The sequence below is a fragment of the Glycine soja genome, chromosome 7 (genome assembly GCF_004193775.1).
Source record: "Glycine soja cultivar W05 chromosome 7, ASM419377v2, whole genome shotgun sequence".
Taxonomy (NCBI): domain Eukaryota; kingdom Viridiplantae; phylum Streptophyta; class Magnoliopsida; order Fabales; family Fabaceae; genus Glycine; species Glycine soja.
Window position 1 is genome coordinate 14,687,013 of NC_041008.1, and position 72,089 is coordinate 14,759,101.

Here is a 72,089-nt window from a genome sequence, read left to right on the forward strand (position 1 = left end):
TGGTGAGGAACCATGTTCCTTCATGGGAAGATGCCCAGGAAATGAGTTTTCAGACTTTACCTTACTTCAACATACTAAACACCACTAATACTTATGTTTTTGTTCTTTTTACAGGTGTTGAGGAAAAAAGCCCAGAGTTTCAAGAACCTCGGGATTTGAGGTCAAATCCTTTTCAAGGGGGGGGGGGAATGATGCAATCCTACCCCGCAAGGGCATTGGATAGAAAACTCCAAGTAGATTGGGCCAAAGATGCAAGAGAAGGCCCTAGGGTTCTTATGAGCCTTAGGGTAGATTTCGGGCCCATGGGCTAAGTACGAGCCCACTTATCTTTGTAAATATTAGATTAAGGTTTCATTATTTTTGGGCCTTGTATTTATGGTTCCATAATGTAGGTAGGGTACCCTAGAAATATAGGATTTTTCAGCCCTTGTATTTTAGGGCACCTAGACTAGTTTTTGTATTAGGGGTAGTTTTGTAATTTCACATGCACTAAGTGGATATTTGATGTGTGTGGTTGGAAATAAATTTAATTGAATTGGTAGAAGCCCAATCCAATTAAATTTTAGAGGGGGAGGTGAGCATTTGCTTACTACACCCCATTGCCACATCATATAGTCACACTTTGTGCATGTCCTTCATGCTTTTCATGCCTCATGACACCTAAGCACACTTAGTGGAGAATCTTGGAATTGATCTTGGATTAGTGGGCTGAACCATAACTAAAATTCACTAATCATAATTAGTGAAATTTTGGCTCCACAAATTCAATTTCAAATTCAAGTGAAATTTGAATTTCCCTCCAATTTTGTGTGACACTTAGGCTATAAATAGAGGTCATGTGTGTGCATTTTTTTCAACTTTGATCATTTGAATATTAAACTTCAGATTTCAAAGCTCATTTGGAGTACAAAATTTCGTGCTCTTCTCTCCCTCTCCCCTCATTCATCTCCATTTTCCTCCAAGCTCTTATCCATGGCCTCCTATGGTGGTGAGCTTCTTCTAAACTCATCTTCTCCTTGAAGTGGCGTCTCCTCTCTCTCTTCCTTTCTCCATTCCGCTGCCATTCATCTTCCAAGAAGCAAAGGAATCCATTGATGAAGAAGATCCTAGGCCTAGAAGCTCCAATGGAGCTTACATCAACACACACCTCACCTGTTGGAACGATATGATCCGAGTAGTGCATCCACCTGTCATGTATATCATCATACGACACCCATGAATCGACAGGAGGAGCAGGAATGGTCTGCGTGTATCCAAACTGTCGCACGACCCTCTCTGGTTGATAATAAACAGCAACAGGCCCCCAACGCAAGAGACCGGAATAGCATGATCTGACGTGGAAGTCCCGGACCGATCGGTGCTCCCCATACGGGATCCAACAAACATCCGGAATCCGGAGTCGGTTCAGGCACTCCCTGTACGTCGGCGTACGAATGCTCTTCACGGTCTTCTTGGTCGCAATCCATCTACACACACACGGAGAATCCTCGTTGTCGCAACCTATCCTTCGGCGGGAGGGCGACGCATGACTCGTGGGATGCGTGTTCCACGAAAGGAATACGCGCGGAGTCGCCACCAACGTTTATTTGAGGAAAACGTCGGAAAAACCGGAAAAGACGCGATCTACGAACTTTTAAGTGAAAGGTTCGGGAGTTGTATTTACGCGCGGGGAAGGTATTAGCACCCCACACGTCCGTCACAAGGGACGGCAGCCTTTAATCGAATGTGCAAACATGACTTTGATTTTTACGTTCCCTTTTATGTCCTTATATCCTTTATACCCTTTTTATATTTTTTCTCTTTTTGTGGTCGACAAGGGTGTTTCCCTTTGCTCCTACGTATTCCTCAATTGGGATGAGAAAATCAGACCTACGTAGTTCTTTCTTATGCGTGAATCAAGTGATTCTTTTTACTTGAAAGGTAATCATTTTAAGGCGTTGGACCTTAAAAATGACCCATTTTACTTAATAAGAAATTGAAGTGATAAACTTTCAAAAACCTATTTTTGTGGACGAGCTTGACTAGGCGAGTTGATTTTAGCCTTAGTTTCACCTTAGTTATTAGTCAATTCGATTAAGAATGAGAAATCCCAAAGAGAAAATGTTCGATTGATTTTTCGCTTTACTTTACTAAAAAATATTTTTTTGATTATTATATTATTATTTTACCTCTTTTTTTTATTTCCAACGTGGTTACGGCACGACCGAACGGTCGGAATTCATTTTAACCAAAATTAACGGATGATACAATTCAAACGATCGGTGGAAATTTATTTTATTTTTAGATTAAGCGAGAAATTACTTAAATAAATGGCTTAAGCACGTCAAAAGGGAAGAAAAGAAAACTGAAAGTAAACGAAATTAAAGTGAAAGTACACAAAACAAGAAATGAATTGAAAGTCTCGGATTCGAAAACTTACCCGTTGAAGAACGAAGAACGAACGAAGAACGGATGAAGAACGGTGAAGAACGACGAAGAACGATGAAGATTTTCCACAGAATCGCTTACGGAAGCGTTACAGAAGCACTTCGACTCGATTTTTCTTCACGAAAACGTGTTTTTTGCCCAAAATAGCCGAAATGCATAGCCAAAGGGGTCTTGAACATTTTGAAACAGCTCCCCCCTCCCCTATTTATAGAAAAAAAGGGAGGTGCTTGCCGCCCAAAGACTTAATGAAGAAGATTTCTAAGCGCACCCGAATTACTAAGTTCACCCCCCTTTTCGTATTTTACGGAAAAGTTACGGAAGCCTTACGGAACTGTTTTCGAATTTGATTTTCATCTTTTTTCTCTTCCCTTTCACCAATGTTAAGTGGAATATGCTTACCCAAGGTTTTCGGAAATTTTACGGAAGTATTACGGAAGCCGCAGAAGCCCCGAAAACCATTTTTCAAAAACGTGGAGGAGCTTGCCGCCCAGTTGCTTCCTCCTTAAGCAACCCAACTTCCAAAATATTCTGGAAGGGCCTAGATTTGAATTGCTATTTACACCCCTATCTTGATAAGTTCACCCCCTTACCTTTTTTGGTGATTCTTTTTTCGTAAAGTTACGGAAACTTACGAATCTCGTAACGATACTTATTTTCTTTCCGTAATGTTACGGAACCTTGCGGATTACATAATCATCCCCTTTTTGACTTACGGAATGTTACAGAATCTCACTTAATTATGCAACGATGCTTCCATTTAATTTCCGGTGTGTCACGGAAACTTACGGATTGTGCATCAATATTTTTTGGTTTTCCGGCATGTCCTGAAATTTCACAAATTGCCTAATGATGGGTGCCAAGCACCTCACAAGGACCAAAGAAAGGTCGCATGTCATCAAGCAAAGGTCCCCGGACGAAATTAGGGTATGACACTCGTCGTACTCCTGATCAGCAGTGGAGTCCGCGACTGACGGAAAGTGCTCGTAAATCCAGCACTACAGATGTAACATCAAAATTATAAACATTAATAATGAAAGTGTAAAAAAATTTAAAGTTAAACATTGTTGAGGCTGAACGAATGAAAAACATATTTGTTACCTACAGCAGTGTGATGTAACCGCCAAGTTGTCAGCTGTGACTCATAGATGCATCGTTCAGCTGGTCGTACATATGCACCAAAGCAGTCACTCCCCAGGCATACCTCTCTGTCATACTGAGGTCACGAAGGGCCTCCAAGTAGACAACATGGACATTGGTTGCACTCTTGTTAGCAAATAGAGTGCAACCCAAAAGATGAAGAAGATATGTGCGAGTCGCAGCTGTCCAATGACCTGCCTGGCTTCGGCGCTCATATATATCACGTACCCATTGCAGGCGTACGTACGGTCCACGACACTGGGCTGTCTCAGCCCTGACAGAATCTGCAGAGACCATCAATAAGTCCACCAGCATCTAAACCGCATCGTCCACGTGCAAGGGCTCAAAGGCGTGTAAGTTGCCAACCACGGGAAGATGGAGAAGCGAGGAGACGTCGTCCAGCATGATGGTGAGCTCTCCCACCGGGAGATGGAAACTAGACGTCTCCCGGTGCCACCGCTCCACAAACGCGGACAAAAGTCCCCGATCGCCAGTGTCTACCGAACACGTGATCAGAGGACTTAATCCTGTACCAGCAACAAGTCCCTTAATGGCAAGGACAGGCCTGCCTAAACTATGGACCTTCCTCCCATGAGAGGATAGCTTTAATTCAGGACGCTCATGAATTGAAGTATGAAGGAACGCAAAATTTGTTAAAATAATCATTTAAAGGAAAACTAATTTCAATCATAAAGTATAATTTACAAGTAACTAAAAATAAATATTATAAATACCTCTCCCGTCCATACGCTGCAAGCAACGTGATCCGCATACTGGGTCAACACGGATGGGTCGCTCGGACCACCCGAAAATCCCTCATGCTCATCCTCAGCAGCCTCCACGCCTGTGTCCACAGGAATGTCTGCCACAATGTCCTCAGAATCAGCTGGTGCCTCCATCGGGTCATCCGGCAATACATCAGGCTCAAAATCTGGCGCAGGGACCATTGGCTCATCGTGCGCCACAGTCACGACAATCGCTGCCTCCATGCGGATGCAGTAGGCTGTCGACGCTGCAGAACATCATCAGAATCATCACGATCTCCTCTGCCCACACCTTTGCCAGTAACCTGACCTAAGGCACGACCTAATCCTCTGGTCCTAACCATGATCTGCAAATGAGTACCGCAAATTCAATCACCGATTTCATTCACTCAAATTTCATTGGTCTAACGCAAATTTCATTGACTGAAAGTCGCGCAAGTTGTCAGGCTTTCATTAATTGTAGGACATGTATGTCAAGAGAGGCTACACATGTCAGGCTTTTATCGGGTTAGTTTTTATTCAGTATACTATATGATTGAATGGAAATTGATTATGAATCCTAATATTATTGATATTAGATTAACAAAGCAACCATTGTTGAGGATGCCATCACCTACATTGAACCCCGACAAAATATTGTGCAGAGTCTCAGCTATGAGCTTCATGAAATGGAAGCAACATCAAAGGAAATAAAGCCAAAGAAAGAAGAAATCAATCTTCTTGAAATGGAAGCAACTCCATATTGTTTCTTGATGATCCTTTATTCCCTCTTGATCCTTGGGTTTGTGGCTCATGCTTTGTTCATGATCTTATCCTTAGCCTTTATAAATTGTTTGTTCATGCTATTAAATGTGTTTTTTCTTGGTTACTTTAGTGTTCAAAACTGATTTCCTACACAAAATTTGTGGCAGTTTTGTGATTCTGCTCAAATTTATGACAGGTAGCAATTAAAAAGTTGTAGAACGACTAATTCAATTTTTCAGTTAACAATGTTTATTAATGCTATCATATTTATTAATAGAGAGCTTTTTTTTTCAGTTGTAATTATGTTTTAATAGGTTTTGTACACTTTATTATTGTAGTTGTAAATTCTTTTCATGAATTAAAATTATAATCAATGAAGACTTTTGGTTCATAGATTCAGTTTGCCAACATTTTATTTATACAAACTACAAAAAATAGCATTGAGTCATTAATGTTGGTAATAGGTTTGTGATCATCAGACTTGGTTTGAAAGCCTACTTAATAAATAATCTAGAAGAGGACATTGAAATGTAGATAACAAAATATCAACTCCCCACTCCTTGATATGTTCAATGAATTGTGCAATGGTTTTCAATTTTGATGTTGTGACAGTTAGACCAAGAATAGGTTTAAGGTTAAATATTGTGTATTTTTTTAGAAATTTCTAATCAGCCTTCTCCTTCACAGGTGGCAGAGTGGGGAATGATGAGTATGTGTGATACTGAAAGAAGACTTCTGGCTAATGCATTGCTTGATATCTCAAATGAATGGTTTATCCTCTTATCGGAGTCCTGCATTCCCCTCCAAAACTTCAGCATTGTGTACCTTTACATAGCACGCTCAAGATATAGCTTTATGGGTGCAATTGATGAACCTGGTCCTTATAGGAGAGGACGGTATGATGGAAACATGGCACCTGAGATCAACATGAGTGACTGGCGAAAAGGCTCTCAGTGGTTTGAAATTAACCGAGAACTAGCTCTTAGGATAGTTGAAGACAATACTTACTATCCTAAGCTCAAAGAATTCTGCAAACCACACAAATGTTATGTTGATGAGCACTATTTTCAGACAATGTTAACAATTAATACTCCTCATCTTTTGGCAAATAGAAGCCTCACTTATGTGGACTGGTCAAGGGGTGGTGCTCACCCAACTACCTTTGGGAAGGATGACATCAAAGAGGAATTCTTCAAGAAAATTTTGCAAGATCAGACATGTCTTTATAATAACCAGCCATCTTCCCTTTGCTTCTTATTTGCAAGAAAATTTGCACCTAATGCTTTGGGCCCTCTTTTAGACATAGCACCCAAAGCTCTAGGAATTGGAAAAAGGCATAGCTTCTAAGCTACATCATTAAAGGAGCACACGCTGACAGAAGCATGTTAGTTAGCCATTTGCTAACTCTGTTTTAGTCGCATGATTCATCATCTAATCTCCCTGCTTTGCAGATATTTTGAGTTGCTCCTCCAGCATTTAGATGTCTAGGATATTGAATCTAAACCATATTTTACAGAAATAATCCACATTGACCAATATGTTTTTGTTGACCAGTTCTATAAAAAGCTAATAATGCTAGTCCTAAATATTTTGTGAACGTTGAAATTGAAGTTAGTAGTGTGACCACCGAATAATGAATGTTTTCTTCTTTTAAGACATGAATAAAATTCAATGTCTTTGTTCAAAGCAGAGGAGGTTGGGCTGCTTTTTGAAGCAACCTACCATCAATTTTTGAAGAATGAAATGATTACAGGCCTTTGAGCTTTAGAGGGAGCAAAAGAAATTCATAGGCATTAGGCAGGTGAGTTAGGTGAAGCAATGATTTCTCATTTTCCTTTTTCTCTCAAGGATCAACCATTGATCAAGTTTTAAGGATTTGTCCTAATCATGTTACTTTTGAACTTAATCTGCGGAGGTTGTCTAGGCGTTTGAATCAGTTTTTCGATACCACATTCAGTTCTAAGTAGCAATTACATAAAAGACAATTACATATTCGCATTAACTCAAATTGAAACAGTAGATATTCTCCAAAATGACACTATTTATCAAATATTTAGCATACATTCAGAGGTGATCTTAATAACCAAAATTCCTAATTTCAAAAAAAGCTCACAATGTATCAAATATTTGATAATTTTTCAATTAAAATGAAGCTGAGTTTTACGGATCACCTGATCCGTAAAGCATGTTGAGTACTTTACGGATCAGGTGATCCGTAAAGCTCACAACGACTTTCCGATAGCGGTTTACGCCATCGCCGACAACACATGGGAAAAAAAGAAAAGGTTCACGGTGCTTACCTCGATGGTGGACGGTAACCTCCTCAACGACGGCATTGCTCTTCGCGAAAGCCTCCTCGATGCACCACCACAACAATGGCGGCAACCTCAACGAAGAAGAAGAAGAAGAAAAGCTCTGAGGTGAAAAGAATGAAGCGCAAAGAAGTGCTCTGACGTCAAGAAGAAGAGGCGCAAAGAATGAAGAAGAAGCAGGAAGAAGAATCAGGAAGAAGAAGCAGAAGCGGAAACGCGGGGGAGAGAGAGAGTCCAGGTTTTTTTCTTAAAAAATTACTGAGGGCATTATGGCCCTTTCACAACCATTGCTGGGTGCACCACCAAAACTGTTGGGTGCACCTAGCAGCACTCAAGGCAAGGCAAGGTAGGCACAGCACAATCATCAGTTGTTGCGGACTGAGTCGTGTGTCGCGTTGTTGGCATTAGAATTGATCGATTTGGGGTTGGGGCGGAAAGCGGAAACGACGTCATTCGTAGTTGGGAAGAAGATGAGTTCGCAGCAAATGCAGATGCAAATGCAAAACAGCGGTGGCAGCAGCAGTATCAGCAGCAACATCCCAGTGAGCGAGGTTTTCTGGACTCTCGTCGACAAAGCCGACAAGAAGTTCTCCAAAATCAGAGACCTTCCCTTCTACCAACGCAGCAGGTCCCATTTTTCCAATTTCTCATTCTCGTTTCTTAATTCTTAATTTTATTTAATTTGACCTTCATATAGCTTCATATATTTTCAATTTGTGTTTTCAGTTTCATTTTGAGTTTATTTATTTGTCTCACTGATTGAACAGAAAATAGATAAAAAAAACAATTGGTTTAATTTTGATGTGGTCCGTGAGGAGTTAGTTATTTTATTATTCATTTGTTAATGTAAATTGAAAGTGGCGTTTGTTTTTGTAGCACCATGGGATGAAAATCTGAACTGGGTTGTTGATGATGTTATGTCCTGAACTACGGAGTATTGCCCCCGTTTGGATAAACAACTTAATTAAGGTCCTACCAATAAGTGATTATTTATGTATAACTTGTTTTTATAATGGAGCAAAATTATAGGGTTAAACTGTTTTTGTATAAGTTATAAGCTGTTTTCATAAGTTATCCTGGAAAGCTTACTTAAAACAGCTTATGGACATTTCATAAGCTACTTTCATTAGTTCTTCCAAACTCGTACACAAATGTTTATGTCAGAAGATAAGTTCAAATAATTCGTACATAACCTCTTCCAAATGGGGCATTAGTATATTTCCTGTACTGAAAACGATATTGAAAGGGTACCTATTGGTTGACCTCCTAATGCTATACTATTGGTGTAGTACGTACTGTTTTCAAAGTTGTTCAGTTTATACAATTGTGGAAGATTTGGGTTGGTTTTGTAGATTTAATTAAAGCTTACATTGGTGGTCAGAATTTCATTATTTTGATTAATATATTGGTAGTTAACAATCGCATGGTTTATTATTAATTTTAGCTGGTTTTACAGCACAAAAATATGTTGAGAGGTTACATGTTGGTTTTGGTTGATCTCTGAAAGTAGAATTATTGTGTCTGGCTTTGTTGTAGGCATGATACTTACTTTTATAAGGTGTTCAAGGTCTACACACAATTATGGAAGTTTCAGCAGGAGAATCGGCAGAAGCTGATTGAGGCTGGGCTCAGGAGATGGGAGATTGGTGAGATTGCATCTCGCATTGGGCAACTGTATTTTGGGCAGTACATGCGCACAAGTGATGCAAATTATCTATCAGAGTCGTATATATTCTACGAGGCCATATTGACTCGGGAGTATTTTAAGGAGGGGTTGTTTCAAGATGTTAATATTGCAAACAAACAATTGAGGTTCCTAGCTAGATTCATAATGGTGTGTTTGGTGTTGAACCGAAGGGAAATGGTGCAGCAATTGGTTAATCAGCTTAAAGTATTAGTTGATGAATGCAAGAGAACATTCCAGGTTTCTCCATGTTAATTTTCTATTGTATAGTTCATTCTAAAAAATAATTTAATTGCCAATAATTGATTATGATATATGGGGTATTAAAAAAATTGTATTTGACCATTCAGCCATTCTGTTTTCTGTAAAAGCCTTTGTAAAGATGTTACATTTTCTGAGTAGTTGGCTTGGCTTGCTGCTTTGCTAATGGCTGTCTAATGTCTACTACTATGCAACCAGTATGTTCTTAGAAAGACAGGTCTTGTTGTCTATTTTCATTTATATCTTGGAGTTGGAGGTAGAACAATTAGGAAGATGAGTGCAATTGACAACTGCAGTAAGGAAAAGAACAAATAGATTTAGCTACTTCAGCTAACTAGTAGGGTTTCTCTAACTTAGGACCACTGAGTAATGTAAATATGCTTGCCCAAACTAGGATTTATTATGGTGGAGTTCCCAAATCTATCATAGAATTGATATATAAATTAGTTTTACTGTAATAGATTTTGCTAATTTGATTTTCAAGGACAAACTATCCTAAAAGCGTAAGCTATTAGGTTATGACTTGTATGAATGTTGTAGTGTCTAATATGCTCCTCACGCATTAAACTTTTGGTTTCGAAGTGTAGACAATGCATATGTCCATTTTACCTAATACTAAAATTCAACTATATTTAAAAGAGTAGATGTGATAGCGATCAAACTCCTGAGCTCTTGGTCAAATGCTCAAAGATCAAGTTTGGGTAAATAGCTTAGTTAAGTGCTTATTCAATAAGAGCTTACAGCTTATTTTGACTGAAGCTTATTAAATAAGCTTAAAAAAATTTATTGGAAGGTTATAAGCACTCTCATAAGCATAATCAAACACCTCTGTAGTACTTATATGACAAGCTCTGGAAATGCTCTTCCAAATGCCTTAAAAAAGGCTTTGATTTGATAACAGGTCAAGGGCTCCAACAGCTTAAGCTATTAGTTGAAGGCTTATATTAATGTTTTTATATCTATTGTTATTCCATCTTTTGCTTTTGATGAATTAATTCATCTGTTGATAAGTAAACATCTAAAATAACTGCACAGCTGCACAAAAATTTAAATGTACAACATCTTTAGAATAGAATAAGTTACATTGTGCTAGACTGCTAATTGGAGTGTTCCATAAAAAACATGATGCTGTCCAGTATCCAGAATATATTTTGATAGATTTATGTTTGCAGATGTATTGCAAGTGACCTTCAAACAATTTGGTTACAGGAAAGTGACTTTAAAGAATGGAAGCTGGTGGTTCAGGAAATTGTCAGATTTTTAAAAGCGGACACTGCTTTTATAAATATCAGGCCCTTGAGATACAGTCTAGTTTTGGACTCTCATCCTGATACTTTACCCCATGTAGCTGCAGCCATCACAAAGAGACATTTGAAACTACAAGATGCTGTATTAAGTAGCTTCCATCCAAATGAGGTAGGTGTCCAGGACTCTTTTGGTTCTCTTATATTGAAGAACAATTTGTTGAAAATGATAAAATCATAAGATAGTTTTTCTATTGCTATAAGATATTCTATAAAATATTATGATCTTTTGATATTGTTTCCAACTGTCGTTCCTGAACAGGTAAAGTATTCAGAGCTCACCATTGACACTTTTAGGATGCTTCAATGTCTGGAGTGGGAACCTAGTGGCTCATTTTTCCAGTCTAGTAGTTCAAAACTTAGTCAAAATGGGGCTACTGGAACTAGTCGTATCAGTTACATCCAAGACATTGCTGATCCTACCTTACCTGCAAACCCACGGAAAGCTGTGCTATATCGTCCTTCACTGACACATTTTATAGCTGTAAGTATGGAAAAATATAAGTTTTTTTTTTATCTTTTAATAGTTTTCCATGTTTTCTTTTTGGTGCACCAATAGTTTTCCATGTGCCCATAACCCACTGGTGCTTGGATTGAATTGTGCTTTGACTCCATGAAATAACTTCATGGATTTAGTGTAATGTAAGAGAGAAAGGAGAGATTATTTCATTAATGAGACTCTAAATTACTGTGACATGTAATGTATAACACTGATCTTTACCCCCCCCCCCCCCCTTCTCATTATACCTACTCTAGATTCTAGGTCAAGTACAATTGTTGTACAAGTAGTACAAGCCTCTAACTCAACAACACTAGTAAAAGTAATAAGAATCTGAATTCTAATTCTAACAATTCCAAATGGGTTGCCCTTCTCTTTTTCTATTACTTTTTTTCTGACCAATAAAGACTCCTATTTCACAACCTCATGTTTATCATCCTCTGTATATGTTCCCCTTTACTGGGCTCTTCCTCTAATGGAATTTTCAGGTTCCTTGTGCCTCATGATTCCAGAAGAATCACCTCCCTACCCCTAACTGTTTTCTCTCTTGCACTGTTGCACTATCCTTCCATTTATTCCTTCTTGAGTAAACCAGTCACTTATGTGTCCTTTCTTCAGTATAAAATGGTCTTCCATCATTTAAAATTGGGCCCAAGCCAATGTGTTTAACATCTTCCCAATGAAGCAAGGGGCTGTTTGGTTGCAAGACCATTGTCCCACATTGGTATAAGGCCATTGACAACTCTCCATCTTTTATGTTGTACTTATAAAAAACCTCCATCTCCTTTGAGAATTCCCAACTCTTTGCATTGTCCACACTTCAAGTTTAAAAGCTGCTACATGAGGGCGTATTTTAGGTGCATAAAACCATTTTGTGTGCATCTACCTTATGGTTTAAGCTTGTATAAGACTTGTGGTTGGTAATAGCAAATCTGCCCAATCTCTCTGCATATTAAAAGAGCAATTCCTTGAAACAGTTTTAGGGCTTGCTAACTTAGATCACAGTCAAATTATGATCCAACTTGACTTCATTCTGAATGTTTAAAGTCCAAAAGTGTCTCTAGATATTAGTAGTTTATTACTCAATAACTACTTAGCAATTGGACCAATAACTTATCAATTACACTTTCTTTCGGATTAGAAGTTCTTTTCTTTGATTTGAGCTTCCCAAGTGTGTCAAATTTAATAATTTATGAAGCCATCTCATGGGTACAATTTCATGATGGCTTCTCGAGGAGCTTTCCAAGATTAACTGGAATTATCATGGGGGGATCAGAGAATCAGAACATCTGGTTCTGGGTAAAATGTGATAGATTTGGACATTCATGCTTCTTTGCAGCTAAAAGAAAAAGGTTCACAGTTAGCATTAGAATGACTATTTCTTACATATTGTTTTTTGATTTCCAGATTATTTGAGCACAATTTGGTTTTTCCTTTTAATGGTTAGGTTCTTGCCACAATATGTGAGGAGCTTCCTTCTGATGGTATTCTCCTTGTGTATTTGTCGGCTTCAGGTTAGATATCCTCTGTTAACTAGGAACGTAAGCATGTAAATGTATAGGGTTATCATACTTCTTATGTCAACTAAATTCCTTTAGGTAAAGATGAACTCTGTATTTTCTACATCAAATGCAGGATATTGTGGTTCTGCCCAGAATGAATCTGGTTGCATACACTTTGGTCCTCGTGGAGATAGAGGTACATCTTGGAGAGAATTTTCGTGTACTTCCATTCTTGTACTGCATGATATGTATAATGCCAAGGAACAATAAAGATTCCTTGCATCTTTTTTTCCACAAATTTACTGTTATAGAATTTAGGTGGGAAAGAGAAAAACAGAAAGATAGAGAAAGAGGGAAAGAGAGAAGAAACGGAATTGACAGGATAGAAGGAAAGAGAAGAGAAACAGAGAGATCAAGGAAATGTGCACTGCACTCTGTGATTATCTTTCAGTCTATCTAAAATACAACAAACCTGCCTTATTTACAACTACCTAACAACCATAAAATAACAGTAGCTGACTAAAACTAACTAACTGACATCCTTTTCTTTTTATATTTACATATCAATACCCCTCCACCAAAAGAAGACCCTTGCCCTCAAGGGTTTTGCATTTCAAACATAGGGAATTGCTGTTAAAACTTGAATTAAGGAATCCATGTAGCCTCCTCATTAGGTAAACCTCGCCACTGCACCAAACTTCTAGTGATAATACGACTCTTCTTCCTTCCCATACGTTTGTTGAGAATCTTTTCAAGAAACACAGAACTAGGGATGGCTAGCCAATCAATGGGAGGATGCCTCTGCTTAACAGAGAGGTCCAGGAATAACTTGAGTAAAGAGACATGAATGTTGAGTGGATTGAGAGTTTTCTGGAAGCTGTAACTTGTAGGCAACTGGTCCTACCTTTTCCAGAATCCTATAGGGCCCATAGTACCTGGGAGCAAGTTTTTGAGAGCTTCTTGCTGCTGTAGAAATCTGTCTATATGGCTGAAGCTTCAGTAACACCCACTGGCCAATCTGAAATTCCCTATCGGACCTTCTTAAGAACTCCTTCCAAAAATTGCTTACGTAAACAGGATCCCTATCACTAATTATCTCAACTAGTGCTCCATGTAGTTTGTAAATCTGATCCATGAAATGCTGAGGTGTTGCCACTGTATATGGCTGTGAAAGGGCCACAAAATGGACATACTTGCTCATATGATCAATAACAACCCAAATAGTATCCTCACAATTGGATTTGTGAGGGCCCTCAATAAAATCCGTTGTTATACTTTCCCAAATCCGACTAGGAATAGGAAGAGGGTGCAAAAGTCTAGGGGTAGCAACTGTATCATACTTACACCGTGCACATGTATCACAATGTTCAATGAAATCCTGAACATCTTTAATCATCCTTTTCCACCAAAATAGGGATCTCAACCTCTGATATGTTGCTTGCACCCCTGAATGACCTCCTTGAGGGCTAGAATACATCCATTCCAGTAATTGTTGCCTCAACTCAGCATCATTGCCCACTATTAACTTTCCTTTCTTCCTCAAAAGTTGACCATCCCAAGTGTAGTGTCCCAAATTACCTCCCTTCCAAGCTAAATGAGACATTAAGGCATGCAAATTTGCATCTTGCTCTCAACTCTTCTCAATTTTCTGTAGAAATTCTGAGGATGAAGTATCAAGTGCCATGTGCATTAGTTGCTGACGTGGCAGCCTAGGAAGTGAATCAACCACATAATTATTGTTGCCCTTATGCTGAATCTCGTATTCATACCCGGCCAGCTTTGCCAACCAAAACATCTGAAATGAAGTCTTTAACTTCTGACCCAACAAATACCTTAAGCTTTGTTGACCTATTCGAATTATAAACTTCCTCCTCTCTAGATATTGATGCCAATGCTCCACTTCTAAGACTACAACCATCAATTCCTTCTCATAGATTGAAAGGGATTGATGCCTTGGTGCTAGTGCCTTGCTGAAAAATGCCAAAGGCTGCCTTTGCTGCATAGGTACAGCACCAATTCCATCTCCACCGCAAAATCCATTGAAAAATCTGTGAGTGCTAAAGCTGGTGTTGAAACAAGCACATTTTTCAGTATTTGAAATGCTTGACTTAGACCAATTAAAACCATTTTTCTTGAGTAATCTGGTCAGTGGTTTGGCCAAAGCTCCATAATTCTTGATGAAGCACCAAAAATAACCAGCCGGCCCTAGGAATTCTCTCAGTTGCTTCATACTTGTAGGTTTTGGCCAATCACTTATTGCTTGAATCTGCTTAGGGTTTGTAGAAACCCTTCCCTTGCTAATAATGTGCTCCAAATACTCCAACTTGTTGGCTGCAAATGTCCTCATACTTTTCTTCACAGAATACTGGTCTTCTCTCAAGATTAGCAACATCATCCTCAAATCAAAGGTAAAATCTTCATGCTGCATTTTCCACTTAAAATTCTTCCACATACCATACAACTTCAATCTTTTTACTCCAACTAACTCCACTGCAGATAATTCAGCCCCATTCTCCTTCCAACACAACCTCTTGGTCAAATCATAGTCCAAGAAATCATGGATGCTTCCTTTGTCAATGAGGATTTGAAGTGTTCTCTATCCTCATAAAGGTTGTTCCTTCCACACCTTCAATTGTATGCAAGGAAATGTTAGGATTATCTTCATTATCACATTCAGCTTCTTCTACTACAGTAACTTCTTCATCTGCAATTGCATCCTTCTGCAGTGAGGGAAATACCAGTCCTTGGTGAACTTATCAGGACAGTAAAAATAACGATTCCAAGCTCTATGATCAACTTCTTCTGCAGTTAAAGATTTCAATGTTCTTGATGAATTCTTGGGGGAAAAAGGGATGCTATTTACTGTCCTTGCTGCTGACTTCTCTTTTGGCTAGGACTCACTTTCTACTAATGCGTTCTTGCTGGACTTCCAGTTATTTGGATACTTTCTATTGTATTACTGCTTCCGGGAGCCATGTAACTCATGTTCTTGGTAGCCATTTTCCTCTCATCACGTCATCGAAGCTTTATTTCTTGTGGACATGCCAAGCTGCAAGCTTCTCTCATGGTTCTTGATTGAATAAACGGACTGGGTCAACATATTCATCTTGCAGGCCAGCCAAATAAGCATCAACAAGATAGTCTTTGGATAAGCAAGCTTACAAGAAATCACATCAAATGCATCATTAAATTCTGCCAAGGTGCCATGCTGTTGCAAACGCCTCAAATCTTGAAGGTGATCTTGATGGCATATATGGTGGTGCCCTTCTCTGCAGCTATGTCCAAGATTGATGGAAGCATAATACCTTTTGCGCATTAGCTGATGCAGCTGATTAGAAATACCCTCCACCATGTCTGAAAGTGCATCAACCTTTGCAAGCTTTTGCTCCATTTGAACAAATCTTTCTTCCATTTCACACATCATCATCATCTATGATCTTGTTTTTGTGTCCATGGGTGAAAAGATTCTGATCTATTGAACGTGAACAGCCAGCTCTGAATACCACTCTTATAGAATTTAGGTGGGAAAGAGAGAAGAAACAGAATTGAGAGGATAGAAGGAAAGAGAAGAAAAACAGAGAGGTCAAGGAAATGTGCACTGCACTCTGTGATTATCATTCAGTCTGTCTAAAATACAACAAACCTGCCTTATTTATAGACAACTACCTAACAGCCATAAAATAATAGTAGCTAACTGACATCCTTTTCTTTTTATATTTACATATCATTTACGACATGCAATTGAAAGTGGCTCAGATTGTGGAGTATGAATCTAACTTTTACTAGCCAATAATATGCTTTATCCTATGGTTCTATAAGGCGTAATGTGTGTAATATCATAAAAGTGAATAACAAAATTGAGTATGGGTAATTCTCCAGCAGATAACAAGTTGAAGGGAAGGGAGAATGAGGTAAACACAGGACAAAAGATAAAGTGAAGAATCAGTAGGTTGTGCATTTATCACTCCCAATGGCCAGATCAGTGGAGCGCTGGGCATGTTGGCAGGGGGGTGTTGGGATCCCACATCAACTAGAGATATGATCAATGTAGTCCTGATAAGGCTTAAGCATTCCTCACCTTATAAGCTAGTTTTATGGATGAGTTAGGTCCTAAGCCTAAATTCTAAGATAAATGATGAAATGCTCGTAACCAATACTATGGTTTGTTTTTGACATTATGGGGTTTAAGTATGGAAAGAGAAAGAGAGATAAAAGAAAATGAAACAATAATTAATATATTAACAAAGATAACATTTCAGTGTGTTGAATTTGTTATGTAAAACTAGCTCTAACCCCTATTTATATTGATCATAATCCTAACTACTAAAGGAAACAAATCATGAAAAGATAAGGAAACATGGGAACTAATAGTAAGAGATAATGAGGAAATAGGGAAACTAATCCTAGCGGATAATCTAAGATATGATAAGATACTTTTGATATTTTCTTATATTCTAGCACGTCCCTTCAAACCAAGGCTTACTAAGCTTTAAGCTGGTTACAAATAAATCCTTTAAATAAAAGAAATCAAACTATACAATTTCAGATTGTGGAGACAAGTCTTTGGGACTATCATGGGGCCAACTCACAATCCTGTTAAAGCCATGGACCAGGCTGGCTGAATTCTCTAGGAATGCCACAGGCCAAACTCATATCTTTGGCCAGAATAGTACGACTGAGGTCACAACACTAGAACAAACCAAAGAAGGAGATGGCATAAATAGAGAGCATGACTAAGGATTGTCAGAAAAAGGACATGAATGTTGTAAAATTGTCTAAAACACGCTGGTGAAATGAACAATGAAGGAGATCAAAATCTGAAGAAAAGCATGGATTTTAGAATGCCAGAGTTATAAAGGCAATTGAAGAAAGGAATGAAGGACATGGCTGGAATAAAGAACACAATTGAGGACTGCCGGAAAGAGGACACAGTTGAAAAATTGTTTGAAACACACCAGTAAAATGCACAGTGGAGGGGAAGACAGAGGAGACAACTGGAAGAAGGATTCATTGGAAGTAGGGTTGGAAATGAGTCGAGTTGAGCCGAGCTTGGTTTAGTTTGATTCGGCTCGTTAATCTTTAGCTCAGCTCGAAACTCGACATTAACCTTTTTTTTTCAGCTTGACTTCAACTTGGTTTAAGTATGCAAACAGCTTGGTCCAATTCGTTAGCTCAAATCACGTGAACCAAGAGTAAAATTTTTAAAATCCTCTACATTTCAAATTTTCAATTTATTAGTTGATTTTAGATAAAATGATTGTTTAGTTTTTAAAAAAGGTAAAACTGAACTTATTCTATCATCTTTGTAGGGCCATAAGGTATGACCCAAAAAAACATAATTACAACCAAAGTCTGCATAAATAAAATAATAGAAAACCCAATTAATCATATATATTATACGCAGTTCAAGTTCGACTCATTTATTTAACGAGTTCAATTTTTAGCTAACATTCATCTTATTTTTGTTCATGAACCAAGTTCAACGAGCTGATTATCGAATCAAGTTTCTAATTATTTTCAAGTTGGTTTGATTCATTGTTACCCCTAATTGGAAGGAACAAAACAGCAGAAGGGAGTGAAAATGCAACAGATGTGAAAAGCTTGATTTGGCAATGATGACCAACACCAAAGAAGAAACAAGGTGAGAGACCACTAATTCATAGCAAGAATCATGACAATAAAGTAGAACTCGAAACTTTAGGGAATTTGGCAGCGTAGTGTCAAGAGCTGGTCTCAAAGGATGGTATCACTCTAATACCATGTTGAAATTATGGGGTTTTAAGTATAGAAAGAGGAAGAGAGATAAAAGAGGATGAAACACTAATTGCTATATTACAATATGTCGCTGTGTTTTATAAAACCTATAGCACTAACCCTTCTTTATACTAATCATAATGCTGACTAATTAAATAAACAAATCATGATAAGTAAATATGGTAACTAATCCTAAGAGATAAGCAGGAAATCAGGAAACTAATCCTATAAGATAATCTAGGATATGATAAGATATTTTTGGATGTTTCCATATATTCTAACAGTCGTATGCTAGGTAAAATTGGTCTCTAAAATGACCTAGATCACTAGATGAGGGTTGAAGGGAAGTGGATATGGTCCGAGTGAAGGATTCAACTGATTCCATGGAGTAAACTGGTCAATTGTTGAAGGCATTAGCCCTCATGCACCATAAAGTATGGCATCTGTGAGTCAAGCATGGCATGTCAGAACATGGGTCAATGGCTAAAGATCCAGCTGGATGCTCTAGCCATTTGGAACTGTTTCATAATCTCTGATGGTTTGGATGCTGAGCCATGCGCTGTGATCCTACCAGAAGTGAAGCCTAAGGAATGTTTTCCAGAATGATCTACAAGGAGGAAAGTTGAGAGGCAAGAATGCTGCGGGGCAGTTGGCACAATGCATTTGGGACTAAAGTTTTCTTCTATTGATAGAGTGGTTGAATCCTTGTCACCCATATTCTTCATAGCTAAAATAAATTTTAAAACATAAAGTAAAGCAAGCTTGTGAGTTATCCATGTTTCAAGCCCAAATGACCCTTACATGAGGGGATGTGTTATTCAAAATCATCATTGGTCCTCTAGCTAACTTGTTAAGCTTTTAAGATTATTGGTTCTTGACATGTTTTATTCAGATGCTCTTTGTGGGTCTATTTATAAACCATATGCATACAATGTGAAATGTTTCATCTATTCTTGAAAATTGATTCCTTCCATAAATAGCCTTAAGTCACTGTTAATTTTTCTGAAATTGGTCCAAGCGGACTGGAGAGAGGACATTAATTATGGTCATGGTTATAGATTGGAAAAATCCTTTAATATCAGAATAGTTTCCCTGCTCAAATTTTCATTATGATGATAATTTAAGTGCTCATATTGTACATGGTTTTGTTGGAATTGCAGAATACTTTAACCCAATCCCTTTTCAGGATCAAACTGCATATATCCATCTGACTTTCTACCGTTTACTAGAAGACCACTTCTTTTAGTCATTGATAACGACAACAGCAAAGCTTTTAAGGCAAGCCTTACATACTTAATTTATTTATCGTTTGATTTTTCTTTTAAATATTGAATTTATTACCTGTGTCTATAGTATTCTATATATCTAACTTTACCAAATAATTAGGTGGGAAGTTGTTTATAGCTTGTGCATTTAAAGGTGGTGGAGGAGGAGGATTTGATTAGAATCCATTGGGTTAGAGTTAGTGATTGAACCCTGGTCTTGATACCAATATTAGAGTTTAGAGAAAATTTAGAAGAAAGTTTTTGTATTCTGGAAAAATGAATTCTTGGTTACAAACAATGAATGATCAACTATTTATAGATGTACGGATGAAGCACCTAAAGACGAACCACCAGTAACTGAGAGTTAGTTACAGATGTCGCTATCAAATAACTAACTGAAAACAACAGCTAACTACATTATTACAAAAGTTATACACAAACTGATTACAGAATACAGAGTAAAACTGTACTCTAATATGAAGCAACAAGGGAGTTTGGATTGGTATTCAAAATTCTCCTCAGGCTTGGTTTGGCCACTTTATTAGCACTTCTCAAACCTGAAGCCTGGTTCATAGGGAAGTCAATGGTTCTTTTTTTTTTTTTGTCATTGTGAAGTATCTACCTTATTTATTAGAATGACATTGCTTGCAAACTTAAAACTAAAAAATTCACTGAATTACTTGAGTGATTTACACTTACGGGTATTTGCGGGCCGGTTTTGACCAAATTCAGGACTCAACCCAATCAAATTTGATCGGTTTGGTTCGGTTCTGTTTTTACAAATTTATTTTTGAAACCCAACCTTACCCATTCATGAACGGTTTGATTTAGTTCAGGCTAACAGGTTATCAGTTTAAATTTGATCTTTTTTTTCTTCTTCTTAGAACTACTATTTTATAATAAGATTCATCCAAATATCCAATACAATTAACACAATTTATCAAATGTTTGTAGTAAAATTGATTCATTTAATACCATCAACATAATATTTTAAAATAGACTAATACAAATTAAAACAAAATATTCTTCAACGAGATTTACTATAATAGTTTGAATCACAAGTATTTCTTACAAACTAATTTCTTACAATAAGCTTTGCTGCAATCAGATTTGCTACAATTAGATTTGTTGCGACAAATTTGCTGAATCAAATGAACAAAACATGATCCATTAATATTATAAACATAACAGAAAAAATAAATATGAAAAAAAGGTGAAACAAATAACAATGTACCTGAAAGTATATCGTAAGAAGTTTTAACACTAGTAGTCCCAACACTTGAAATCTCAATATTAACCGTATTTAAAGCCAAACCAAACAACTCTAAAAATTTTGATTCGTTTTGATCGGTTCGATTTTGATCGGATCTATAAATCTAAACCCGTGACCCAATCCGTATATAAATGGTTTTGATCGGTTCGGTTCGGTTTTGACCCGTACTCGTAAACACCCTTATTTACACTTAACAATAGTATATCAATTACATGACGGGATAAAAACTTGTATTTACATGAAAAAATAATTATTTATCTTGCATCCATAATCTTTGGTATAGTGGTCATCCTGCTATCTACTATACCACTAAAGCATTTTTGGCATTGGCTATTTGTGCCACTATCCTATCCGGAACTGACTACTAAGCTTTCTTAAATGTCAAGCATATGTAGATCTACTTAATGTAGTAATTGTACCTAGATTCAGTAGAGGCAGGAAGTTTGATACAATTGGGTATTTCAAGTAAGTTTTACGAATTTTGTGTAATGGAAAAATGTTGGTTGGTCTGGAAGAGTCCATTGCTAAATGCTAATACTTGCCTTCTTCACATCCTGTGATTATAGCTTACTCTGGGATATTTAAAAAGCATTTGATCAAAATATGCAGGACATAGCAGAAGCGGAAAAGGGAGAATCAGTTGCTATGCTCCTTTCTCCAAGCTGTTCGCCTGCTTTGTCTGATTGCTCACATAATTCAAATGGGAGCCTATTCACCATGTTTCTTACAGCTCCGCTGCAAGCTTTCTGTATGCTGTTAGGACTTTCAGGCACTGATATTGATTTGGTCTGATATAAACGCCCATTCCTTCTTTTGAGCAAGTTCCTTTAAAAAAAAAAATTATTTTCATTTTCTGAAAGTTGAAGTTTCTATTGCTATGCCTGATCCTTCGGCAACTTAAATTTGATCTCAGGACCCATTCAACAAAGCGGAAATGCTGCTCTCATCTTCATTAAATAACTGGGGACTAGCATTGGCAACATCAGACACACTTAATCCTGTTTGGGGACAGATTTTCGGTGATCCCTTCATAAGAAGGCTTCTTTTGAGGTAAAACTTGTAATTTCCGTTTTGATATTGATTATTACTATCTGCCATAGTTCTCTCGCTTCTCGGTTTCAGACTGTACTACGATGTCATCTGTGGCTGTGACACATCTAAATCTTTCTGTTGTGCATCTGTTAGTGTTCACTAATTCTTTTTTGTTGATGATTCATCACAATTTTGAAGATTGTTGGGGCCATTGTTAAGAACATAAATTGAATGTTTATTATGCTTTATTTGAAGAAATTGAGTTTCTTCTGCTGTTGTGTGGGCTCGTTACATTCAATAATTTTTAATTTGGATGTTTATTATTATTATTATTATTATATTAGTTCTCTCACTTCTCTGTTCCAAACTGCACTCTTATCATGCATTTGTCACACATCTTGACTTCTATCCTTCTATTGTGCTTCTGTCAGTGTTCATTAACTCATTATTATTGATGATTTATCACAATTTTAAAGATTGTTAGGGCTGTTGTTAAAAACTTAACACTGATTTAATGTGCGATTATGCTTCATTTGAAGAAATTTTAGTTTCTTCTACTATTGTGAGGGCTCAATACACTCAAGACTTTTAAATCGCTTGAATTACCTGCTCAAATACCCTCAACACTTTTAAATCGCTTGAATTACCTGCTCAAATACACTCAACACTTTAACTCACTTGAATTACCTTTTGCAAATCATCTTATCCAAACTCAGCCGACTACAATATTTTTGTTGTAATAGCAGATAACTTGGAGTTAGTCTAACTATGCTAGTATACTCAAATTCTGTTGTTTGCACAGGAATTGAGACTTACAAATTGTCTCAACTAACTCAAGTCTTAAAATTTAACTGATACCTAAAGTTTCTGTTGAAAAATCTCTTAAGGGTTGAGTTACTTTTACATCATTGGATGCTAGGCTATTGAATAGTTTTATACTCGCAATTGAGCTCATAAATTTGTGACTCTATCTATTGTTCTTATGCCAAGTCTGTTCTCTTTTACTTTTTTAGTTTGATAGATTATTGAAACCAACCTTTTTGTTTCCCTCTTTGTGCAGATTCATATTTTGCCAGGCTGTGTTGACCCTATATGCACCAGTTTACAATGACAACAAATTCCTTCCAACATGTGTCCCTTCTCTTCCAACGCCTGTCCTGCCCCCAAGTTACTCGTATCAGAGTGTCATTCTGAATCTAGCCAGCATGTTTGGTGCAACTAAGCATTTTATCTTCTCAGAGGATGTTCTTCCTGAAAATATACAAACCAACATCATGAATCAGTTAACTCTATGAAGATAACCAAAAGCTTCACTTCAGTAGAATGATAATGTATACAGCTTGTTTGTATAGCAAGAAAACATGAATTCTATCAACATTTCTGTTTGTTCCTGGTGGATTTCCTAGAATTTAAGTTCAGCCTTTAGTGTGAACATGGTTTTTTGTTATCGAACTTTTTTTTTGGATCTTAGGTTTTGTGCCTTTGACAAGAGAACTTCTAACGTGGATTGAATTTCAATATGTTCGTTACATAACAAGTTTCATGGTCGAGAAGAATGGAATAGAGCAAGGGGAAGGAAGTTTTGCATAGAAACCTTATTTTTTTTCTTTCGCTACGACCATTGTCGTCATGCTTTAATGTTTCTTCACTTAAATGCTTCGTTAATGTTTTGTAATGAATGCAATCATGGCATTTTCTCTGCATCTTGATCAATCTTTTTGTTTATTTATTAATTACCTTGGAAACTAAAATCACATTTGTATTTTAAATATTTTTATTTGTGGTTCTGCTCAAGAACTTTGGACATTCTTTTGATTACTATAGATAGGTCTTTCACGTTTATAGACAGCCATAAGTAGTCAACAGAAGTATACATTGTTATGAAACAGCTAAAGTGCCTAGAGAATACACAAAATTTTGTAACTAAAATTAAATGCTGATCAGGTTTTAATTCCTATATGATTAGTCTCCGATTGTTGACTGGAAAATGCTTTTTATGGACAAAAAATTCTGTGTAATATTCATTTAACACTAATTTTGGCAATAACTGAAAATACATATGCATGACTACGATAAAATAAGTTGGATTAAGTTAGGTTTTATAAGGCATGTGTCGGGCATATTTCTTAAAGTGGATAAGTGATCATTTTGGTCCTTGAATATGGAAACCAATGATAATTTAATCTTTGAAAGAATAAAAATTTTGGTTGTCTCTAAATATGTAAAAAGTGTGATAATTACATCTTACTTATAATTTAATGATAAATTATTTTTAAATTTTACAAGTTAATGTCAAATTAATCCTTAACCGTATAATTTTAATGACAAAATAGTCCTATTAAATTAATGACAATAAAAAATTATTATAATTTTACACATCCAAAGACTAAATCAAATTTTTTATTCATTCAAAGATTAAATTATCACAAATTTATACATTTAAGAATCAAAATGCTCATTTATCCTTCATAAATTTCATCAAGTTAATAGGCCTAAACTAGTATAAGCTAATCGAAAAAAGTTCTTAAAATATTAATAAATATGCTTGTTAGACTTAAAATGGTATTTAAATGGCTTAAAACTTCAACAAAGTATGTAGTAAATGACTAATTTGACTTGAGCATGATCTCAATTTGTAAGTTCCGACAAGTTGTCTTATTTGCACCCCCAATTTGTAACTCCTTGCATAATATTGAGCAACAAAAAATATGAAAATTAACAATAATAGAAAAAGAATACTCGGTAAAGAATCCAGAATCCAAGCCTTTCCATCTAAATTGCTTTCTATCCATCCTTTAATTTCAATATTATATTTGGGGTGTTGCTAGGTGCACCCAACATTTTATTTGAATGGGCAAAAATGTCCCTAGGTTAAATTTAAAAAGAAAAAGTGCACCCATACGCTTCTTCTTCTTTTGCGCTGTTGCGAACACTTTTTCTTCTTCCGCGCTGGTGCTCTCCTCCACTCTTCTTCTTCTCCTGCTTTCGGTGCCATTGACGACCTGCATTGGTGCATTTTCATGTTGCTCTGCCGTCGAGGTAAGTTTTTTCTTTCTCCATGCATTTCCTTTGATAGTTTTGTTGATTTACGGATGAAGGGTAGAGGACTTAGGTATTAGTTCATACGGATGTAGTTCATCTGTATTTAGGATTGATTTTGTAGCGTTCATACGGATAAAGTTCATCCGTATGATTGATACGAATGAACTTCATCCGAATGACTCATACGGATGAAGTACATTTGTATGAATCATACAGATGAACTACATTCGTATGAGCCATACGGATGAACTACGAATGTACTTCATCCATATGAAGAATTTTATTTTATTTTTTGGCAAATTTTGTATTATTTTTTTTTTGAAAAATTTATGTATTTGTTTGTTTTGTATTAAAAATAGGTATGTTTTGTGTTTATTAAAAACATATCAATGATTGCATGGTGGTATGAAATAAATTATAAACTTTAATAGTAAATAATAGGTATGTTTTTTGTTTTTGATGTTTAATATATTTGAATGAAAATATTGATTAGGGTTAGTGGCTAGGGTTTAGTTTATTACAAAATGTAGATATGTATAGGTTAGTGTGTAGTGGCTTAGGGTTCAGCTTAGGGTTTACTTTAGGGCTTAGGGTTTAATATAGATGGTGGTATGTTATTGGTAGTTTTAGAAATTGTAGATATTTAGTGGCTAGGGTTTAGTTTAGGGCTTAGGGTTCAACTTAGGGTTTACTTTAGGGCTTAGGGTTTAATATAGATGGTGGTTTGTTATTGGTAGTTTTTGAAATTGTAGATATTTAGTGGTTAGGATTAGTGGCTAGGGTCTAGTTTAGGGCTTAGGGTTCAACTTAGGGTTTACTTTAGGGCTTAGGGTTTAATATATATGGTGGTATGTTATTGGTAGTTTTTGAAATTGTAGATATTTAGTGGCTAGGGTCTAGTTTGGGGCTTAGGGTTCAACTTAGGGTTGAGTGTAGGGCTTAGGGTTTAATATATATGGTGGTATGTTATTTGTAGTTTTAGAAATTGTAGATATGTAGTGGTTAGGGTTTAGTTTAGTGCTTAGGGTTTAGCTTAGGGTTGAGTGTAGGGATTAGGGTTTAATATATATGGTGGTATGTTATTGGTAGTTTTTGAAATTGTAGATATTTAGTGGCTAGGGTCTAGTTTGGGGCTTAGGGTTCAGCTTAGGGTTTACTTTAGGGCTTAGTGTTTAATATATATGGTGGTATGTTATTGGTAGTTTTAGAAATTGTAGATAAGTAATGTGTAGGGTTTAGTTTAGTGTTTAGGGTTTAGCATAGGGTTTAGTGCAGGGCTTAGGGCGTAGGCATTAGTGTTTAGGTTGGTTGGATTAGGGTTTATCAGCTAGGGGTGAGGATTGAGGGTTATGTAGGTTTATTGTTATATGAATAGTCAATAGTGAGTTTGACAAAAAAAATACATGTGCATCATGATTTACAGATCATGGTCAGAACCAGAGGTTTAGGTCGTGCCCTAGGTTGGGTTATAGGCAGAGCCGTGGGGAGACAGGATGATCATGATTCAGATGATGTTCCCCAGCGACGAAGGCCTATCGCATCTGCATGTAGGCAACGAGAAGCTGCCCATGTTGCTAAGGATGCTCCTGAGATGACTAAGGACGTAGCTGCACCTAGTGCAGAAGCTCCTGATGATGGTGAAGGATCTCCTATTGATGATGCTGAGGGATTCCCAGGTGGACCACGTGACCCATCAGTGCTGACTGAGTTTGCTGACCATGTTGCAGTTAGCATATGGAATGGAGAGGTATTTTAAATTTTTAAGTAATTTTTTTGTTAATTATTTGTTATTATAGAATTTTTTGTGATAATTTAATATTTTATTTTATGTTATTTGGAATCATTTATACTTCAATTCAGGAATGCCCTAAATTGAAGTTAGCCTCCCACAGAAGGAAAGTTGAGAAATTTGAGAGGTCAACTCCAAAAATTGAAGGGCTAGTCGCTGCCACTAGATTAACTCCTTTGATAGTGTGTTCAATAGACACTGGCGATCGGGGAGTTATATCCACTTTTGTCGAGAGGTGGCACAAGAAGACTAGCAGTTTCCATCTTCCAGTAGGAGAGCTGACCATCACGTTGGATGATGTGGCGTCACTACTTCATCTTCCGATCATAGGCGCCTTCCATAGCTTCGAGCTTCTGCATGTGGACGAAGCGATGATTATGTTGGTGGAGTTGCTAGAAGCTAAGACTGCACAATGTCATGGGGCATACGTACGCCTATCGTGGCCACGGGATATTTATCAGAGGAGATGTGAGGCCTGACATTGGACTATTGTAGCTCGTGCGTATCTCCTACACTTGCTTGGTTGCACTCTTTTCGCTAACAAGAGTGCAACACATGTTCATGTAGTATATTTAGACACTTTTCGAGACTTGGCTCAGAGTGGAAGCTATGCATGGGGAGCTGCCACCCTAGTGCATATGTATGATTAGTTAAATGATGCTTCTCAAAGCAGGGACCGACAGCTTGCTGGTTACATTACTTTATTACAGGTAAATTTTATGTTTTTAATATGTTAAATTGGATTATGATTTAAATATGTATTTAATATGTTTATTTTACATTTCTTTTATGTTGATGTCATGTGTGTAGTGTTGGATATATGAGCACTTTCCCAGTGTTCATGAGAGCGTGACTGATGAAAAGTATGATGAGACGTCACCACGTGCCTGCCAGTGGCTTACTATGAAAGCATATTCGAAGGGATTCCCTGCATCAACGTACCAGACACGTATAGATGCACTGACAATCCCTGACGTATGCTGGATGCCTTATGGTGAGCACCGAGGAGTTAGGGCGTTTGACCTCATTTCATGCTTTCAAGGTGAGCTTAGATAGGGTCCTGTTGTGGTCACACATTGACGAAAGAGGGTGGTGCGACAATTTGGCTACGTTCAGACCATTCCTCCACTGCCTATGGGTGCCACCTTGTCATTTGAGGATATCGACGACAGGTGAATGCATTACTTGGACCATCTAGCAGCAGGGGGACAGATTTTTCTTGTGCCTGGCCAGTGTGCACCAAATTACATGGACTGGTTCTTCGGGAACTCTCATCCGTTCATCACACCCACGCAGGCAACTGATCCACCCAGACATCCACCTGTCCCACAACATGAATCACACGTGGAGCCAGATATCCCTAAGGTCCCAGTGAAACCAGAAGCTGGACCTACACATGCACCTTTGATGTGGAGCAGCCTAGACATGCAATGGTAAGATGACTTGCTTTAATGTTTTATTAAATGTTATTTATTTCTAATATTGTAATTGCATATGTGTTTTTTTGAATGTCATAGGATGCGTGCCAAGCGATCGCAGAAAGGTTGGAGCGTGTGCTCAACCTAAGGATGGTCATAGATGGAAATGTTTATGTTAGGGCACGACGCATGGATCAGTCATAGATGATGTCTATATGTTGTATTTGACAACATTTTTGTTTTTCCTAACATTTTGTATTTGTTACATTATTTTGGTTATAACTTTTATTGTATGTTTATTCTAGTTGTGTGTGTCTTCTATTAGCCTAAATTTTTGCGTTCACATGTTTATGTTGATTCTCATTGTGCATCGCGAACAAAATTAGTCTGTGACTTATGACAAAAAAAAATTAAAATTGTGAAATGGATCACTTCGTTCAGCCAATCTAACCTGATTGGATCAAGTTGATCTACTTTTTATACAAGCTACGGATTTGTTAGTTCAACTTAACTTGATTAGTTAACCTAAATTTTTCTAGTTAAGCCAATTTTAACTTCTTTATCCCTTCATAATTGAATGGCTACAAAATTTTACCCCTTATATTTTTGACTCATTTATTTAAATTAAATTAAATAATTTTTATTAAGAATTTCAATTTAAGGAAATTTATTTTATTTAAAAATTACTGATGCACAAGTACATTCTAAATTTAAGTTATTTTATTTTATTTACAAGTACATTCTTTACGTAACCTTTCTTTAATTCACGAACGCGTTGATTTCTTAACTTAAACTAGTCATTACCCTTTAAATAATACAAGGTAAGGTTGCGTTAAGTTTTCACGTAAAAAAGTTACTATATAAACACCTCTCTAAGGACACACTATGTAGCATTTGTTTAAATTAGGAACCAAAGACATTGTTTTTCAACCTATCCTTGAGATCAAATATTAAAAATCGTGACGAGGTTCGATATCATTCGGAAAGAGACATACTAATCCGCATTGAATCATGGGTAAAGCAAATATTGGAAAGAAATAGTGAACTACTAGTGAACAAATAATAAACAACTTAGTTGAAAAACTAGTGAACAACTTCTCGAATTCAAACATTACATTAACTTCAACATAGTGGAAAGAAATAAAATTTGCATGAAAAACTACAATTAAGTAATACTAATTTTGCATTCAATCATGTCGCGATCGAGACACGTCATCTTCCATTTTCATTACCTGTTTACTAAAAATAGCTAAAATTTTTATTGGCCCAAATTGTTTCCAATAGTTAGACTGTACTAAAACCTTTAGCATTTTTCAGCTCAATAATTTCAAATTTGATAACTTTGTATGAATACTCATAATGACCTGGTTGTCGAAAAAACAATCGCCTTACCGTTTGTGATTCATGAATACCATGAGGGGGAATCCCTTGAGGTGAAACTTGCTTGATCAAATCCTTCAGTTCATCGATGGTACATCATGAAGGAATGTCAAATTTTTTTGGATTTTTTCCTGTGAACGAGTAACCTACAAAGTTGTGTTGGCGTGGCATGTTCCACCTCCCGTTGTAATATAGAAGGGCATCATGAGTAGGGGTCATAGTGGTTTCAAGTAAGTTTAATATTCCATTTGGTATTCCATCAATGGTGCATAATAACTCAATCGGACCAACACATGAAAATTCATGATTACACATTAACATTGTGTTAACATCATCATCATTTTTCAATTGCATACATTGAAAGAAAAATTGGTTACCTATATCTGTGAATGGCTGCCGGTCGTAAATTTCATCCAAAAATTGTTTGTCGGTTAGCTAAAGGGTATTGTGTATTCTGGTTTTTAGCGTTGCAAAATCACAAGCGTTAGGTACTCGATGTAGAAGCAAGCTTCATGATGATGAACCAAGCAATTTTGATGATGCCAAAAGCCCAAGTGATTGATTCAAGACTTCAAGATCAAGCATCAAGAATCCAATCCAAGATTCAAGAGTAGAAATCAAGAAGCAACAAGTCAAGACTTCATATAGGATAAGTATTAAAAGAATTTTTCAAAAACCAAATAGCACAATTTTGTTTTACAAAAGAATTTTCTCAAATTTTTTAAGTTACCAGAGTGATTACTCTCTGGTAATTGATTACCAGTTATCAGTAATCGATTGTCAGTGACCCGTTTGGATTTCAAAATGTTTTCAAATAATTTGTAATGTTCCAAAATGTTTTTCAAATAGTGTAATCGATTACACTATATTAGTAATCGATTACAAGTGAATCTGAACGTTGGAATTCAAATCCAATTGTGAAGAGTCACAACTTTTCATAATATGCATTGTGTAATCGATTACACCTTTGTGGTAATCGATTACCAGTGAATAGTTTTGAATAAAAAGTTAAGAGTTATAACTCTTAACATGGTTTTCTCAAAAAGTCATAACTCTTCCAATGGTTTCTTTGACCAAACATGAAGAGTCTATAAAAGCATGACTTTGACACACATTCAAGACGTGTGTGATATTCTTCCAAAACAATCTTTTTCACAATCTTTCTTTAGCCATTGCCCATTGCTTTTTCTTTGCCAAAAAGCTTTCTAAACTTTGTTTCAAAACTTTTTATGCAAGTGGAAATTCTGCAGAAAGCAAAAGTGTGCTATCTTTTTCTTCCTTTTCCCTCTTGCCAAAAGATTCAAAGGACTAACCGCCTGAGAATTCTTTTGATTCTTCCTCTTCCCTTTAAACAAAAGATTTCAAAGGACTAACCGCATGAGATATCTTTTGTTTCCCCTTACAAAGATTCAAGGGACTAACCGCCTAAGAATTCTTTGTCTTAACACATTGGAGGGTACATCCTTTGTGGTACAAGTAGAGGGTACATCTACTTGTGTTGTAATACTGAGAACAAGAGAGGGTACATCTATTGTGGATCAGTTCAAGTGGAGGGTACATCCATTTGGTTGTTCAAAGAGAACAAGGGAGGGTACATCTCTTGTGGATCTTTGCTTGTAAAGGATTTTACAAGGTTATTGAAAGTAAACACCACTATCATTATGAATAATCGATCCATTTGGAAAAATAAAACCCAACGTGGAGTTTACAATCGTATGACTGTTAGTTTCTCCCAAAAATTCCATACTTTGTTCTAAAAATTGGGTTGGGAGAGAGTGTGTGATTTTTTAGAGTGTTAGCGTGTCTCATATATATAGATGGTTTTCACTAACATTGCTTCAATTTTTTTAAAAAAATAGAGACACGTGCAGATGCTTTGTGTTTGTGTTTTCAACTACACCAATGTGGTGTCAAGCTTTATCTTGCATCAGAATGTGTTGTCAAGTCTAACAATGTTGTGTCACGCTTTATCTTAATACGCATGCATTTGACAATGTGTTATCAATTCTGACAATGATGTATCATACATGCGTAATTGATTTTAGTTGCACCAACTAATTTATTTCTTAACGCAACAATTAATTAATAATTAAGGATAAACGTCTCACAAAAAATTATATCACATAATGAATAAAATTAGATAAACAAGTGTCACAGTCCATAACAACGATGCATGTTCAGTCTTCATTTAGGCCGACATAGTCTCTTTTCAACATCATAAAGCTTTTGTACTGCTGCATTCTACTAATATATGGAGTTGGCCCTTGCTTTGCCTAAGGATGAGAATCCCTAGACCATAACAATGCTAGAGGCAGTAAAGGACAACAGTCTTTTAAATAAACCTGTTGTACATGCACAAACAATATTAAGTCAAATGAACACAAATGATTGTATAAATTTAAAAATAAGACTACCTATCTTCAATGTACCTAAACAAAATGATTTCCAAAGATGTGACCGATACATATAATGTGATGCACAGAAGAATCTATTGGTGGTTGACTTCTAAGAGGAAAAAATGTCATGTTTTGTTGTCAGGACAACGATACAAGGATTATATTATACCTTGATGCAATGACATATCCCATTTTCGTTATATCCATCCACTTATCCATAGTAACCTGAATCAAACAAATATACACATCAAAGTTATTTAAAGTTACTTCTTAAAAACCAAAACCTAAATAACATACCTTGGATAACCCATCAACAAGTAGGGACCACCTTAATTCCTCAAATCTTTTTGTGCCACCGAAGAGGTTGATATAGTCATCGGACCATTTGTCAAGTTCTTTAATCAATTGGTTGCGCACCAACGACCAAGAATCTTCGCCCATACCTAATAAAGCGGAAATCGATTGATATCCACAGTTATCATCCGCTTTCACATCCACAATGTTGTCAATGAAACCCTATATAAATGGCTCAAATTGATCCAACATCAGGATGATCCTTGTTGGATTTGGTGGGTTAGAAGATGATGCAGCACGCTTCATAGAAGAGTTGCTATTTTGAACAAAATGAAGAGCATCAACATACTCCTAGTAAGACGGACCACGCTTTGTTGATCTTTGGTTTCTGTTCATCGATTTCTTTGGTGCACCTTTAGTGTTGACCTTTGACGGAGAAGGACACATAGAGTTTTGATCAGGGTATGCAATTTCTCGAAGTTTACTCTTGAGAGTAACTTTGCCACAAACATCAAGTTCCTCAAATCTTTTAGATATGGTTTCGATCTCTTCCTTTATGGTCACTTGGGCCTCACATAACCCTTGGTCTGAAAAAATAAGTTTCCTCCAAAACATATGGATTGAATCTAGTGGGATGCTACCAAGAACATACTTAGATAGCTCACATGCACAAGGAAGACCGTGCGTGGTTCTCATGACACAACCACAAGAAGAAGGATTCTTGTCAGCATAATGTACACGCTCAAACTCAGCAGCAATCTGATTTAAAGCATACCTTGAAACCATTCCAAGAAGCCTCTTGTATAAGGATTTTTTAAAAACATGTTCAACCACATGTGTACTTGTTTCAAAGGATGCTTTAATTTCAGTGTGCTGCAATATGATCATGTTGTTCATGGCATCCCAAACACTACAAAGGTCTCCAAGGCTATTATGTAATACTATTTTTAAAGCCTAATGAGCAGATTCAATCCTACATTTCAAATACAAAATAAAAAACAATAAACATATACAATAATTAAATTCCATGAATTCATAAAACTTACTAGAAAAAGTTAAACATTTTAATACCTGTTTGTTGTTGTGTTGCCTAAGTGCATCACCTTATTCGTCCAGGTTGTAACAACTTTTTCCTTGTATGGGATTATCCATGTTTCGTTAACATAGTCAATGAACATTGGCCAAGGTGAACAAGCCATTTCAAACTTCTGAAGGCATTCATGGAACTGCTATTCGGAAGGACAATCAACCAAACTGCCCCAGGCATCCATGACATATTCCCAAGCATTTTTTTGACCAATTAGGGTTTTGCATTTGGCCTTGACATTCTTGTCGATGTGAAACCTACACAACAAGTTTGTACACTCGGGGAACACAGTTTTCACTATATTCATCAATGTTAGGTCTCTGTCATTCACAATAACTACAGGGAGGCTATCACGTCTTAAAAATAGACCTTGAAATCGTTCTAAAGCCCATACAACATTATTAACACATTCACCCTCCAGATATGCAAACCCAGCAGAGAATATCATCCCCGTTGGTGTCACCCCAACAAAGTCAAGTAGTGGGAGCTATACCTGTTTGTTTTGTAGGTATTGTCTATCAAAAACACCAAATGACATGCATTGCATAACTTCATTGCATCAGGGTGACACCAAAATAGATCACGTACCACCTCTTCATCCTTTAATCTATGCCAATGAATATATTGATCCCGTTCAAGAAGCTTCATTAGATGTTGCATTTCAGTATCACTTCCTCTAATGGAAGAACGGTATGCACTTCTTGCATTGTATATTTATTTGATTGTTGTACAACTATTAGCATTGTGCTCTTTCAACATTAGCAGGATGTTTCTTGATTTCACCATTGACTTTGTCATATCAACAATAATTGTCTTCTCATCCTTAATCAATCGCCCAACGTATGGATGTCCAACTAATAACTTGACTAATTCATGATTATGAATCGCACAAATCAACTTCACCATCCAACCTTGCCCTCCAATCACTGGTCACGAAGCTTGAAGGGACACCCACATTTCCTACTCCCACTAGCTCTTCTAACAAATTCTTTCTTCCTACACTTATACTGACCACTCCTTTCACAACCAATTAACACAAATGAACTTCTTCCTCTACTACCAGTTTGTGTGTTAGACCTCATAATGACTGCAATAAATCCGTTTTCATGAGTAACCGATCGAGCCCACTGCAAAACATCATCTCGGGTACCAAAGACCTACAACACAACCCAAACAATTTATGTTTTCTACAACACATACATTTCATCAAATCACTCAAAATAATGAACACTATTACTTGAGAAGTATTAAAAGTCTCCGAACAATCAACATGTGATTCATTCACACCACATTCTTGTTCATTTTCATAATCTATATCAACTTCTTCATACATTATATTGTTATACGTTCATTAATTTTCGTTCATCTTAACAACAAATAAAAAAATTATACATCATATACAAGTCTACATAATCTTATAGTGCACACCATATTATCAAAACTAAAATTCATAGTCATATATATCAATAAACAAAAACCCTATATTAGTCCCTCCATATACTTTATATTTAGTCCTTACCATCAAAATTTGATAAATATCATCAAAATAAATTAACTACATACATATTACCAAGTAATACAAATAAATTCAAAATTTATAACAAATTTGAACCTAAATAATTAAATTAATTACTTATACTATATATAATTTGTAATAACTAAATAATTCATAATTTCCCAAAAAAAATACACTATAGGGACTACAAAAAAAACTATCAAAAACTATAGGGAACATCTAATTTAACATATTAATAATTAAAATAAATACAAATTTTGCACCTAAATAATTAAATTAATTACTTATGCTATATATAATTTGTAATAACTAAATAATACATAATTTCCAAAAAAAATTACACTATAGGGACTGCAAAAAAAAATATCAAAAACTATAGGGAACAACTAATTTAACATATTAATAATTAAAATAAATACAAATTTTGCACCTAAATAATTAAATTAATTACTTATACTATATATAATCTGTAATAACTAAATAATACATAATTTCCAAAAAAAAATACACTATAGGGACTACATAAAAAATATAAAAAACTATAAGGAACAACTAATTTAACATATTAATAATTAAAATAAATATAAAATTTTCTAATTTATAAAAAAAAAAACTCTTACGGATGAAGTACATCCATATAAATCATACAGATGAACTACATTCATAAGTACAAATTGAATCTTACAGATGTAGTTCATCCGTATAAAACATACGGATGAACTACATTCGTAAGTACAAATTGAAGCTTACGGATGTAGTTCATCCATATAAATCATACGAATGAACTACAACCGTATGGATCATACGGATGAACTACATCCATATGTTGTACTTCGTACTTACGGATGTACTTCATCCGTATACAACTTACGGATTTACTTCATCCATATGTAAAAGATGTCAGATCTACTAGAACACCAATTACCCAGAAAAGCCAAAAAATGTGTACCTCCGCCGAAATAAAACCAACACTGGTAACACTTTCACCTCCACCGAATCGCTACCTCTCTCAACAATGTAAAACGACCACCAACGAAAGAAACCGCACCACAATAAAAAAGTCAAGCGTTAAACACAAAAAACCACAACAATATTGATGTCATTTTAAAGAAAAACAACGAGGGATATTTTTGCCATTTTTTAAATATGTTGGATGCATCAGCATTAGTGTTGGGTGTACCTAGCAACACCCTTATATTTGGATTTGAATTTTCTCATTTCACATATGTCTCGTGTTATAAAAAAATACAAAAAGACTAAAACTTTACACAAATTATAATGTCTTATGATTATAGATTTTTCTCGTGTAACATGAATTATCCATATAAGTTTAATTTCTATTTTAAGTCTCTGTAGTACATAAATGCCATGTAATTTATTTACAAAATTATTTGTCGGCATATTGTCAGGCTTAAATACAAAGAAGCTGTGAGACTCTGAGCATTGAGCTCCTCAATAATAAAGTAATAACCATTAATTAAAAATTAACAATTAATATTTAAACAACTATGCTCGTATGGTCTTTTTGATCTTAAGTTCATATATATTAAAACAAATACAGTTTATCTAGTCCATATTTTATTTAAATAATAAAAAAATACCTCTCCAAAATATCCATGTTTCCAAATCAGAAAAATAGAAAATATATCTAGTCACAATGAAACAAAAACTTGCCTAAACAAAATGGAACTCATTATTACGACTAACAAGATCCCCCGGTAAATATTACAAATCAGACTTCTCTAGTCAAATCTGCAAAAAAAGAAAAAGAAGGCACCAAGCAGATATGTAAAACCATGGTATTGTTTGATAGACCTTGACAGTGAATCATTTCTTAGTTAGACAGGATCAGCAGTCTCTTTGACAGTTTGGTCCTTGGACAATGTTTCCCAGTTAATTTGCCCGAGTATTTTAAACCTTTCATCCAGTGTCACAAAACCAGCATCAGGAGCTACTGCATTGCTAGTCCCAGCTTTATAGAGCAATACAACACTTGCCCCCATGTCAGGTCCATGGATTTTTCCGGTCAACAGAAGTCGGAGGGGCATGAAAAGCGATTTTCCCTGGAATATGAAGATGGACATATTAAAGTTACTGACATATGTGACAAGTGAAAATATATTGGATTAAATGTGTTTAGTCCCTGCAAATGCGTATTTGTTTTTAGTCGCTAAAAATTAAAACATCTTTTGATTTATGGAAATGTGTCATATATGCTCCTTATTTCCATTAACATAAACCAAAGACCAAAAATAGACAATTTTGGGTGGACAACAAGAACCTCACCCGACAGCCAACAAATTTCCATAAACGATGGATCAAAAAGAAAAAAAGATTTATTTTTAGGGACTAAAAGAACATTGCACTATTTATGGGGACTAAAAACAAGCACTGCCCTATTTACAGGGACTATATTTAACTCAAATATATTATTATATCAATAGAATGCAAGTGGTGTTTAAGGCTATCCAATTCAGCTCACCTTGCGCTTTAGCAATTTTCCAAAGCCTTTCACCCACTTTTGCCAGCCGGCATGGCCTTCTTCAAGTGCTGCTACCAGATCACCACTATCATAGGCAGCCAAGAGGCTAGCAGCAAATTCAGAAAGATTATCTTGCAAGACAGATTCTGCTTCATCACTGCCATCAACATGCAGAAAGTTGTAATTATTATAATGCATAAACCACCATACGAATCAACACATCATGTTCCACAAATATAATATACAATTATATAGCTAACAAGAAGTTGTGGGTTGTGACCCTTAAAGAGTGGCAAACGTAAATTCACAAAACCTTGTATATATCAATCCTGTTCATTTTATAAGGCCAATGACACAATGAAGAATATCCTATTAGAAGAACAGGAATATGAGCATCACCTCTGTAAAGTAGAATACACAGGATAAGAAAGTAAGTTAGCTAGGGCCTTGTCTGCATCATTTATCAAGTCAATCCCATCCTTAAGTAGTTGAACTGCTTCCTGTTAGTCAACCATGTATCATCACTTGCTTTTGACATCATTATGCTTCAGAAAATGAAACTAAGCGAATTTTATTTGTAAAGAGACAGAATCAAGAAAGCATGAAATTAGATCTCACATCAATAAAGGACCCATCTGATACTGTGAGTAAGCCAGATGTCTTCCAGTACTCTCCAATAAGTTTGGTCAACTCCTCTGACGGACGTGCTCTTAAATGCTGACCATTCATCCACCTAAATTGAAGACACAAAGGAAATTACAAGGCCATTAATTATTGTTTACTTTTTAGCAACAATGCTTGAGAACAGCCAATCATAGAACTTCAATTTTACAATATGACTAAATAAACTGACTATACATACAACCATCATATGCATATAAAATGCAACATGTATTCTATTAGTGACAAAAAAGAACAAGAATTTCACATTCGGAATAAAAAGCCATCTGAAATTTCACCCATTTCACCTCAAAATTCAGGATATAGGATTACTATGGGAAATAACACATTGTGATGATTCATACAAGGTAAGCAAAAAGCAACAAAATTACCTTAATTTCGTTGAGTCAAAAATAGCACCACTTTTGTTAACACGTTCGATAGTGAATTTTTCAACTGACACAAGAAAAGCATTCTAAAGTAAGACAATTGCCAAGCAAATTTCCTGTTTAGAAAACAAATACATACTATAAGAATAGCATGCCAGAAAAGTAGAGTTGAAACAAAAATCACTAACCAAGTTGATCAAGTGTAAAAAACTCATTTTCAGTCCCATCGCCCCAACCTAATAATGCTAGGTAATTCACCATTGCTTCCGGTAGGTATCCCATCTCCCGGAACTGTGAGTGAGCAGTTATTAGAGTTTGAAACTAATTATCATTACAAGAGAATAAGTTTATTGAGAACTTATATGGTAAAATTATAAAGCAAAGAGTCAAGTGAAGCCTCACCTGACCAACTGATGTTGCCCCATGTCGTTTTGATAATTTACTCCTATCAGGAGCTAAAATCAAAGAAACATGTGCAAAATAAGGCATGGGAAATCCTAGTGCCTGTAAACACATTCATGTGCAGATGCAGAACAAAGCATAATTAGTAACGTAGATTACTGCATAACTTACGAAAGAAATTAAAGACAAGAATTACAAATGAATGAGGAAAATTTAAAAAATAAAAATTTGATCAATGGTTTAAGCCTACAATGACATCCCAATCCTTTGGTTTTGGGAAGCTATTTATTGTTGAAAATCAATACAACTTGGTCACCACTTGTCCCACTCAATCTCATAAATCAACATAGTACAACTTTTTCCAATCTTCTTTTGCTACTATATTTTCTGATTTGAAATTTGCTTATCATGTTGTCCATCATTTTGGGGTTATAAATTTATTTGCTTCTTCTACACACAATATCATGTTTCACCCTCTTTGGCATCATTAAATGATAGATGCCTTCCATATAAAACCTCTCTTGTATATCATAACCTAAACCACTGTTTGTTTTCCAAACATTCCAGTTTTCTGAATTCTGACGTATAATTTATCATCTCTATCTTTGTCACTCCCATTCTTTCAGAACATCAGATTTCACTCTTCCAATAGAACATTTAATTTTCTTCATTGCCTTTATTCAACTCCCTGTTCCCAAAAGAACAAAAATCAAAGGAATCACTTTTAAAAAATACAAGTGAAATTTTACCAATGATACCATACATGCTGATCTAGACATGTTCTGGCAATAGGCCAGAATGAATACCAAGTTCAATCAATATTTTAATTGAGTTCATACTTAATTTTGGTATTGGCTTGAATTGAGAAACAAACTACGCTATACTCACTTTGAATTTTAAGGAAAAACTGATGCTGTACAAGGAGATACGATATGCTACATCTATATGGTTTGTACTTTACCTTATATATCAATGCCTGCCTTAGAGTGTTTGGTAAATGCTCTTCTGCCCTGAATTAAAAATATTTTACAGAATACATTAGTGAAAAATATTTACTGAAAATTTTGATTAACTAAGAAACTATAATTACTACCTGATAACATGGGAAATTGCCATGGTAGCATCATCCACCGTTACACAGAAGTTATAAACAGGCTGACCATTACTCCTCATTATCACAAAATCTCCAAGCGTATCCAAGTTCCAACTAACCTTCAAGACACTACCAAGGTAAGTCAATAGCCAGTCAATATTATTTTGAAAGAAATGTTATGCATCATTTGCCATATTTTGTTAATGACTGACACATCTCAAATGAGGGAATTAACAAAAACAAATGCTTAAATATGTCCTGTCTGAAAATTAGCCAATTTTGATTTATCCCCAATATAAAATATTTTTTCCATTTGATCCCTAATTTTATTGAAATACATGTTTTTAGTCTTTGCCATTAGATTTTCCCCATAAAGTGATGACACGACATTATCAGGTTATGCACATGTAAGTGATCTATTTATCATGTCATCACTTAACTAAGAAAATATAATGAAACAGACTAAAAGTATGTCAATAAAATTGAGAATCAAATGGAAAATTTTTATAGGAACAAAGATCAAAATTGGTCAATTTTTCAGGAACAAAAAACATTCAAACCAGGAAAAAAAAAAAAAAGAGGCTAAATTCATAGCATTATATTGACCTTCTGTTTCTAAAGGGATCAACAACAACAACAACAACAACGCCTTATCCCACTAGGTGGGGTCAGCTACATGGATCAACTTCCGCCATAATGTTCTGTCAAGTACCATACTTCTATCCAAATCATTAAGTTCGAGATCTTTTTTGATAACCTCTCTTATAGTCTTTTTGGGTCTTCCTCTGCCTCGAATTGTTTGCCTTCTCTCCATCTGGTCTACTCTCCTCACTACAGAGTCTACCGGTCTTCTCTCTACATGCCCAAACCACCTAAGTCTATTTTCCACCTAAGCCCTGGTGCAGCGGTAAAGTTGTGCCTTGGTGACTTATTGGTCATGGGTTCGAATCCGGAAACAGCCTCTTTGCATATGCAAGGGTAAGGCTGCGTACAACATCCCTCCCTCATACCTTCGCATAGCGAAGAGCCTCTGGGCAATGGGGTACGAAGTTTTTTTTTTTTTTTTCTCTACAATAGGCGCTACTCCAACCCTCTCTCTAATAGCTTCGTTCATGGATAGAAAATTATATGATGAAATAAAATACTTCCATGATATCAGTTGATTTCTGGATATGAAGTGAAGGTGGCATATATTTAAAGAATTGAAGTAATTTATTTGTACCATTAATGAAAAAAGAATGGAAAAACTGGAAAAGGATGGAAAGAACTCACTTCGCCTCGTATTTGATCATTAATTTTTAAACTTCCTTTAGGGACTCGGAACCGGTAAGTGTAAGGAGTTCCTTTTGCTAGCTCTTCTTCTACTTCCTCATTTGTTGCACTGGCCCATTTACCTGTGTACACTGGAGGCAGTTGCTTTAGTTTAGCATCCTCCTTCATTTTCTCTAGTTCCTGTTAAGATGAATAAAAATGAAGATTAACAGGTAACCTTGAAACAATTATGATCAAAGATATAAAAGCTCCAAAACAAGTTCAGTAAAAAAATGACCAATTTCCAATGGCCCAGCCACATAATCGCATACATCTTTTTAAGTGGTACACATTCCAAAAATAAGAAACCTTAGAGAAGAGCAATTTTCAAGAAACTGAACCAAAAATTGAAGCTAAGGAAGCTTTGAAAAAAGATTAAATCTTTCAAAAATGGACTGAGTAACACAATACAGCCAAAGTGGTTTCCTGTTTCAAATTTCAAAGTTATTGATGATGTGCAATGAAGGGAAAATTATTACATGACAGACATTTTGAAACACAACGGAAAAATTCCCACTTCATATCTAAATTAAGTGTGTGCTTTGTATTAACTTATTTCAGTAAAATATGTTTTGTTTCCTACAGCTTCTCGACTAAGTTTCCTTTTTTAGAGAATTATTTCTCATAATTTGGGATCATTTCTTCAAGCTTAAAAAAATGCAATTGTATGACAAAAGGTACTAACAAAGCATTTTAGAGAGTTGTTATACTTCTTTTTTTTTTTTGGAAAAACTTACATGATTAGCATAAATATTTTGAAACAGTTTTTAATGAAAAAAAAACCTCTTTCATAAAGACACAAACAAAAGGCACTAAAACCTTCCCAAACACATGTAGACAAGGTCCAGTCCAGAGCAACACATTCACTTGAAGCAAGTTCCAAAAGTACCTCATTAGAACAGAAGCAGCGATAAACATGACCGGATTGGTGTAGGTTATCCGCAAATTGCTTGTATAAAGAATTCCTATCAGACTGCCTATAAGGACCATAATCCCCTCCAACACCAGGCCCTAACAAATTCACCACAACCCACAAAAACACACACTTAACCATGAACAAAAATTGCAGCAAAGCAAAACCATGAAAAATGCGCATGGAAAAACATTAGTGAACACCCCAATGTAATTTGCCACTTAGAAAGGGAAAGAGAGGAGAGAAATGTAGATAGAGTAATGATACATGAACACATGGTATCTAGAGCCAAGTTGAGGGAATAACGAAAACCGTCCCCCTTCTGCTTTTTGATGATCCTTTCTCCTTTTCCGGCAACATTTCCAGCCACCATTGGCCGCCGTCACTTTTCTAGTGATCCACTGTCCCTGGTGAGCCCTTTTGCTCGCCACCCTTCTTCAGGTGGACATTTATTCTCGTTGTATCTTATCCAACGCTTTTTTCTTCTTTTTCGGCCACCACCCTCGTCCGGCCGGTTGCCAATCTGCATGTTTCTGGCAACCGCTTCCCCATCAGGAGTTTCATGCGCTCTTTCCTTGACAAACCAAACAGCACCCATCACTGGCACGAGGTGTTCTTTCCGACCGTGCTTCTGGCTATGAGGTTGCCTACCTAGGATGACCCTAACCCTGTAGTTTCGCCTCCATTGGAGTTGTTTTTTTTTTTTTATCAGCAAAGATAATAATATATATACTAATGAGAAAGAAGTACCAGAGGTACTATGTACATAGGTAGGTTACCATACACATGGTTCCATAGAGAAACTAATATAGTTTGTTTAGGAACCATATTATGGCTACATAAGTAATACAGCTGCTAGAAATGCAAGCGAAACTACCCACTACTGATACAAAAAACCTTGCCGGATTTGACTCAACTATTGATAAAAATGAATATTAAAATCTTTCTCCAAGTTTCTTAGCCACGACCAGATTTTTTTTTTTTTTGGAAGGCAAAGAGTATATATATTATTAGTATAATCAAAACAGTACAAGGGGTACTGGATAAAAGAAAATACAAAGCACCTCTGGTGCTGCCCTCCAAAAAACCCAAGCTAACCCAACTAGAAAGGATACGATGAATGCAGAGTTCTGAGGTGGAACATCGAGTGTAGACATATAAGATGTTGGGGTATAAAACATGAGAGACAGAGCGAGAGGGAGAGGGAGAGGGAGTGAGAGAGAGAGAGAACGAAACATTGGGTGGGAGAGAGTGAGGTACAGACACCAACCAGCAGAGAACAACAGAGAGAGATCTAAGGGGAATTTCCGACGGGTAGACCCAGGCAACTCAGGGAGAAACCAGCAAAACAGCATTTCAAATTGGAGGGATAAAAAGGACATAACATCCTTTTACTTCACTCGATTTTCCGACGATATCACGAAGAAGGAACTATGGCATCACTTTAGAAAGTGGGGGGATGTGCGGGAAGTTTTCATACCTAATAGAAGGAATAATAATGGAAGGAGGTATGGCTTCGTTAGATTCAAAGGGGTCAAAGATGCTTATCACTTGGCCAAACAACTTGACAGCCTCATCATTGGGGGGTTGAAGCTATATGTCAACATCCCTAGATATAACAGGGAAAGGCCAGGACAGAGGGCTTCAGGAAACAAGTTACAGGATCAAGACGAAAACATCCAAGCTGCAGCTGTTCGACTCGAGAAACCGCAACACACAAATCAGGGATCATATGCTGAGGTATTGAGAAGGAATATTGGTCCTAAGGGGCCACGATTGCCTTACAACAGTCAATCCCAAGCGCACCCAACTCCCATATCTTCGATTTACCTTAGCATAGAACCTGATGACACCAACTGGTTGAAGGACGCGTGGGTAGGGCGCCTAACAAACCCCGCAATGTTCAATAGAGTGGAGGAAGAGCTGCTATGGGAAACGGGATTGGATGTCTCACCCAAGTACATTGGTGATGATCTAATTCTATTGCTTGGACTCACGGACAGTGGAGCTGAGCAACTCATGAACAGCGGACAACACGGAGGGGAATCAATGTTTTACTCCATGGAGAAATGGAACCCAAGCATACGTACCGGATTCAGGCTGACATGGGTCCAAGTTTGGGGCATTCCGCTTCAGGCTTGGCACACGAAGCATCTTAGGCAAATATTGGCAGCATTGGGGGATATGGTGGATGTGGATGATGATACAGAGGAGAAGAGGAGGCTAGATAGGGCTAGGGTGCTCCTAAAGACACCATCGAGACCGACAATCAACTGCACAGTTGATGTCTATATAAGCGGCGAGTGTTTCAAGGTGGTTGTTGTCGAGGAAACTGGTGGAGGTAGCCACGACTGCCGACGTCGATGCTGTAGCTTTAATGGGTCGTCGGACGAGGTCGCGTCCGATGCTAGCTCTCTTGGAAATGTCACGCCGAGAACCACCGTCTCCGGCGACCACGAAGACAATGCGTGGCTATTACCGGCGCAGGCATGCGGCACCGATGGCCATGACAGGGCCGGCACAACGGAGCCGGAAACGAGGGGTACATGCGCTGATGACCGTCAGACACTCCTTTTACCCAGTGGGCATCGAGAATGCAGTTACCCACTGGATAAAGCCGCTATCCTGCGTGTGACAGGTCTGGACACAGCAGCGAGTGCAGAGCCATACCCAACGGCTATTGACGACCACGACACGCAAACTAGAAATGGAGTGGTGCAGTGTCTCGGGGACGGTACTGCTGCAGGAGAAGGCAAGGATTATCCTAGCAAAGGAAAGTGTGGGGAGGGAGAAAACATAGGGACAGCAAACGTAATGAAGGAGAAAGCAAAAGTTTTTGCTGAGGTGGCAGTAATAAGCAACGTGGCATCAGCTCAACAGCTTGACATAACAAATATTAAAGAGGCCCATATGGCAGTGACTGAAATAGAGGGTCATCAGGAGATGGACATGTATAATATAAAGGAAGGAGGGCCCAATAATAAAGAGAGATTTACTAACTGCACCCCCCTAAAGCAGAACCAAATTACGGGCCCTTTGCTGCACAATAACAAGGGTGAATATGATACTAGCTGCAAGGTATATTCAAGAAAAAAGTGGCACCAAAAGAAAGGCGTAGTGGGCCAGCCCGTACCTATCACGGCATCACCCATAAGGCTGGATACCTCTCAAACCCAGCACTCACAAGGAACGTTACAAGAGGAGCATGCTACTAGTAACCAAAAGGAATCCACAGCAGAGAAAGCATTACTCAATGAAGGCACAGACAAAATTCTGGAACTCCTCAATGCCCAAGAGGCAGTTGACATCTGGAATCGGGCAACAAAATTAGGGACTACAGGAGGAGATGTATCGTATCCAGTTATAGCAAAACTAAAGGAAATGGAGGTTAGGGACAAGAAGGAAGCAGAGAGGTTGGGAGACAGTAGAGGGTATCCATGAATATTATATCCTACAATGTCAGGGGTTTAGGGAGGGGCGTCAAATGGGCATCTATTCGCAGACTGATCAAGAAGGAGAACGTGGATATGATTTGTATACAAGAGACAAAGCGGGAGTTAATTGATAAAACAATGTGTCAGTCACTGTGGGGGGATACGGATGTTGGCTGGGAGGCTCAACCTGCTGTCAACACGGCAGGCGGTATTTTATGCTTATGGAGTGAACAAAATTTCAGACTACAAATGAGGATTGTTGGTAGTGGATTTATTTTCCTGAGAGGAGAATGGCTAAGGGAGGCACAACAGGTCAGCATACTTACAATATACTCCCCCTGCGAAATACAACATAAGAGGATACTGTGGGAACAAGTTAGGCAGCTGAAGCAGTCTCTCTCAGGGGATCTGTGGTGCATCTTGGGTGATTTTAATAGCATCAGGGAACCTGCTGAGAGATTCGGAATATGCCAAAGGGGTGTAGGATTAAATGACATCAAGGAGTTTAATGATTGGATTGACGATTTGGAGCTGGTAGAGGCGTCATGGCTGGGGAGAAATTTTACTTGGTTCAGACCAAACGGAACAGCCAGGAGTAAGCTTGATAGATTCTTGCTCTCTCCTGAGTGGCTCCATAGATGGCCTGCAAGCATTCGATTTACTTTACCCCGAAATTTCTCAGACCATTGCCCCGTTATGCTTAGGTCTTCATCAATCGATTGGGGTCCTAAACCTTTTAGGATCTTAGATTGCTGGCTGTCAGAAAAGTCTTTTAAAGAAACAGTCATCAGCTGCTGGACTTCTAATCAGCAACCAGGATGGGGAAGCTATGTCCTCAAAGAAAAGATAAAGAGGCTGAAGCAAAAGCTGAAAACGTGGAATATGGAGCAGTTCGGAGACACCCTAAGGAAGGTCAAGACAATTGAAGAACAACTAAACAAATTAGAGGAGGATACAAGCCAAAGACAGCCATCTATTCAGGAAAAGCAGAAACTGAAACAATTGCAAGAAGCTTTGTGGACAGCAGCCCAAGCTCATGAATCATTACTACGGCAAAAGGCCAGAATCAAGTGGATCAAGCAAGGGGACTGCAACTCTCGATACTTCCACCTAATGCTGAATGCTAATCGCCGAAATAATTATTTAAAGGGTGTCATGGTTGGTGGAACTTGGTGTCACGACCCACCTAAGGTGAAGGAGGAAGTCAGGGAATTTTTCTCACAAAGGTTCCAGGAATCAGATTATCACAGGCCTAGATTGGATGGGATCTGTTTTCAGAAAATAGGTCAGCACCACAATAATAGGCTGAATAGTCGCTTCCAAGAGGGGGAAATTAAACAGGCCGTATGGGATTGTGGGAGTGACAAAAGTCCGGGGCCCGATGGTTTGAATTTCAATTTCATCAAACAGTTTTGGCAGCTTCTCAAACCTGATATCTTGCGCTTCCTAGATGAATTTTATGTTCATGGTGTTTTTCCGAGGGGTTGCAACGCTTCCTTCATAGCTCTGATACCTAAGGTGGCTGATCCTCAATTCTTGAATGATTATAGACCTATTTCCTTAATCGGATGCATGTATAAAATCGTAGCTAAGTTGCTAGCCAACAGAATGAAAAAGGTGATGGCTGCTATTGTTGACGAAACCCAATCTGCTTTTATTGAGGGGAGACACTTATTACATAGTGTCCTCATCGCAAACGAGGTGATTGAGGAGGCTAAAAGGACCAGCAAATCATGCCTCATATTCAAAGTTGATTTTGAGAAGGCATATGACTCGGTATCTTGGGATTTCTTGCTGTACATGTTGGACAGAACAGGATTCAGCCCCATTTGGATTAAATGGATTGAGGGATGCTTGAAATCGGCGTCCATCTCGGTTCTAGTCAATGGTAGCCCACGGCAGAGTTCTTCCCTAAAAGAGGGCTAAGGCAAGGAGATCCGCTTGCTCCTTTTTTGTTTAATGTGGTAGCTGAAGGGATGAATGGGCTGATGAGAAAAGCCATGGAGAAAAATATGTATAAGGCCTTTCAAGTAGGCACAAAAAAGGTGCAGATCAGCATTTTACAGTTCGCGGATGACACAATCTTTTTTGGGGAGGCGAATATGGAGAATGTTAAAACAATCAAAGCCATTTTAAGATCATTTGAACTTGTTTCAGGCCTTAAAATAAATTTTGCAAAGAGTTGTTTTGGAGCTTTTGGCCAATCTGATTTATGGAAGCAACAGGCAGCTAATTATCTGAATTGCCGTTTGCTGACTCTCCCTTTTACTTACCTGGGAATACCCATAGGAGCAAACCCGAGGAGATGTCATCTGTGGGATCCTATAATCCACAAATGTGAGAGAAAGTTAGCGAGGTGGAAACAGAGACACATATCCTTTGGGAGGAGAGTGACACTCATACAATCAGTGCTAACATCAATTCCTATCTACTTTTTGTCTTTTTTCAGGGTGCCTAAATCAGTGGTGGACAAGCTGGTGAGAATACAACGTAGATTCCTATGGGGAGGAGGGCCTGACCAAACCAAAATTGCATGGATAAGTTGGGAGACAGTGTGCTTGCCAAAAGAGAAGGGAGGATTGGGCATAAAGGACATTAATGACTTCAACATGACTTTGCTTGGCAAATGGGAATGGAATCTTAGGCAACAAAGAGGGGAGTTATGGGCTAAGGTGCTAGAATCAAAATATGGAGGATGGAGAGGCTTGGCTGAAGCGGGTAGGGCAGGTCACAAATCTTTGTGGTGGAGAGATTTACAAAAGGCTTTCAGCAGCTCACATCAAGGACAGCTTATTCAAAGGGGAATGAAGTGGAAGGTGGGTAGTGGAGATCAAATCAAATTTTGGGAGGACAAGTGGACCGGGGAGGAGGAAGCATTGGCTGAGAAGTATCCTAGACTATACTTAATATCATCACAGCAGAATCAAACCATAAGATCGATGGGAATGCATAAAGACATAGGGTGGGAGTGGATTCTTACGTGGAGAAGGCCATTGTTTGAAAATGAAATCGATTCAGCGGTTAATTTTCTAACAGATATTGCAGCTAAGTCAATTCAGCAACAAGGCACAGATGATTGGGTATGGATGGGTGATCCAGAGGGCCAATATTCAACACAAAGCGCATACAATATGCTAAGGGAAGAGGCAGCAGCTGGTATACACGAAGACTGTTTTGTGAAACTGTGGAGAATAAGGATTCCAGCTAGGTTCGCGGTATTTGCGTGGAGATAGTTGAGAGACAGATTGCCGACAAAACAAAATTTGAGGAGGCGTCAAGTACAGATCACAGATATCCTGTGTCCGTTCTGCAGTTCTCAAGAGGAAGATGCATCCCACTTATTCCTACATTGCAGCAAGATACAGCCCATTTGGTGGGACACTATGACATGGCTGCACATTAAAGGTGCTTTCCCATTAAGCCTAAAGCAGCATTTCCTACAACATTTGGGTGTACAACTTGCTGGAGTAAGGATGAACAGATGGCAATACTGGTGGTTAGCCTTAACGTGGTCTATTTGGAAGCTTAGAAACAACATAGTGTTCTCTAATGCCACTTTCAATGCTAATGCACTGTTTGAAGATGCGACTTTTCTACTGTGGTCTTGGCTAAGGGGTTTTGAGAAAGGTTTCACAGTCCATTTCAATTAATGGGCAAGCAGCTTTACGCAAAGCTTTTTGTATCAGTAGTAGCCTACATTGTTACGAGCCTATTTCATGTAAATCTCATAGCATATATATATCCATACTCTGGTTCCCTTTCAGAATATCAATGTCTGATTGTGGAACCATTTGTATGGTCCTTTATGTACTATTAAGTACCTCTGGTACTCCAATTAATATATAGATTACCTTTTCCGATCAAAAAAAAAAAAAAAAACCCAACTAGAAAGGCTACCCCACACAGATTAACCAAAGGATTCCGAGATATTGGAAGACCAGTGGTTAAAACTAGTGTTAAAGCCTTTTTCTCTAGCTTTTAGCCAAGACCAGGCTAAGAACAAAGCATCTTCCATGACTTAAGAGGAATCAAAAGGTTTGTCCTGGAAAATCAGGAGGTTCCTATGCTGCCATATGGTACTAGTTAGAGCAACCCACCATCCACACCATGAACTATGGTTTATCTCTGCTCCAAACCCATCACAGAATTGAAGAAAATGATTTACTGGAGAAGCTGGGAGAGGTCCCACAGCCTGGATCCATCTCATGGACTCCCACCATAGACCTACTATCCTCTTACAATTGAAAAAGAGATGCCCCACCTCCTCCTGCTCTTGGCCACAGAGAAGACAAGCAGTGTCCTGGATGATCACACTTCTTCTTATGAGATTAGCCCTAGTGGAGAGCCTATCTTTAAGAAGCCTTCAAGTGAAGACTGCAGATCTTGGGGGAATTTTCATCTTCCAAATTAATGTTGAGGTTCTCACATCAGAGGCTGGAGTAGAGGGGTTCATCAATAGTCTGTAAGCTGACTTAGTGGAATATGCACCACTAGGATCAGCTTTCCAGATCATGATGTCCTTAACATGCCTCTGAATAGGTATAGAAGTGATTTCTTCCATAAAATTCACAGCTAGATCACTTTCATAATCAAACAAATTCCTCCGCCATTTCAAGTCCCACCTCCAGTTATCCTGAGAGAAATTTCCCATCATTGAAATGAGGTCAGATTGTTGTCTATTAATGAGAAACAGCTGATTGTATTTCTGTTGAAGATTAGAATTTTCTCCTAACCACTTATCTTTCCAGAAGTTGACTTTATCCCCACACCCAACCTCCCCATATCCATTTGTCCAACAAAGCTGTATTGAATTTAGAGATATCTTTGATCCCTTGACCCCCCCTCAGTCTTGGGCAGGCAGACAATCTCCCATTTTACCCAAGGGATTTTCTTATGGTCATGGTCTCCCCCACACAGAAAATTCCTTTGCAAGGCTACCAGTCTATGGACTACCCTTTGAGGAATCTTGAAGAAGGATAACAGATATATTGGTACAGCATTGAGAACAGAGTTGATTAGAGTGATCTTCCCTCCCATTGATATGTTTTTCTGAGCCCACTTAGATAGTTTAGATTCACATTTTTTGATTAAAGGCTTCCACACCAGACTTCTTGAAGGCTTAGCCCCAATAGGAATACCCAAGTAACAGAAAGGAGTTTCCAATTGCCTACAATTCAGGGTTTGGGCTGCTTCATTGAACCAGTTAACAACACCCCCTATAACCCCAAATTGACTCTTGGCATAGTTAATCTTCAAGCCTGAGACCATTTCATAGCCTCTAAGCAAGGCCTTCAGTACCAAAACATTGTCCCAAGTATCCTCACCCACAAAAACAGTATCATCTGCATACTGCAGGATATTAGTGGGTTCTTTTTTCTTTCCAACCATGTAACTGCTGTATAAATTTTTCCGAACTGCTTCCCTCATTAAGCCTATGATGCCTTCTCCAACTATGTTAAAAAGCAAAGGGGCTAGAGGGTCCCCTTGTCTCAAACCTCTAGTTGGAGTAAACTCCTTTGTAGGGCTGCCATTAACAAGAATAGATATGGTTGCTAAATGGAGACAAGCTGAGATCCATTTTCTCCATTTGAGACAAAAGCCCAATCTATGCAGCATATAATCCAAGAAAGACCATGAAACTGTGTCATAAGCCTTTTCAAAATCCACCTTGAAGATCATCACTGGTTTCTTACTCCTACAAGCTTCCTCAACCACCTCATTAAGTATCAAAATACCATGAAGTATATGTCTGTCTTTAATGAAAGTTGTTTGTCTTTCATCAATTAAGACAGGTATAACATGCCTCAATCTGTTTGCTAGTAGCTTAGCTATCACCTTGTACATGCAGCCTATCAAAGAGATTGGTCTATATTCATTGAGGGACTGAGGGTGGTTTACTTTAGGGATTAAAGCCAGGAAAGAAGCATTGCTGCCTCTAGGGAAGCTGCCATTGATATGAAACTCATCCACAAATCTTCTAAACTCAGGTTTCAACACTCCCCAAAATTCCTTAATAAAATTGAAGTTAAAACCATCAGGCCCGGGGCATTTGTCTCCACCACAGCTCCACATAGCATCCATCGGAGTTGTTTTACGTGCCCAGCTCTTTAGCCTAGGTTTTGCATACATGTTTCTCTTGCAACTGCTGTTTGCTTGTGTACAGTTTCTTTCCCTTGATGGCTTCAAAACCCTGGAACCTTTGTTGCAGCACATGTTTTGCTTGTCTTGTTTAAGCCCATTATGACACTCAGGCAAATCTTGCTATTGATGAAGATTTTTCTTTCTCAAGTTTTAAATAATTTTGGGTATTCACTAATATTTGATTGAAGTTTCCAAATCTTGGTTTCAAGATCGGAACTTGCTTTGGATTTACTTAAGCTAATGGGTATTCTAGCTCTCTTCCTCACATTATTCCCCGATTTCCCCAAGATTCCTTAGTTATCTTCAAAATATTGGTTTGAAGCTTCCAAATGATGGTTTCAAGAAAGTCAGAACTAGTGTCGTAAATAGTGGATTGAGGAAAATCACGATGAGCTGAAAATCCGCTATAGTGTATAGCAGATAGTGTTGCGGACATATAGTGGAAGCTGCATAGCAGTTGAAATATAATATATATAACAATTAAATATGTATAAAAAATTAAGCTATATGCAAATAAAAATAAGCAGGATAAACATTGCATAATATTACCTAAAAAGAACAGAAAACTTAAAGAAAGAACAAATTTTTATAGAATAAGAGAGAAAGAGAAGGGAGAAAAAAAATATAAAGGCTTGATGGTTCTTAGTTTTGGGAGGAAGGATTAAAGAAATGAAAGAAAGAAAAAGTTATGTTACCTGTAAAAAAATACAGGCGCTGGAGACTGGAGTGGAGAAGAAGGCTTGACAGTTCTTAGTTTTGGGAGGAAGGGTTTACATAGAGAAGTTTTGGGAGAAAGGGCTGAATACAATAGAAATAAAAACTCACAATGCACGTGAGTCCAATTTTAAAAGGCACATGAGTTTTAGTAGTAGTACTGAAGAAAACAAAAGCAAATCTTAACCCTTATTTTATGTTTTATAAAGGCACAGGAGTCCAATCTACTCAGTTTAACAAAGCATGTGAGCCCAATTTGCCTTTGACCCGTAAGCCCAAATCAGTCATCTCCTTCCCAACCTTAAATCTGAAACTGCCTCCAAGACTGCAGACTGAGAAACTTTGCCCCTCCACAAGATCCACAACGCACGTGACGGCCGTGAGGAGCAAAGCGGCTACAATGGCGTTTTTTGCGGCTTCCACAACGCGACATCGTCACAATTGCATTTTCACTGAAACCCGCTACGCTATAGCACAATAGCGCCTCAATAGCTTCTATTTGACAACACTGGTTGGAAATTTCTTTTCTTAGGCTAGTGGATATTCCAGCTCTCTCTTTCTAGCATTATTCCCCGACTTCACCAACATCCCTGAGTTGTCATTCAAACTATTGTCTTTTTTAGTGGAGCTCAAGTTTTATGTTTTTGTTGGAAATAAATTCTCTGGTAACAAGCTAAACCTTAGTAAGCTTCAACTTGAGGGGGAGTGTTGAGAATCAGGAATTTAATGTATAATAATGTGATAGGATATGATATTTGATTTCTAGGAAACTAAATATCCTCTAATTATGTGTAATCAATACTACCTGTCTATATAAACTAGCTCTGGAAGGTCTCTTCAACACATGGTTTACACACAACATTACAGTAAAACACTATTACATATCCATATATCATTGTTCCACAAGGAAAAAGATTAGTGGACATCCAATGCTATGTTCTAAGACACCTAGAGAGAAAAAAAGGGATAGAAAAGAGAGAAATAAAGATATAATGGGTTTCTCAAATCATACACTCCAACAATACCTATTGTTTTTCTCTCTCTCTTTCTTCCTATGATATCATATCCCTATCATACCTACTCTTCGTTCCCTTTATCATTCGAGGTGTTAAATAGAGTTTTGGTGTCCATTGATAATTTTCCAGATATAATTGGTGATACGATAAAGAGATAGAGAAATAAGGGAGTGTCAAACGGGTCCATATATCACTCTTCAATGCACAATCACTAACTCACCATCATCCCAATCAAATCCAAGCCATCCTGTTTATCATTTCAATAGACATCATGTTTATTTAGTAATGTACTTGTTAATTAAGCAGACAGGTTGTTGCACATTTGGCTGCAAGATAAGACTTTTTATATTTCAACTATATATCTATGATGCCATTCAGTAATTCAATTATCTCATCTCTTCTAAATGTTCATTCTCATGTGTAGGTTTTAGTTTACTTAAAAAGTGTCTATAGCATAGACGTATCCATATATCATTGTTCAAAGCACAATCACTCACACACTCACCTTCATCCCAATCAAGTCCAAGCCAAGAAAGATCTTTGAGCATGGCCTCCTCAGACTCCCTTGTGGACCTCTCCAAGTCAGTGTCCTCAATTCTCAGCACAAATTTCCCACCTTTGGACCTGAAACCGTACCCCGCCAATACACCACAGAGCATAAAACTCAAAACCAACGAATACCAAAAATTAAAAATCGAATTTTTAGGGGAAAAAAAGGGACCTTGCGAACAAGTAGTTGAAGAGGGCCGTTCGGGCACCGCCGACGTGGAGGTTTCCGGTGGGAGAAGGAGCGAAACGAACGCGAACGGGTGGCGGTGGTTGTTGTTCGGAGAAAGCAGCAGAGACTGAGAAACGGCGTCGTTGGAAGAAGAAGGTGCGAGGGGTGTGGGAGTGGTGGAAAATGGGTGAAATAGTAACCTTCGACCATGGCGTGCCGCCACACAACAATGCCATTTTCTCTGTTTTGCTTCACACAGGATTATGGGTTTCAAAACTTTTGTTTTATTTTGTTGTCTTGACGGGAAATAAAAATAAGGTTTAATTAGTATTTAGTTCCTAAAATTTTTAAATTATTATTTTTTAATTCTTATAATTAATATGTTAATTTTTTAATTTATAAAATTTATATTTTAATTTTCAAGTCATTAATTATATAAATTTAAAAATTATAAGATTTAAATGAGTAATTAAATCTAAAAATAATAACTTTTCTTATAAGTTAAAATAAGAGTGGTTATGAAAATAAAAATAAAAAAATATTATTAAAGGAGCATCTTGTCGGGTGTGTCACCATTAATAACTGTTTGATATTTTAACGAGTTAAAAAAATATGATTATTATATAATATAACAATTAAATATGTAATAATTAAAAAAAATAGTTCTCACTGATTTAATATAATTATTATTAAGAATACATAATTAGATGTTCTGTTGTAACCGTGTATCTTTTTCCTTTACTTTTTCGAGGGAAACAATTTTGATGAATTTTATGTATCAATAGGTGATATTTAAGGTAAGAGTCTTACTCTTTATTTTAATAGAAATGAATTAGGTAAGAAATTGATATAAGAGGATGAAAATAAAGAGCATACTAAAAATTGGAATTCGTTTGATTGAAATGAAATGGTGAGAAGAGAAAAAAGAAAAAAAAATGGTGGATTATATTATATTATATTATATTATATTATATTATATAAGTGTGATAATTGACGAGAAATGATGTAGAAGTTGTTTTCTCATTGTCATAACCCATTGTTTTTTTTGTTTTGTTTTAAGTCATGTTATATTTCAATAAACATGTTATAGACATAATTGATTGATTAGGAAAATAATTGATTGTCATTTTTTTATTTCTTTTCTTATTTTATTCTTATGTCTCTTAAATCAAATGTTCCTATTTTATTTTTATTTTTATTTTTTCATTCACTCTAATTTCATTATTGTGTTGATTGTCTCTTACCCTACTTCCTATTTAATAGGAAAAACAAGGGACCTTTTTAATAGGAAAAACAAGGGAGGAGGGGAGGAGGGGAGGAAGAGTTAAAAGTTGAAATAAAAATAAAAAGAAAGAGAGAGATGAGTTAGAGAGAACTAGAAAGGAATATTGGCTAGAGAGGATCTAGATCCAATTTTGTTTATTTTATTTTTACCTTTTTATTTCTTTTATGCTAAATACATTCTCATATTTTTGGATTTTTATCTTATAAGTGCAAATTGTCCACAAGACTTGGTTGAATATTCTCTAGATTGCATTCTTTTCTTTTCATCCACGAGACTCAAACTCAAACCTTACTTAAAAGGATTCAATCTCAATTCTACTTATATAAAATATTTGTTAGCATAACTTAGTTATCATGAAAATTAGAATATTTAATTATAATTATTAGAATAAAATTAATGATAATCATGTATTTAATTTAAAAATTACATGTGATCCTTAGTCAAAGATAAAGGAAATAAAAGAAGATTTAGAATTAAATACATAATTTAAACTATTAATTTTCGTCTAATGATTATAGTTAAGTGTTATCATTTCTTTGAAATAATCAATAATTCTCACAAAATACCATATATATATACTATTTTATATTTTTTTTTGTTAATTTTATAGGTGTGAAGTATTTATTAGTTATGTCAGTGGTTAATCTCCACCTAGAAACATGATTGATTGCTTTTAATGAGATTTGAACATAATACATTACTTAAAAGATCTAAATTCAATTCAATTCATAGTAACATAATGTTGGTATTATTCATTTTGTAGAATCTTGACTTATTCAAACCTCTAAAGTGAACAACTCACATTAGTTGTTGATGAAAAAAATAAACAAATGATATTACATATACTGGATTTTTAATCCGTGCATCGCACGGATAAAAAGAGAATTTGAGTGTTTTCATTAGATTTTAATTTTTTATTTAATTATAAAAATAAGCACATATGTTTGTTAAAGAATATGACAACTTTTTCTTAAATTTTTTTAAACATAATTAAATGTCCAAATTTATATTCCTAAAAGCAAAATCTCTTGAAATAAATCTCATATATGTTATAAAGTTGCCACATTTTTTATGAACACGTGAAATTTTGGATTTCATTTTTATAGATACTCTTATAATTACTATTTTTATTAAAAAAAATGAAATAAACCATGTTTTTATCCTGAATTGTTTAACATTTATAATTTTGATCCTTAAACTTTTACCTATTAGTCTTTGTTTTTGAACTTTTTTTCGGTCTTTCCATCATTTTGGTTCATTTTAATCATCACGATGTGATATTATTTTATTATTATATGATTTTATTACTTTTTTTGGTGATTTTTAATCTTAAAATTTGTAACCAAAACCAGAACAATGTCTGGAAATATAATAACAAATGATACAGAAACTAGAAATTTTACTATTCAATTATCTACAAATTGCGATATTTTTTGCAACAAAATCTTTATAAACAAAGCAGATGTTGTAGATTTGCAATCGGCCAAAGAAAAAATGAATTTAGGACTTGATTTTATCGTACACGATAACAGATCAGTCACTATTACAAAAGACTACTTATTAATTTCTACAAATTCACAAATATCACCCATAATAGACAAACTCACATCAAAGTTACGAACAAAGCATGGTGATGCCCCCGCTACTAATGTTAGTAATCAATGTCCTTGTGACACACCTGGTAGCTGTAAAATAAAAGAATAAAAAAATTATGGTAGGATAGGAACTTTAGAAACATCCCTTGATCCTTACCATGAAAATATTTTAGAAAGTATAAAAATAGAAATCGAGTTACAATATGAGTTATCCATGGCAGAATCGGATTATAATCCCGTCAAGATCAACAAAATCATAACTTTCGATAATATACAACAGATTATAGATGGATTAAACAAAATAAATATAATAGGAGAGGACCCTACAAAATATTGGGAAAAAGATCCTGTTATATGCAAATTAGAAATTATAAACTCAAATTTGATAATTAAAAGTAAAGATATTCAGTATGGGAACTTCGAACAAGAAGAATGTAAAAACCACATAAAAATCCTCTTGGATCTAAAAGTTATAGTACCTAGCACTAGTCCCCATAGAAGCCCTGCTTTTATTGTTAATAAACATTAAGAACAAAAAAGAGGAAAAACTAGAATGGTTTATAACTATAAAAGGCTTAATGACAACATTCACATAGATGGATACACTATTCCTTCTAAGGATGTGTTGATAAATAGGATACAGAAAGCCAAATGGTTTTCTAAATTTGATCTAAAATCTGGATTTCACCAAGTTAAGATGCATCCTGATTCTATAAAATGGACTGCCTTTTCTTCTTCAGAAGGATTATTCGAATGGAAAGTAATGTCTTTCGGATTGAAAAATGCACCACAAATTTTCCAAAGAAAAATGGATAATATTTTTGGAAATTACAAAGAATTTACTTGTACATATATAGATAATGTACTAGTCTTTTCAAGAACTAAAGAAGAATATTATTTACATCTCAAACAAGTTCTTCATTTATTTGAAAAATTTGGCTTAATTATCTCAAAGTCAAAAATGGAGATTTGTAAGACTCATATATCTTTCCTAGAAATAGAAATAGGAAACGGAAAAATAAGGCTCTAGTCTCATATCTCCCAGAAAATTCTTAGTTTCCCAGATAAAATGAAAGATATAAAAACCCTAAGAGCTTTTCTAGGTCTACTTAATTATGCAAGAAATTTTATTAAAGATTTAGGAAAATACATAGCTCCTTAATTTGATAACTCACAAAAACGCAAACACTTTCGCATTCATCGGCTAAGACATTTTCCTTTGACAGCACCCCAGGGATTGCCACCTTAACTAGTACCTAGAGTTCATGGGCATGGAAACTTTGAATACAAAAACATCATAGATAAAGTGAAAAACTAAATAAATCTATTATATATACAGCAAAACTTAATACCAACTCTTGCCACAAGGTGGTTGAACATCATAAAAAGAAAAAAAAAATACATAAAACTAAACACAAAGTCCCAACACATCGAGAGGTAACAAACTCAAACATCTCCTTTGCAGGCAACTCCAAGTTCTAGGTTCCATATCAAAGAACAAAGAGTAGATTATAGTTAGAGTTTGAATAACGATTATTATCCCAAAGGTCTCGTGCTTAGTCTAGGTACCCTTTCTCTAGAAGGGTCTCTGCTTACAACTAAGTTATGCTTAATGCCATTTACAAGGTCCAAAACACTGCTCTCTAGAAGGCTTTCCATTTAGCATGACCATGTCATTTTTAGCACAGTCTCCAGACTAAATCCATCGTCTCTCTTGAGGGTCTCATTCTGAGCGTGAGACTTTAACACTTAGCGTAGTCGAGTCTCGAGCATCAAGCTTAAGTCCAAAAAGATATAGCATTTAGCATTCATCCTGGCACGCTTAGCACCTCAAATTTTATAACACTTCCAGCTTTGGAAGCCTCACACTCAATTTTCCTTCAATGAGCTTAACGCAGATCATCACTCCAAATCCCAAGACCCATGTGCTCTCAATGTGCATAGGGCGCTTAGTGCGTACATGCAATCTCAAAGGGTCTAGGATCCATGCTCCCAATGATCACCAAACCAACTAGTCCAATGCATACTAAACAGTTCCTAATCACTTTTATTTCATTTCTAATTGATCAACCTACCCAATAAATCTCTCAATCATGCATAATCATCAAAACCGATAAAAAAAAAACAATTTTAGCTAGTTTTCAAAAGGAAAAAAAAAGGGAAACCAAGGAAAACGATAATCAAAGGGGTTGGATAGATTAAAGGGAAGCACTAATTACCTTAGGAATGCGATGAAGTTGAGCATTGGGACACTCACCCTAAATGGACTATAACCATTTACCATGACCCTACTTCTAATGTACATAATTTGGGATGGTAAACTCCTGCCGTAAAATAGTATTTTTAAAACTGCTACAAAACACAGTTAGCAACGGTCGCAATTTTTTCTTAATAACGTTAACTTTGAGGAACCAAAAGGGAACTTTGCCCAATTATAGGATTTTTTTTTCATTTTTTTAAAGTTTCGGATGATTTTGTATATAGAAAAAGAAAGGATATAAAATAAATTAAATTAAAAAATAGATAAAATAAAATAAAAGCCCATAATTGGGTGTTAATAGAAAATATTTATTAAAGCAATGGTACTGATCATTATTTCGCTTATATGTATCAGGGTAAGAAAGAGTTCATGGTACTAAGCAAGGACAATTTGGAACACTGGATCTAACACTTCCATGGGCATTCTTACAAGAACAATAAGCCTGCTTTCCTGGTTGAGAAGAGACAATGTTATTTTGATCCAATATAATGTTGAAACAACCTAATGGGCCGCAACTTAAGTCAATAGCTTGGTCATATGTACATGTTCCTCGAAATCCACGGAATGTTACGTCACTCACTTGGACTTCTCCATTCTATTTATGCCAAAAATGCAACTTTACTAATCAATAAACACAAGAAGCAAGTTGAAATCACAATATAATATGAATGTAAAGTTAAGTGAATACCGTTAAATCATCCTCACCAACATAGAATTGGTCTATAATTATTGGGTTGCGAGCCTGTATTAATGTGATTTCCTCAAAAGTTATTCTTTTTGCATAACCTGATCCACCCTATAAAGAAATGGACAATATATAAAATATTACTTTCAAGTGGGAAGAGATAATGGAAATATATTTTTTCCTTATTTTTCCTTTTTTGTTTGTTCCATACATCTGAATATTTTTAAGCATTTGATTCTCAATTTTACTAAGGACACCTCTAAATCAATGTTGCAGGACTTAAAATAATAATACTTTGTAATATATTACTACTCACGTTGTTTATATAATTACATAGTTTGAGTTGAAGAAAAGGGTACAAAATATACAATTATAGCAGAATAGCTCTAGGAAGCAAGTATGTTGTCATCCTAACTTCCTATTATTTTTTATCAACAAAATAAAATCCTTAGTGTGTGTATATATATATTACTTACTGCAAATGTCTTGATTCTTGCTCCATTTGTAGTGCTCGTGAACTTGCAGTTTTGTACATGAACTTCTTGGATTGTATCATAATTTCTACCCAGGCTGCCAATGCTGATTAATTCATTCATGTTAATTGATGAATTTGCGCCAAAGTTAGGAATAATTAACATAAGATAGTAATTTAATCAAGGAAACATCATATAGTTTGATGTCATGTGCAAGTGTGTAATAATTCCGTCTAACATTTAACAGTTATTTTCATATTAAAAAGACTCATACATTAAATAAACTAGTACACTATTTATATGAACCTTATTCCATGGCCTGGTCCACAATCAATCCCAGTAACATTGATGTAAGAGGAGCTACCAGTGATGGCAATACAATCATCACCTATTTAGAAAGACAATCTAAGTTAAAATAGTTATTTTAAAACATTGCATTGAAATATGATATGTACATGTATAAGATAGATGAAAACTTGGTTTACCAGATGCTATAAAGGAATCTCTTATCATGATATTTTGGGAAGAATTAATATCAATTCCATCAGTGTTGGGACTATTACCAGGAGCATGAATATTAATATTAGAGAATATGGCTCCCTGACATTGATTTATGCCTATGTGAGCTCTTGGACTATTAATGATGTTCAAGTAACTAACACTAAGACGATTGCATGATTGGAAAGAAAGGACCTGCATCATCCACGTGAAAAATTCAGTCACAAGATATTGAGAATTACTTAGAAACTATAGTACACTATTATATTGGTTTAGTACTTCGTTACTTATTATGCGTCGTTTAAGGTTGTTACGTAAAACTTAAGAAAGATAATATTTTTTATTCTAATAAAATAGTCATGAAATTTCTTTTTTTTAATCTTTTTTTCTTACTCCACAATAAATATGTGTGTAAAATAATTAAATATTATAAAATAAATAAGAATATAATTGATAAATGGATAATTAATGTGATCTTGAACTTTGGAAATGAAAAATAAATAAAAATAAAATTTTCAAAATCTGACACTTAAGAAAAACAAAGAAAGTACATTAGTAGCTTATTAAATTTTTTGAAATTTTAATTAGATCCTAAATTAAAAAAATATAATTAAGTTCTTTTTTTTTCATTTTTGTTATTGAATTTCTAAACTAAAGTTAGTTTATTTCAGCTTGAAACAGTTGAAAAAAAATAACAATTTGTGCTGATCTTACTCACTCTAAGAACCCAATTATAAAATTCAGGAACAAGATATACATTGAGAATAACTTAGAAACTGTAAGAATATTATATTCATACACAACCTCTTTCTATCTCACTTTCATCTTTTTTTCTTCTTGATTTTCACCACATCATTGATCATATTTATTAATTTCTCATCCTTATTTTATTTTATTTATTTATTTTCTCCCTGTTTATTTCTTTCTTCCATCCATACTTCCCAAATTTAAAATGTATGTATAGCTTTTTCTTTTCCTTTCCTGAAACTATAATCTCATTCTTTTCCAGCTTCAAGTTATCAGTCGACCTTTACTTCAAGTATACCTAAGTGCATTGACGTAGCTTGAGGTAGTAGAAATTTAAAATTATTAAATTAATAAATATTTTAATAGAGTAATGATTTGATTTTTTTTTAATATCAATATCAATATATAAAACAAGTCAATTATGGGAAAACAAAGTTTATGAAATCGTCTAACCGCTGGTCGTGGACAATTTTTGCATGCCCACCATGTGGAACCATCGCCATCAAGTAATCCTCCATTTCCTTCAATTGTAAGACCGTTTATGTTTGAGATCAAAATCCAAGTATACTTATATCCTCCTACCCAAGCATCTTTCGCAGGTGCAACTATTTTCCCTCGAAGCTGCATCAAGAATAGGGGAAATTAAGTAAATAAATAAAATGAGAAAAATACAAGTTATTAATCTTTGTACCCAAGCGATACACAATTTTTTTATATTAAACTTATATTATAATAATTATTTAAATGACGTACTATAATTTATATCTTCTGCAGATATTTTTAAAATCACTTTTGTAATTAATTAAATATCATTCATTTTAGTTTTATGACACTGACGTGCTGCAATTTAGATTTTTTGCATTCAAATAGGACAGAACAAAACATTTGAGCTATCATTAATTACACTTCATTGCAATGTTTACGAAAATTTTAAATAATTAATGTTCTTAAAGGAAAACATTAAATAAAAATTTTTAACTAACGAATAAAGTTAATTCATACACAGTTATCATAAGATAATTATACAAATGGCCAACTTAATTAATATCAAAACAATCATTAATTACAAAGAAAATTTTACGTGGTGGATTTTTTTTTTATTATGCAAGACACAACAATTAATGGAATATATGACAATAATATAAATTGTATTGATCTAACTTCATAAAAAGGTTGATCTGTAATATATACTTAAAAGATATATAAAAATTAATAAATGAATAATTGATTATTTTTAAAACAATAATGTATCCAAAAAGGTATTATACTATTCTTTTGTTAAATTTACAATAAAATATTTTTATATACCAAAACATTTATTTTTGCTCATTTATATTACATTAAAGTTGGAGAGATAATAATAATATCAAACTTGTATATCTCATGTTATAACAATAATACATTTATTAAATTACATCTCATACTAGCTAGCTATAGGCACTCTTAATCATGTCCTAATTAATTGTTGAAATTTTTTTATCTATTATGATTATTTATTTTACAGGCTATTGATTTTTTGACATTATAAATATAAATTTTTTATTATTATATATGCAAGACACATAATTTGAATAAATCATAATGATAATTACATATTAATAATTTTTAAAACACGATCAAACTTGTATACTTATAATATTACAAATGGTAAATTAAACAACTATTTCAGATTTTTTTTTGTTAGAATTATTTCATATCATCCTATCTTTAGTTCGTTTTTTAATATGATATTTTAATTTTAAAATTAAAATTTATAAATATAATAAATAATTGCTTAATAATTCATTAATGAAAGAATGAATTCAAATACTCATTAATAACACTATTAAAATCTATTATCATTTTTCTAATACCTCATAAGTGTATTTAAGGGGTGGAGGATTTTAAAAGACATTTTTAAAATAAAAACATCTTGTGGATTTTAAAGATTTTGTAAAAATATAATGATTTTTAACATTTTTTCTAAAAGACTTTTTGATTGAGACTTTATAGTTTTGATTTTAATGAATTTATAACATGAATTCATAATATTTGATAAAAGACTTTATGGATTTTTAATATTTTAAAGGATTCTATTGATTTTTAGAAAATATTCAAAATTACAAGAGTTGATTAAAAGGATAACAAATTAAATGATAAATTTTGGATAAATAAAAGTAAAACCAATGTATTTTTTAATCTTTTAATAGCTAATTGATTCTAACTTTGTGTTCTCCTATACAATACTTCTCGACATATAAAATATTATAATAACCCTTCATGCATTAACAATTTTTCATTCCTCTTGATTTTGAATAACAAGTTCAAAGTTATAGTATTAGTAATAATGAAAATGATTATTCGTCTATTGGGTTCAATTGGAAGTTTAGTAAAGAAAATTATGAATTTTTTTGTAATGTTTATATCGTCTTCAACGAAGAAAGAAGACATTATATCCCATAATCAATGTTTTACATGGGAAGACTTGAATTTCCAAATCATGAGAATATAAATCTACAGACTTTAATTGTGAGAATTTTGGCTTGTATATTTTGGATATGTTCTCAAATAATTTTATATTGATACAAAATCGCAAAGTCTGATAGCAAAAGAAAGAAAAAATCTAACAAAATCTGAAGAGTTTATGTGAAATGTTTGATGAGTATTTTGTATTAAAATGTCATTTAAAATCCATCAAAATCTATTATAAAAATAATCCATTAAAATCGGTATACTTTTGAATACTAAAAGACTTTTTTCATTATAAAAAGTCTTAAATAAATACCAAATATTATTGTACTCTTTAAAATGATAATAGTGTTGATTGAATACTACAAAACTTATTTTTATTGTTTAAAAGTCTTCAATGAATACCACATGACTTTTTTATAAAAAAAATATTTTAAAATTTTAATTAAATACATCCCTAAATCTTATTTTTTTATTAAATGTCTCACTAATTAATACTATCTTCCATCCTTAATATTGAGACCATGATGTATCAACTTAAATGAGTCAATGTAGTCACAGAGAAAAATACAAATTAAAAGAATTCAAAGAAAAAGTCTAACAAAATCTAAAAATTTATTAGGACCAAATGAAAATTTTGAAAATTTTCCAGTCTCTAAAAACATTTAGCCATCATTTAAATACCATTGAAATATTTTTAGTTTTTTAGTTGAAAACAACCAGGGAAAAATTATTTTTTTCCATATAATAATGATTGAGTACTGGATATTTATTTTAAACATGAAAAAAATATTTGAAAATTACTTAATTAAGTTTTTATTCTTTAAAACTTTATTATTTTCAATTTATCCCTTATTTTATTTTGAATGAGTTTTTTAATAAAATATTTTTTCATAGAATCTCCAATATTCGTTGGGCTACTCTTTTTTCTCCTTGTTATGTAATGTTTTACTTACTTTTTTCTAAATTATAACTTTTTATTTTTTTATTCGATCGGCATCCCAGTCTAGAGATCAAGTGAAAAACTTATTATATTTATACAGATTAAATTTTAAAAAAATGGTATTAAAAAGTGAATAAATGGCATTTAATAAAAACTTGAAAAATAATAAAGAATTTTTTTTATGAGTGACTTATTTAAAATATTAATATAAAAATTACACTAAAAAATCATAAAACTTTAAAGTACCAAAAGCTTAATCAAACAAAAAGAAATAACAGATTGGTGGTAAGTGGTTGGATGTGACATTAGAAATACCTGAATTTGAATTGCGGCGGAGCAAGGACCCTTTAGTATTAAGCTTGACACCAAGAATACTCTGTTTGGTGGTATAAGTAGAGTTGCTGCTCCTTGTGCTCCACACGTGCTTTGCCATGCTCTTAAAAAGGCCTACCATCAACTCAAAATATAAATATTTTTTAAATGTCAACTTGGTTAAAACTTGCTTTCAAATGCGCATGGAGATAGCAAATTAGCAACTACAAATTAACTACTGTTATTTGAGATTTATCCTGCAAATTATATCTGAAATTACTACTTTTGGTAACTATTGTTCATTTTGAGGTAAATAAATTATACTTATTTTGGGTATTTATAGAAAAAAGAGTTTACACATGTATCACATGCTGGCATGATACTACTAATTAATACTAGTAAGTGTCACTTGGGATGATCTCTTAACCCTTCATTAAACACATTCCAGTAGGGATTCGGGACCAAAAACAATGCTTTTTATATTTTTGAGAGATGAAAATAATTTTTTTTATAAAAACCAAAATCAAATTCTACTCTTATATAGGAACTAAAAATACATTTAAGTGTTAATTTTTTTTATAAATTTAGTCCTCTGCTATTTTACTTATGTAATATTTTGATCAATATGTTAACGTGACTTACAACACTTAACCAAAATACTACCATATAGTAATAGAGTGCTAACTTGGATGTGTAATAAAATGTCAAATTAGCATTTTCATTAAGTTAAATGTTGAATGTCAAGTTGACAAATAGATCAAAATTGTACAGTTAAAATTCAAAAAAAAAATTGCAAAAAAAGGAGAATAAATCCAAAAAATAACAATAATAGAAAATCCAAAACTACAAAGCCTTAAAATTATAAATAACACAAGAGAAGCACACATACTTGTGAATCATCTGATCTGCCATCTCCCTTAGCACCATAGTTTATCACATTATAAATTGTGTTGGTACCAACACTATGACATAAATATGGTGAAATAATAAAGGCAAGAATGAAAACACAAGTGTCTAGGCTTTGCATGTTTCAAGCAAGGGAAATTTTTCTTCTTTTCTTTGTTGAATTCTCTTTGGAAGATCAAGACTTGAGGATTGACTAAAGTGATTTATGTTTTGCGAAAGAAGCACGGGTGCTGGGTTCAATATATATAGAAAGCAATTTCCATCTACGCAAGTATGCGTACATATTATAACTGGTACCTAGCATAATTAATAAAGCAATGCCTTTTTATTTTTGGAAGTCAATATCATAAATGAGTGATATAATACACTCTTGTCTTTTCTCCCTTGAGTTAATGTGTTATTAATTTAATTAAATACGGTTTCTCCCTTGAGTTAATGTGTTATTAATTTAAATACGGTTTCTCCCTTGAGTTAATGTGTTATTAATTTAAATACGGGCATATCATTTAAATGTGCCTACGTGTATTATCTTTAAGTTTGTCATATTGCCCTTGAATTACTTAACACTTTTCCGTTTTGTGGGGAGACGAAGCTTGGCACGAGGTCATCAATGAGGTCATGGATAACGAGAGAGTGTGGGTCGGTGGGATATCACAATGTATTTTGAAACATTAGAGTACGAGGAAGAGAACGAGGTTCTGAAAGTGGTGGCCACCATTGTTGATCAAATCTGAAATAGATAGCTAACTCAAATGGCTGACTCATCAAAAACAAAAAGAGTAGTCATATTCATTCCTCATAAATTTTATGGTGGATTGATGTGGAAATACACTACTAGAAAAACGTTTATCTACGACGAACATTTTTAGACGATTATGTAGAACCTTCTTAGAATATGACGCGGCAAAAATTTTATAATTAGGGAAATTAAAATTGTTTTTTACGTCACACATTCTAAGAGGGTTCCTTAAACTGTCTTAGAATGCCACTTGGTGGCAATCTTATAATAACGACGATTAAAGACAACAACGGTTTTCGTGTAAGATTGTCTTCATTCTTTTTGTAAATAATTGTGCTAAACTCGGTCATTCCCCCTATGAACTACCTATTTTCTCTCGAACGGCCTCCCTCAAACACTCTCCACTCTCCATCGTGCCCTTTCGGCCTTTGTGACTCTTGTCATCTCACTCCCTTTGCTAACTAAGCAGCCACCATTGAAACTATGTCCTATAGCGCCTCCACACATCGTGTTAGGTCGCCATATACGTCTCCATCTATTGGACCAGACTTAATGTGTATACTAGATGAAGATGACGATGAAGATGCCATTGATACCGTAAAATCAAATATAATACAAAAAATTGACAACAAAAATTTTACATTAAAAAAATTAACTACATTTACAAAAGATTAATTAAATATACATACCACATAATTAAAATATGAATAAATAACAAAATACATCAATTTGAACAAATAAAAAAATTAAAAATAACAATACGTACACAAATTTAAATAAATGTTCTAAAATACTCTACAAATAGCAAAATTACAAATTTAATAGCTACAAAAATTTAAATAAATGACCAAATTAAAATACATAAATTTGTTACACGTACAAAAATTTAACACAAAAAAACTTAAAATACTACCTAAAATACTTTACAAATAACAAAATTAAAAATTACATACCTACACAAATTTAAATAAATTACCAAATTAAAATACATAACAAAATTAAAAATTTAAACACGTACATAAATTTTACACAAATAAACTTAAAATACTACCTGCAATAGTCTACAAATAACAAAATTAAAAATTAAATAACTACAAAAATTTAAATAAATGACCAAATTAAAATACATAACAAAATTAAAAATTTAAACACGTACATAAATTTTACACAAATAAACTTAAAATACTACCTAAAATAGTCTACAAATAACAAAATTAAAAATTAAATAGCTACAAAAATTTAAATAAATGACCAAATTAAAATACATAATAAAATTAAAAAATTTTACACGTACATAAATTTTACACAAAAAAACTTAAAATACTACCTAAAATACTCTACAAATAAAAAAATTAAAAATTAACATAGCAACATAAATTGAAATAAATGACCAAATTAAAATACGTATATAATAAAATTATAAAATAAAACACGTACATAAATTTAACACAACAAAACTTAATTTACTTACTAAAATACTCAATACATAACAAAATTAAATATTAAAATACGTACATAAATTTAATTAAATGACCATATTTTTTTCCAATTATTAAAATTTAAATTAAATAGCAAATATTATACACAAAAAATGGTATTAAATAAAAAAAATTTCATGGAATAAAAAATTTAAAGAATGTATATATATATATATATATATATATATATATATATATATATATATATATATATATAATTAATAAAATATCATATATTTCAATAAAAACTATAAATAAGTCAATTAAATAATATTCACATTCTAACTAAACCTAAAATACCATATATAAAATACAAATAATATCATACAAACCTAATAAATCTAAACTAAATAATAATAATATAACAACTAAAATTAACGTATAAATAATTTTATCACAAATAATAACATACAAATTTAAAAAATCTTAACAAAATCATATTAATAAATCCACTACAACTAACGTACAAATCACAATATATCAACTCAAATTTGTAACATATACATCTAACACAAATAATATCAATATTTCAATATACTACTTAAAATTTAAAAATTCCATCTAACATCAACAAACGTAACATATGTATATATAAAACAATTAATACCATGGTAATTTACAAAATTTAAAGAAAATAATATATATCAATTTAACTATAACTAACCTAACATATATCTGTATATATAACACAACTAATAACATATAATTTTTAAAACCTAACTTAAATACTATTAACCTATCAACTAAAGTTACCAAGTTAAGAACCACTTACCAAGCACAGAAGTCACGTAATATGAAGAGGAGAGAAACCATGTACAAGAAGTGAAACCACTTAAAGAACAAAGCACAGCCCTACAAACATTAACAAAATATATATATATATATATATATATATATATATATATATATATATATATATATATATATAACACAATAAATATTTACCATTCAAAAATACTTACCAAAAACAAAAGACAGCAACAAAATAAGAAGAACACAGTCAGTCTAATGGAGGAACTTATGAAGAAGAAACAAAGCAATGGAAGCAAAGGAAGGAAGCGCAACTGTGCACTCTCGGAGCTTCTGCTTTTATAATGGAAGAGGGCCAAAATTTTCAAACTGAAGCAACCCGTCAGCCATGCTGGCGATCCCAGTGCAAGGCAAACCGCCAATGGTAGTGGCGATTTTGCCTGCACCCCCTGACGCGTCTGCACTGCTGCACTGCCATGGCCTGCGAGAAGCAAGGCTAGACCTGCACCCTCAGCTATTAGAATTTGCCAGTTTGACTGGCGGTTCCCTATGAGTTGTGCATATTGCCAGTTCGAATGGCGATTTCTTCCTTGCATGGACATATCGTCACTGGCAGTGGCGAGTCTTTCACGGAGACCAAACTCGCCAGTGGTTCTAGCGGTTTGGCTGCATGCCCCATGCATTTCTTGCCAGAAATAATTTGAAAACAATCCCATCTGGAAGAATAGTTTCTAGAACTACCCCAGCAACAATTAATGCTCATGCTGAAACTCTTCAATTATCTCACAGATTTGAAATCAAAGGCTTTTTTGGCAAAGTCTTCAGATACCCATATCAATTTTTTCGTTATAAGAATAAGAATTAATTTCCCTCATCAACTTCATCTTCTTCCTTTACTGACAGATTCGTCAGCAAAGCGACTTCTGCTCCTTGCTCCGATCAGAAGAATTCTTCCACGCGAACGCGTGAAGTCCAATCACCAGAGGTGGTCATGATTACCAGTAATGAATCCAAAACAGAAACTCTTTGTATCTCATTTACCAGGTAATTGTGTCTGACCTTTCATTATCTCTTATTTCTTTGTTCTACTTTTTCTTCTCTTACCTATTATATATGCGTTCACTCTTCCGCATTGATTTTGATCATGGGTTTTAAATGTGATTATGTATCTGAATTTTATTGTTATATTTTCTTCAATTATTGTTAAAGATGCTTTTATATAGGTGATTATTGACTTTTTTAATTCCAACCACATTTTTTATGTTTGTTATATCATAGGTACCGAGCGAAGGTACGAGTAATGAAAGTGTCGCAACATTGCGGTAAGCTCTTAAATTAAAAATTTGTAAGCTATTTTTTTGTTTTTTTTTTTTGTTTTTGAAGGAAAATTTGTAAACTATTGAACTTATAAATGTTAGAGTTTGAACTCATTATCAAGATTCTGTTTTTAAAATTGGATATTTTTTCAGGGTCGAGATTCGCAGAAAAAACTATATATTGCCATCGGGTTAGTGGTTTCCTTCATATTCCTTTTTATTTTTATTGTTTCTCTTAAAAATAAACTGTTGTTCTTTTAAGCTGCATGATTTCGTCCTTCTGTTGTATATATGATGTTTTCATGCTTATGTTGAACGCATTTAGTGTTAATATTGATTTCTACACGCAGAGTGTAAATACTGAAATCAGTACAAGAGAAACAATTTGGTGAAGCTTCTAAGTATAGCTTTAGTCTGATAATATTCCTTCGTAAAAGCAATCATTTTGTGATTGCTTACTGCTAGATTTTTAACTTGTCACTATTTATAATTTAAATTTAAATTTGTGCAGCAAATTTGTGAATGGATTAATAGTATACCATGCATGATGAACTCAATTGCAATAGGTTGAATTTTGCTAATAGGAATAATATACCAAATAACAAACAGCGAGGGGCCTTTTTATTACATTTTTCTTCTTGATTTTGAGTTATTTTTCTATACTATTATTCAACTGGTCGAAGCACTAAAGCCTTAAAAAATCATGATAATCGACTATTTACTAGAAATTGAGGAGTTATAATAATAAATGTGTGGATGGGCAGGTGCATGAGATATTTCTTTGTTGTCTTATAGTTGAGCTTCAGTTTGATTGGAACAAGCATCTATGAAGTCTCACAAATACGGCCTGTTCCATCTACTAACATGCATGATTAATTAATACTGCAAGGGTTATTACAAATGGCCAATTGAGCAGTTTGTGTTTTTCTTTTATTCTTATTAATTTCTTCTTTTATATTCAGTTGGGTTCTGATTTGTAAGGTTTTTTTTTTTTTGTCTTTTTAACATGTATTCTTGATTGAGAAAGTTAATTGAGACATTATTTAATTTATAAAAAATAAAATTATTTCTAAAATATTCTTTATTAGAACTTGATATCATAAATAAAAAAGAATTATTAAAAATAGAACTAGAACTAAATGTTTTAAAAATAATAACATTAAATGAGATAAAATTAATTAGATTTACTTATAACATATAAAATCACTTTTTTGATTATATATTATACATGAGTCTAAATTATTTACATTCATATAATAAAGGTGTCAGTCGCAACCTTTTGCAGTGCATTTCATTTCCAACTGGCATCACTTGTCCTCTCATCAATTATGGATGCTCTTTATTAGGCATGCTCAATTTGATCGTTTCAAATGCAGCGACAATATTGGTTTTGTAGTCCTTTTTCTGTTCACATCTTTAATTGTTTATGCCAAATGATTCAAGGGTTCGGAGCATTATAAATCAATGTTCTCCTCACTTTAGTTTCTTTCTTATCGTTGAA

General features: G+C 34.9%; 5 protein-coding genes and 1 long non-coding RNA gene across 7 annotated transcripts; 4 read left to right on the top strand and 2 right to left on the bottom strand.

Annotated features, from left to right (window-relative positions):
* Positions 1-4,817: 4,817 nt before the first annotated feature.
* On the top strand, positions 4,818-6,447 carry LOC114420400 (glycosyltransferase BC10-like). Its single transcript, XM_028386306.1, has 4 exons — positions 4,818-4,835; positions 4,907-5,072; positions 5,203-5,268; positions 5,731-6,447. Exons 1-4 carry the CDS (start codon positions 4,818-4,820, stop codon positions 6,417-6,419), a joined length of 939 nt encoding a protein of 312 aa, XP_028242107.1. The 3' UTR covers positions 6,420-6,447.
* A 1,231-nt stretch (positions 6,448-7,678) lies between these two features.
* LOC114418855 (protein SCAI-like) lies at positions 7,679-23,661 on the top strand. The gene is made up of 10 exons (XM_028384394.1): positions 7,679-8,012; positions 8,921-9,308; positions 10,539-10,745; positions 10,896-11,117; positions 12,580-12,646; positions 12,768-12,830; positions 19,575-19,666; positions 21,536-21,712; positions 21,840-21,976; positions 23,019-23,661. The coding sequence occupies exons 1-10, from the start codon at positions 7,855-7,857 to the stop codon at positions 23,251-23,253; spliced, it is 1,746 nt and encodes a 581-aa protein (XP_028240195.1). The 5' UTR covers positions 7,679-7,854; the 3' UTR covers positions 23,254-23,661.
* LOC114418856 lies at positions 12,843-16,541 on the top strand. Its single transcript, XR_003668121.1, has 2 exons — positions 12,843-15,042; positions 15,131-16,541. It is a non-coding gene; the product is annotated as an uncharacterized LOC114418856 (long non-coding RNA).
* A 2,765-nt stretch (positions 23,662-26,426) lies between the features above and the next one.
* LOC114420401 lies at positions 26,427-27,845 on the top strand. Its single transcript, XM_028386307.1, has 4 exons — positions 26,427-26,747; positions 26,861-27,168; positions 27,463-27,499; positions 27,600-27,845. The coding sequence occupies exons 1-4, from the start codon at positions 26,427-26,429 to the stop codon at positions 27,843-27,845; spliced, it is 912 nt and encodes a 303-aa protein (XP_028242108.1).
* An 8,571-nt stretch (positions 27,846-36,416) lies between these two features.
* Positions 36,417-54,431, bottom strand: LOC114418857 (glutamate--tRNA ligase, chloroplastic/mitochondrial-like). Its single transcript, XM_028384395.1, has 13 exons — positions 54,157-54,431; positions 53,941-54,059; positions 42,107-42,228; positions 41,179-41,358; positions 39,907-40,025; positions 39,775-39,823; positions 38,814-38,915; positions 38,600-38,702; positions 38,415-38,478; positions 37,981-38,095; positions 37,762-37,862; positions 37,363-37,519; positions 36,417-36,943 (listed from the first exon to the last, which is right to left on the bottom strand). The coding sequence occupies exons 1-13, from the start codon at positions 54,387-54,389 to the stop codon at positions 36,719-36,721; spliced, it is 1,689 nt and encodes a 562-aa protein (XP_028240196.1). The 5' UTR covers positions 54,390-54,431; the 3' UTR covers positions 36,417-36,718.
* A 5,131-nt stretch (positions 54,432-59,562) lies between these two features.
* On the bottom strand, positions 59,563-66,557 carry LOC114417661 (probable polygalacturonase At3g15720). 2 transcript variants are annotated; one of them, XM_028382762.1, is made up of 8 exons: positions 66,289-66,557; positions 65,403-65,534; positions 62,150-62,317; positions 61,015-61,144; positions 60,758-60,839; positions 60,455-60,557; positions 59,982-60,089; positions 59,563-59,888 (listed from the first exon to the last, which is right to left on the bottom strand). In XM_028382762.1, exons 1-8 carry the CDS (start codon positions 66,424-66,426, stop codon positions 59,661-59,663), a joined length of 1,089 nt encoding a protein of 362 aa, XP_028238563.1. In that variant the 5' UTR covers positions 66,427-66,557; the 3' UTR covers positions 59,563-59,660. The 2 variants fall into 2 exon arrangements, with proteins under 2 accessions (XP_028238563.1, XP_028238562.1); XM_028382761.1 differs by having other exon boundaries at positions 60,937-61,144.
* Between the last annotated feature and the right edge of the window lie 5,532 nt (positions 66,558-72,089).

Excerpts from the sequence above, each read along its gene's own strand:
- LOC114418857 (XM_028384395.1), bottom strand. The coding sequence starts at position 54,389 with ATGGCATTGTTGTGTGGCGGCACGCCATGGTCGAAGGTTACTATTTCA. Across the intron at positions 38,916-39,774 it reads GGCAGGCATTGATATATAAG|GCACTAGGATTTCCCATGCC; the intron begins GTAAAGTACAAA and ends ATGTGTTTACAG. Across the intron at positions 38,479-38,599 it reads TTTTACACTTGATCAACTTG|TTGAAAAATTCACTATCGAA; the intron begins GTTAGTGATTTT and ends TTCTTGTGTCAG.
- LOC114420401 (XM_028386307.1), top strand. The coding sequence starts at position 26,427 with ATGGTCAGAACCAGAGGTTTAGGTCGTGCCCTAGGTTGGGTTATAGGC. Across the intron at positions 26,748-26,860 it reads TTAGCATATGGAATGGAGAG|GAATGCCCTAAATTGAAGTT; the intron begins GTATTTTAAATT and ends ACTTCAATTCAG. Across the intron at positions 27,500-27,599 it reads GTTACATTACTTTATTACAG|TGTTGGATATATGAGCACTT; the intron begins GTAAATTTTATG and ends TCATGTGTGTAG.
- LOC114420400 (XM_028386306.1), top strand. Across the intron at positions 5,073-5,202 it reads AATGGAAGCAACTCCATATT|TGTTCAAAACTGATTTCCTA; the intron begins GTTTCTTGATGA and ends TGGTTACTTTAG. Across the intron at positions 5,269-5,730 it reads TCTGCTCAAATTTATGACAG|AAATTTCTAATCAGCCTTCT; the intron begins GTAGCAATTAAA and ends GTATTTTTTTAG.
- LOC114417661 (XM_028382761.1), bottom strand. The coding sequence starts at position 66,426 with ATGCAAAGCCTAGACACTTGTGTTTTCATTCTTGCCTTTATTATTTCA. Across the intron at positions 60,090-60,454 it reads CAAGAATCAAGACATTTGCA|GGTGGATCAGGTTATGCAAA; the intron begins GTAAGTAATATA and ends ATTTCTTTATAG. Across the intron at positions 59,889-59,981 it reads TTGGTGAGGATGATTTAACG|AATGGAGAAGTCCAAGTGAG; the intron begins GTATTCACTTAA and ends TGGCATAAATAG.
- LOC114418855 (XM_028384394.1), top strand. The coding sequence starts at position 7,855 with ATGAGTTCGCAGCAAATGCAGATGCAAATGCAAAACAGCGGTGGCAGC. Across the intron at positions 12,647-12,767 it reads TGTGTATTTGTCGGCTTCAG|GATATTGTGGTTCTGCCCAG; the intron begins GTTAGATATCCT and ends CATCAAATGCAG. Across the intron at positions 12,831-19,574 it reads TGGTCCTCGTGGAGATAGAG|GATCAAACTGCATATATCCA; the intron begins GTACATCTTGGA and ends ATCCCTTTTCAG.